The 70696-nt window shown below is 47.4% G+C and overlaps 1 protein-coding gene across 3 annotated transcripts; it reads left to right on the top strand.

Moving 5' to 3' along the window:
* The first annotated feature begins 25924 nt into the window (after window positions 1–25924).
* MAPK6 (mitogen-activated protein kinase 6) lies at window positions 25925–62883 on the top strand. Of its 3 annotated transcripts, none has more exons than XM_009940228.2 (6): window positions 25925–26116; window positions 53601–54814; window positions 55542–55686; window positions 58860–59024; window positions 59658–59859; window positions 60502–62883. In XM_009940228.2, the coding sequence occupies exons 2-6, from the start codon at window positions 54260–54262 to the stop codon at window positions 61598–61600; spliced, it is 2166 nt and encodes a 721-aa protein (XP_009938530.1). In that variant the 5' UTR covers window positions 25925–26116; window positions 53601–54259; the 3' UTR covers window positions 61601–62883. The 3 variants fall into 3 exon arrangements, with proteins under 3 accessions (XP_009938530.1, XP_075287646.1, XP_075287647.1); XM_075431531.1 differs by lacking the exon at window positions 25925–26116 and adding an exon at window positions 41220–41370; XM_075431532.1 differs by lacking the exon at window positions 25925–26116 and adding an exon at window positions 41929–41991.
* Window positions 62884–70696: the final 7813 nt, after the last annotated feature.

Below are 70696 nucleotides of genomic sequence, written 5' to 3'. Positions count from 1 at the left end.
GGGAATGATGAAACCTGCCACTGAATTTCTCCTGATTTCAGCCTCTTTTCCTCCTCTTTCCTCGATGTCCTGTATTGGCCAGTGTTAGAAAGAGCGTTAGGCTAGACTGACTTTTGGTCTGATCCAATCTGACCCGCTGTGGTGGTGGTTCTCTTCTTCTTAAAGAGTGCTGTGAAGACCCTTTTCTCTTGTGCAAGCTTTTGCTCTTGTGCTGGAAGTCCTCGCTCGTTAGTATTGTAACACTTAAAAACTGGAAGGATTTGAGTTGGGTTTTTTCTATACTTTAATGTGAACTTAACCCTGCAGAAACGAATAGGTGAAAATGGCCCCACAGAGTAAGCAGGACTTGCGAGGACTGCTGGGGGGAGGAGAGCGCAGCAGGAGCGAGAGTTTGCCTGGCACAACAGCACCGGGCACCAAACACTGACTATTTTTGGGATTCAGGTCTCAAAGTCTGCTGCTACAGGAGGCACTCTGCAATTACATAGTCTGGTGCCTTTGGGCTTTAGGAACAAATGTAATTCTCTTAATATCTTTTTGTTACACTTTTCCTACTGCCTCCCATCAAGAAAAATGTATCTGGCTGATGCTGGGCAGGCACTGCCATTCCAGCTTTCCCATCTCCCCTGCTTCGGTGTGGGCTTTCCCTGGCTTGCTCACCGAGCGGGTTTTGCACAGAGCTCCAGGGCTGTTTGCTGGCTTTTGACCTGCTTCACAGTGGAAAATTCTTCCACAAACGTTACTTACAGGAAGCGAATGAACATCTCCTTTAAATGGTCTGGCCGCATGGGGAGGAAATGGGTCATTTTGTGAAGTATACTGTTTACCGGATAACCAACGGACCGTCTCCAATATATACTTAGCCCGAAGAAAGAAAAACATCTGAGGTGATTCAGTTTTTATGTCGGTGTTTAAATATTCTATAGTTCATAGCTGATGAAAATGTGCATTTTTATGTGGGCTAAAAAAGTCCTATCCTGTACCAAGAAATGGGTAAAAGCAAGCTTTACATTTCTGTAAGTAGAAAATCCTGGATGTGTATGGCTTTCCAAGCTTTATTTTACTGTAACACTTTATAGCTTCGTTATGATGGTTTGTGGTATGGGTATGAAACAAAGGTAATGTCTCACAGTGATAGTGATAAATTTTGTACTGGTTTTACTCAGTAATTCTAATGCAGCAGCCAGCTCAAGGCTGGAGCATGGTCTTGGCTTTATGCAGGGCTGGTTTTGTGATGTCTTCATTTATAATTACAGTTTCTGCCAGCGTCTCTTAGGTATTTTTGGTCCAACCTCAGGCTGAATGGAAAGTGCCGCATTCCCTAACCCAGAAGACATGAGTAAGCGTGTTGACATGGATTCGGTGCAAGATTAGTGCTGCTTTGGCTTCAGATTATCTAGATCAGATGCTATCCTGTAATGTGATACTCCTTCATCCAAATTCAAAACATTGCAATCTGGCAAAACCAAAATTCAGCCAAATGCAGTGTTTTATGAGGAGCTAAGGCCAATTTTTTGCCATGGCATGGATACTGCACAGTTACCAGTGAAGGCAGCGACAAGTGAACCTGTATACATGAGTGCAGCACTGGGCTGTTGATGGTGCTTTTGGGGAAACTCTGCCTATAAGCAGCACAGAAATGCCTGTAACATTCATTACGCGGGTGCTCATTGCATCATACCGTTAAATAAGTATCTTCTTTTGATAACTGTCAAATGTAAAAGAAAATAGAAAAAAAGGCAGCAGAAATCTCTAGGTATAGAGGCTGAGCCCCATGAAAGTGAGCAGGACATTTTGGGCTTCTCTAAAGGTTAGTAGCTGATGAAACACCCAAGGGTGGTCCGAAGCTTCATGGTCAACATATGAAACTGTCAGAGTGCAGCAAGAATCCTGCATGTGTCTGTGTCTCTGGATCAGCTCCGTGATCTCTATCAGATCTGGCGTTATCAGTTGCGTGACTCCTCATGTTTCCAACAAGTAGGCATTTGCACAGTGGATGAGAGCATCCATTTTCAATCCAAAACCATTCATCAGTCTGCTCCAGAGGTCAAATCCTCAAAGTCTGGTAATTCTACCATCGTCATCTTCATGTGATTCCAGCGCAACCTGGTTATGGCTTTTGCTTGAAAGTATGTCCAAGGCTATGGCTAACTCCTCTGAACTGTTTTGTTAAGCAAACTTCCATATCTCTAGACTTTGCTTAACAATTGCAAAATGGTTAGCCAGTTAATATTTATCCTATTGTTACTAAAACGCACAACTCGGTGTATCTTACTTCAGAGAGCAGTATATATGTCAGTAGTAATTATGAGCTGTTCCTTGAGTTAAAGCCTCCCAAGCTAAACTAAAAGCAACTGTGACTTGAGCTAAATGACTAAAGGACAGATTTTCCAAGGCAATTAGTCCCTGAAAGATGCAGTTACATTCAGTTCCTGTCACTTATCCTTTTGGATGGGAGTTTCATACCCCATTTACTATGGGATCTTTGTGAGTACCTGGGGATATCTACCCACCTTAAAAAAATATATTTTTTTTTAAAGTCCTGCTTGAGATTTCCCAGCCTGTGTCTGTTTCAGTCTAGCATCTTTTGTGGATGACATGCAGAATGGCACTAACCACATGCTGTCTGGAGACTGCATCGCTTCACGAACAGCAAAAAAACTAGCAGTAATCAAGGAGAAAAACAGTTGTGGAGCTGTTCCACCAGCTGTAGGTTTTACTAGGTTTTGAGAATTTTTTAGTACTCTGAGTTAGGATGTCTCAAAGTGACAAGATTTGTGGGAAGTTGTCTACAAGACAGCGTGAGTAAGCCTGAGACATGATGCAAAGGAGGGAAAAGTGGTTTTAATCTGTCTGGCCTGGCTCTGGGCTGTAACGGTCTGTGTGCAAGAGCCGCAGCCGGTGCCTGCCTCCTCTCAGCTCCTTGGGAGCCGTGCTGCCCCTTGTACCTCCCAAAGCGACACAGCCACCACTGCTGTTCTCTGGACCATGCATGGTGCCGGCCAGATGCTGGAAGGTACAAGCTGGGGATGTTAAGAAACTCCCTGCTTTTTGCATTGGGCAGGTCTCCATTGGCCGGAACCACTCTCTCACAATGCAGTAGCATGCTCTTGGGAGGGCTGCTGGTGGATGAAAACTGCTGGATGGCCAGTGTGGCTTCACTGTAAAGTTGGCTGGAACTCCTTGTCACAGAATCACAGAATGTTAGGGTTTGGAAGGGACCTCTGTGGGTCATCTAGACCAACCCTCCTGCCGAAGCAGGGTCACCTACAGCAGGCTGCACAGGACCTCGTCCAGGCGGGCCTTGAATGTCTCCAGAGAAGGAGAATCCACAACCTCCCTGGGCAACATTTTCCAGTGCTCTGTCACCCTCAGAGGGAAGAAGTTCTTCCTCATGTTCAGACGGAACTTCCTCTGCTTCAGTTTGCGCCCGTTGCCCCTTGTCCTGTCACTGGGCACCACTGAAAAGAGTCTGTCCCTGTCCTCCTGACACCCACCCTTCAGATATTTATAAGCATTTATAAGGTCCCCTCTCAGCCTTCTCTTCTTCAGGCTAAACAAGCCCAGCTCCCTCAGCCTTTTCTCATAGGAGAGATGCTCCAGTCCCCTCATCAGCCTTGTAGCCCTCCGCTGTACTCTCTCCAGTATTTCCTCATCTTTCTTGAAGTGGGGAGCCCAGAACTGGACATAGTAGGGGCTTGCTTTCACAAGGACTTGCTTTCACAAGGATTTGTTTCCTAGTGTAGAAGGAGCAACTTTGGTCCGGTTCGGAGTGTGTTGGCTGCCAGCAGCCTGGCTGGGAGAGGTGATTCAGCGTGGCCAGCCGCTGCCCGGGAAGCCATACCCGACCAAACGGCTCCTGCGCCGAACAACTGGAAAAAATTACTTGCCTAATGGGATGCAGGCTCACGAGCTGAATCAGCCTCAGGAGGGGTTTTGTTGTTTCAACTGTTTCTTGTATTGAAAACTCTGCTCCGCGGCCATCTGTGAAGGCTGGCTGTGTACCAGTGGTGTCGAACCAGCACTCACGATCAGTGTTAACTGGGGATGGCAGCGTGGGGAGGTGGAGAGGGGCAGGTTAGACCTCAGCCCTTTGCTCTGGGGCGGTTCAGCTGAGGCCAGGGAAGGCATGTAGCCTGGCCAGCAGTGCATCTCCTCCGCCCCGGGCAGCAAAGCACAAACTCTGCATTTTTGTGGAGAGCACAGAGACAGCAAGAGGGTGGCAGCTATGTCAACCCACACTGCGTGCTTAGTCTGTTAAGGTTTTGTCTGTCAAATGCATATGGGTTCTGCTGCCTCCAAGCATTCTTTGCAGCCGCAGCCATTGCTGCCTTTTGCTTAGTCCAGGCAACTGTGCTGGGGCTGTGCTTGCCGGGGGGCTTTCAGGACCCAGTGCCTTGCAAAGGGAAATACTTTTCAAATCTCCTCTTCCCCTGCCGTGTAGAAACAGACATGGAGAGAAATCGGGATACAATCAGGGAGCGCCCCATACACTTGCCTACCCAAGTTCCCGACTACCTTTGCCTTGCCTAGATGCAGTATAACTGTACGTAGAGGGGGACTATGTGAGGGGACTGTCACACTGGCTCAGATAAACGGTAGCGTAGCTGGTAAGACCCAGACAAATGATCCTCTGGCCATGTTCAGCAGAGGGGCGGCTACAGCTGAAATTCTGCATCTGGGTTTTGCGAGCTCTAGTTGAAGAAAGCTGTGGGTCACACTAGAGAAGAGCAGCAAAAAATAATGGTGGCAAACCCCAGCAAAAGTAATAGCAGCACTACTCCCCAACCCCATACTCTGTATGGAACAACATAAACAGGGGTTATCCAGCCTAAACTACGAAGAATTAAAGAGGGAGAGAATAGGCTTCAAGTGCGAAGTCAGGGCCATACAAACGGACCTTCTCCCCAGGTTTGTGGCCGATCACACAAGAAGAAATGGGCTGAATCTGCAGCAAGCAGCAATCTTCACCGTATGTGCAAAGCATTGAGTTCCTTTCCCTGAGAAATGGGGAGAACGATGCTTCCTTCCTTGCATGCATGTCTTTATCACATATGGAGGCCCTATGGGAAAGAGCGCTATGGAAATATCAGGTATGAAACCCACAGGAGCAGGTCTGTAGCAGAGGAAATAATGGCTGGTTGCTTTTACCCCAGCAATCTGCTTCTTTCTGAACTACTTGAGTGCCGTAGAGGTGGGAGGAAGCTCAGCCAAGCATTGCACTTGAGCAGCAGCTTGTGTTTACGGTGTAAGGCTGTCGCTGGTGAGCATGTGCGCACATGAGGATTGTGTGTGTGTGTGTGCGTGCCCGAGCTGATGGCACTCCCTGCACACACAGCAGATGCTCCCTGCATGTACAGCCACACAAGCCTGGTGGCAGCATCCTGGAGAGCAAATGGAGAGCAGCCGGTGTTTTGTCTTGTGACTGTATCAGTGTGGCTGCTGGCATTTCCAGGTCTGCTTTAAAGCGTGGCAGAGGGTTGGTGCTGTATACAACAAGAATTTGATTTTGCTGTCAGCAGGCTCCTGCACTGAGCTTCTCGGGACCATGAGAATTTATGAAGCCAACTTCATTGTCTCTTGTGCGAGTCTCGTGGATGGTAGAGATACGGCCCAGAGCAGGGATGTAGTTTGCCCTTCATCTCCCAGAGCCTCCTGAAGCGCATGCACAGGCAGCTTTATCAGCTCTAGAGACTCCATCGTGAGTCTCCAGACATTTGGTAGCTTGGCAAAGAGACAGCTGCTTGATGCACAATATTTCAAGGAAACCAAAGTATTTTTTCAAAGGGAGATGAGGAAGAAGGGGTGTTCCTAGCTCCTGTGCTTGCAGAAGGAGACTTGAAAATGTGAAGGGGGGATGATCTCTTTTTTGTGCTGAGCCTTGGTTTTAAGTTCAGATCTGTCCAAAGTTTCATACTGGTACTGCTACCTCTTGAAAAGCACCTAACTCAGAGTATTCCACTCCCAGGCATCATGCTAGACTAATGAACAGCAAGGAACTTACTGCTAAAAGAAGAGCCTTTCATTAGGCTTCTCCAGCAGGCCGAGGAAGGTGCTTTACCTGCCTTGTAGGCTGGCTGCAGAGTAGAGAAGGAAGATGGAAGAAGGACAGTGCTGGGGAGAGGTTGGGAGGGACAGAACTGCCACTCCAAAGTCCCTTGTAATCACCACCGGTTCAGATGACCAGCAGCATACTTGCAGCAAGGTTTGTCTGTGTGGGGCTCAGCGCAGTCCCATGAGGTGACACACTGCTCGCCTACATGTTTGCTCTCTTTGTCTTTACCTGGGTGCTTGATCTCAGCTCCAGGTCCCAGCAAAGCCCCTAAAGACCTCTCAAGGTGGCTGGATCGAGTGCTTCTACCAGTGTCTTCATGAGAAGACCTGAGTACCGTGGGTCTGAAGGAGCACTGAGGTTTAAGCATTACAACAGTGCCTCCCATTTGTACTTTTGTGGCACTTTATAAACAGCAGGAAATATGGGTATTTTCAGTGTGCTTTTCTAAGACCCCAATTATTCACCCTACAGCGCAGCACCTTCTACAGTTAAGGCCATCTATCATTTCTAGCCTTGACTGTGACCTGGCTGGAGTCGGACCTCTCTGAGCACTGCAGGGCATCTTGGAAGGATGCTTCAGCACACATCTTGCTTCTGCCTGGATCTGATGCGCAGAGGAGCTGAAAGCTCTCTGTGCGGATTGCTCATTGAAATGCAAACCTCATCCCAGTAAAGCTTCTGTCTGCCAGCATCCCCTTTGACAAACTGATAATCCATGATAATAGAGAATTTTATCTCCATTCTTAAACATCGTCAGGCATGATTATTAGTGTCTCCCTATTGCACAATAAACAACACAGAGCCCTCAGCTTTTCTGAAAGTGGGAGGCATGCAAGTTACATCGGCACTGTGGGTGAGCTGTGCATTTGCTGCTTCTGCAATTAGCCAACAAACCCCTCCAGATTTCGGAGGCCAGACTGTTGCTGCTGGCAGCTTATCTCCTTACTCAACAGCAGAGCAGACTCTTGGGGTGAGAAGCTGGGACTGTTGAAATCAGTGGCAAAGTCCTGTTCGTTTTACTTGAGTTAGGATTTCTCGCTTGATCTCTTAATTTCTCAGTGGGCAGAGGAAAAAGTCCTTTCTTTTGTGAGTGCCTCTTTTAGAGCGCAGACCGTGTAGATGTTCTGCTTTCGGTCACGCAGAAGGCGTGCAAGGTGTTAGAGGTGCTGCAGTCCTGCCTTGCCCTGAGCAAGCTGTGCTTGGGAAGGCAGGAGCAGGAGGACTGGGTCGGTCTGTGTCTCCTGTGCATGGCACACGGCTTGCCAACCTGAATACAGTACCTGGTTTTCACCCTGGCAGGATTGAAACATCTGAACAACATACCCTGAAGAATTCTGGTCAGGGTATACGCCAGGAACTTCTTGTTTTGTATCCTTTGGTAACTTGTGTGACCCCCTCATCTGATTAGGCAAACAGTTTGCTTAGTGCTGCTAGAATCAAATTTGTGATGTTCTGTGCCAGGCATGAACTTCCTTACAGGCAGCCTCGTCTTGTTCACAGTATGCTTGTAGAGTGCTACTTTTCCATGTAATGAAAGTAGATAGGATTGTGCCACCTTCCCTGCAGCAGCAGCAGGCAGTGACACCGCTGAGAGGTCCACAACAGAGTCTATGAGAAATCCAGCGGCTGCAGCCCTGCCATATGCAGGTTTATGGTCAATTTTGGATCAGAAAAATCCCTGGAACTACCAGTTCAAACATGATTGGGAATAGAAACGTGTATAACTCTAAACTCTGTTGCTTGTAATAATGCACTAATGGGATGTGCCTTGCAAGGTGCCGTGGCAAACACCTTGCTGCTTCCCAGAGGATACTCTGACCTGCCAGCTGGCTGCCTCCAGCTTCTGTGAACAGAGCAAAGTCACGGGAGCCAGCTGCCCCAGAGGGCAAAGACCCTGTGCCTCGCCTCTCCGGCACTGCAGCAGATTTCAGCAGCACTGAAACGTGCCCTGATTTGCTGTCTAAAGAGCAATTACACAAGTCTTTATCTCATCTGCTATTTTTTGCCGAAGACCTCAACTGCACCTGGGTTTTTTTTTTTTGGTTGGGTTTTTTTTTCTCCTTTATCTCCTAGAGACTTTGATGTGCCTGGCCCCTTGTTCTTAGGACACCACCTTGATGACAGAGCACCATATAGATAATTCTGGTTGTGTTGTTTCAAGGCATTTCCTCTTTCTCTCTCTCATTTTGTGGTATACGTTGGTAGAGGTCTGCTGAAGCACTGGCTGAACCTCTAGCCCAGTATTAGTTTTCTCTTTTGGAGAAATGCTTCTAAGATGTCTATTGTGCTCCAGAAGTGCCTGTAACAAAATCCCAAGTAAGGTGGAGGTAGAAGGAATTTGGATGTGAGTCTGTGCTTGCAGTGATGCGGGGCTTGCTGGTTGTGACCTGAACGCTGCCCCAGTGCCTACATGCCTGTGCTGCACCTCTGTAGAGCTGACGTGCGCTTGAGTCACTGTTAACACCGGCTTCTGGCATAGCCTTTGTCAAACTTGATCAAATAAGGAAAAAATAGAGGTAGAGGACAGAGGCTGGCTTCCCTGCAGCTGAGACATTGCCGGGCTCTAGACTGCAGCTGCAGGCATTTTCTGACAGCCGTCTGCAGAGGGGAGATTTGGCAGCCCTGTTTACCAGTGCCACTTCTGGTTTGCATTTTCCACTTTACATTTTGATACTATTGAAATAAGCAATGCCCCTGTGGAGAGGACTCCATTTGAAAAGGCGTCGGGAGGGTTCCTGGCTCTCCTCTCCATGCTGCGAGGGCCTGGTCTGCTTACCCGTACGCATCAGCTGCCGGAGGCTGAGCAGAGATCCCCAGGAGCTCAGCCAGCAGAACCTGGGGCTGTCTGTGCCTCCTCCCGGGAACTGGCCCTCGGTGGCAGCTCCTGGCACAGGTGAGATGCTGGCTGCTCCTGGCGGGCAGGCAGGCAGCCATCTTCCCTGGCCAGGCAGGGCAGGGCAGGGAGGGTTGCTCGCGGAGCAGCTCCAGGCTTGTTGCAGCCCCACAGAGCAGCACTGCGTGAGGGCCCTGCGCTCTCAGGCTGAGGACGTGAGGAGGATGGGTCTTGGTTGGCACCCCTTCTTGCCTTTGGAATTGATTTAGCAGCTGCAAGTTGTGATGGGCCTGGTTGTCCCCGGTGGAAAACTCTCTGGGGAAGCAGCAGGTTCCCACACAGAGCGTTTCTTCCTCATCCAGCCCAGAGGGTGCTGGGCTGGGGCTGCCCCAGTGCAGTCTCCTCCAAAGGGGTGTGCGGAGATGTGGCCCCGGGCAGGGGCTCCAGCCAGGCCCGGCGCTCCCTCTCCGCTCTCCCTGCACACGGCAGTGGGCATCGCCCCGCGCGTCTGGGCCCCCGCGGGTGCCTGCAGCCTTCCCTGAGCCCTCTCCCTTCCCGGAGCGCCCGGCCTCGTCCCCAGGCAGCTCCTGTGCCCAGCGCTGTGCCACCAGCTCAGTGACTCCCCCACGGCCTGCACTGCAGAAACATGGACAGTCACAGGGAGGGAGCAGCAGAAATGGAGGATGAGCCTCCGCAGGCTCTGCTCTGAGCCCACAATAACTGCGTGCAAACAGCCAGGCAGAAGGCAGCCCTCACCTGGGGTCGGGACTTGGGTCTCAGCCCAGCACTGTGCTCGGGTGCCATGGCGGACTTTGGTGATGGGAAGGTAATACCTGGGATATGGGGTATGATGATATGGGGGGGATGGTGAGGGGACTGGAGCATCTCTCCTATGAGGAAAGGCTGAGGGAGCTGGGCTTGTTCAGCCTGGAGAAGAGAAGGCTGCAAGGGGACCTTATAAATGCTTACAAATATCTCAAGGGTGGGTGTCAGGAGGACGGGGCCAGACTCTTTTCAGTGGTGCCCAGTGACAGGACAAGGGGCAACGGGCGCAAACTGAAGCAGAGGAAGATCCAGCTGAATGTGAGGAAGAACTTCTTCCCTCTGAGGGTGACAGAGCACTGGAACAGGCTGCCTAGGGAGGCTGTGGATTCTCCTTCTCTGGAGACATTCAAGACCCGCCTGGACGAGGTCCTGTGCAGCCTGCTGTAGGTGACCCTGCTTCGGCAGGGGGGTTGGACTGGATGACCCACAGAGGTCCCTGCCAACCCTGAACATTCTGTGATGCTATGCTTCTGTGAGTCTGTGGGTACACAGGGGAAAAAGACGTGGAAACAAGCTCAGTAGAAGGCCTCATCTTGGTACTATTTTTTTCTTAGCAAAACTAATGCTGGAAGCTATGGGACACATCAGCTCTCAGCCACTTGTGACTTTATGCAGTTCACACCAACTCATCTGCTCTTTTGGTCTTTGGCTGCAGCTGTGCTCCCAGCAGCCATTGCACCCCCTGGTATTCACCACAACGTGCACCCACCAGGTAAGAAACCCAAGTAATCGTTGGATCATATGAAAATCTTTGAGGTATTTCATTTTTGTGGGAAACATTGAGAAGTACACTTGCCCCATCCTTTCATCTTTCACAATGGCCTGTGTTAAGCTGCTGTCTGTCTGTCTGAAGGAGCAGGGCAGGACAGGACTCCAGAGAGACAGTTTCTGTTGCTCCTTGCTCAGCCAGAGGCACTGGCATTGAGCAACCTGGGGCACACCTTCCCCCCGAACCCAAACACACTGCCTGCGCACGTGTTGGCACCTGGCCGCGGCACAGCCCTGCCACCAGCCCCACAGTGCCACCAGCCCCGCGGTGCCACCAGCCCCACGGTGCCATGGACCCTGTGGTGCCACCAGCCCCGTGGTTCCACCAGCCTCGTCATGCCATGGGCCTCATGGTGCCACCAGCCCCATGGTGCTACCAGCCCGGCGGCCCCCATGAGGCAGCTCCCCGCAGAAGCGGGATCAGCGGCGCTGGGCTCCTGCCTGGCTTGCAGAGCTGGGGATGTAAATGCAGCAGCTGCTCCAGTACACAGGCAGTCAAACCCTTAGCACTAGGGCTGGATCCAATGCCAAGCGCCTGCCAGAGTGGTGCTAGGCAAGGCGTTAGCTGAATGTGGGAGCTCCCTTTGGAGAGAAATGTGTGTATTGATGTGTGTCTGTGTGTGCACTTGCGTGCCCAAGACATCAAATGGATTCATTTATATTTGGATTACCACCTATTTTCACGCATTTAAACATTGCCAGCTGTGTTAATGGCGGCTGCAGCACATCAACTGCGTCTGTTCTCTCCCAGACTTGTTATTTTTCCCACTGGTTGTTCTGTCTGTTTCACGCGAGCGCTACAGTGCAGTTTCTGTCACACAAACATTCTCAGGTAGGAAATTGTAATGTAGCCTCTATATTTTAAGCATTACTTAATTCAGACTGGCAGGATCCTGGGTCTGTTAGAGCAGAGAGAGACCTCATAGCTGGGATCAGCTAGCTACAGAGGCTGAGGCAGACTGAAGAAAAAGAATACGTTATCATCTTTGGGAGATTTGAAAAACGTATTCCTCCCCTCCAGTACTCCAGACTATTGAGCTTTATCAGTTTTACTGCAAACTACAAATGCTTTTTGTGTAATGACAGCTCTTTAATTAGAATTTGGATGCAATAGCATCTGCTGATTATAGCATGGTCCAGCATGTTCATATTCCTCAGTTTTATTTCCAGCTCTGCAACTAAATTGTTGCATGCCTCAAGGCAAATGATTTCACCTCTCAGTGTCTTTAATTCCACAGATGGGATTAAAACCTCCACTGGTGATCCCTGGACAGAACCCATTCAAATGGCACAGTCTTGGGTTACTTTTCCACCCTGTGCCTGCTTGGGACCCCATGTATCAGTCCGGTGGATGAGGGTATGGGATTTGCCTTGTCCAGGCATACCCGGTGAGATTCTCCAGGTTTGAACAATGGAAATTTTATAGGCTTCAATTAACTGGCTGGGCAAGAAACAACAGCTTCGCAGTAATAAGTCCTCACTTGCATGGAATGCCATTTAGTGTCTGATCTCTCCTTGCCAAAGACAGAGATATTAAAATCCGTCGATCCAGAGTGCATTTCTAGAATGATGAAAAAGGGGAAAAACCCTCTCAGTTTGAAGTGATCCTCAGTTCTGTTAGTAAAAGGGTTTGTTTCCCAAGAGGGATATTATATACGAGTGATTGCGGAAAAAAATGAAGCAACGACTTCAGAGAGAGACAGCATGGCTAATTCTGCTGTCTGCAATCTTCCCCCCCCACACCTCGGCGGGGATACTGGTGTAGATGAAGGAAAATGACAGCAGTTGCTGTGATGCCTCCCTTTAAACCCTTCATTTTGGTATTGCCAGTTTGAACAACAGGAATAGAATATTCATCCTTACAGCCAAAGGTAGCAGAGTTCTGTGCAGTCCTGTACCAAGTCACCGCAGTCCCTTGCATTAGGGATTTCAAATGCAGGCAGTGGAATGCTGTTCTAACGTAGCCCCAGTCACTACATCAAACTGGGACAAGGTCAGAAGGGAAGTACACAAGGAAACGGAGGTCAAATCAGTACTGAGAAGTGGCAGAAAGGACAGTAAATTACTGTCGTGTAAGCTTATGGGCAAGCAGTGGTGTAAATCACGACAAGCAAGTTGCAATTTTTTTCCTAGTCTTACTTAAAAATGTTCCCAAAATCGGTGAGTACAGCATCACAGAGCGCCTGATATTTTGTAATGCCGCAAGCCCTGACCTTAAAAGACACCAGAAATCTCATTGGGAGCTTTATCCATTTGCACTGGAAACATGAGGTCTTTAATAGTAAGAACGTTTCAATAACTTTCCGGGATTTTTTCCACTTTGGCACAGCTGTTGCCTGACAGATTGCAAAAGAGAGGAATTCAGTAGTAACAGCTTGATCCTGCAGGATGCTTTAGCCTTTCTGCCCAGGGTCGCGTGCCCTCAGCCCCCACCCGGAGCAGCTCCTCGTCTCGCAGGATTACTCAGCTTTTTGCAGTGTGGAGCCTTTCTTACCCACTTGGCCTTGCCACCGAGTTTTCTATTTCTATTTCTGTGGAAATGAGCCAAAACCGGTGCCATTCTCTGAAGGGGCTCATCAGCTTTTCTGTCCAGGAAAGGGCTCGGTGTTGTCGTAGGAAAGCTGCGGAGCGATGATACGACTTGAAAATTTATGCCTGAATTTTTTTCTCTTAGAAAGACAGTATCTCAGCACTAGATTTAGTAACAACACCAGCATAACTGAATGGTTTATTACGTTGTATTAAGGTTATGTAGAGGAAACGTCAAGGGAAATGGCTTCCTCCCCCCTTTTCTAAAACTAAGTATAGACTCCACATGGCTGTTTATTCTGACAGAGTTCAACAATTTGGGAAGGGGTGGTTTTTTTAGTTCATTAAACAGAAAAAATTACAGTATCTTTGCCATGGCTGGCATGATCGATGTTAATTAAACCCCTCGTTCAGACATAAAATACCCACTATTGCATAAACACTCCCTGGGCTTTACCCATACAGCAATAATAGGGTCAATGGTAAAGTTCTTGCCAGATTCAGCAGGGCAAAGGGGTTTCACGCTGTTCTGGCCCTTCCTGGTATTTGTCTCCTCACAGATCAGTGTATTGCAGAATCCTCTGTTGTTCAAAAGAAGGCAGAAATCATGTTTTCCCTTTTTTCGCCCTGGCCTTTCTTTCTCAGAACAAGGGGCAAAAGCAAGAGGCTGAAGCAAAACAAACATGAGAAGGGCAGGGTGATCTTTGGTTACTTTGGGGGCAACTTAGCTGGAGTGAACTGCTTACTTGTTTTAATACAGCTGTGCATTCTCTGTGTAAGACAAAGACATCCCCACTTCCCACCGAGCACCCCCAGGCTGCTGCAGCTCTGCACTAGGAAGGTGATGCTCCCCCCAGAAACAGACCCAAACTGCTGCTTTGTGTTGTAGCTGGCAATGGCGATGTGCTCTTTAGCTGGTCCAGCACCCAGAGGTCCTACCTCCTTGCAGCACAGCGCGTCGATCGTTGCTTTGGCACTGATGCCAAACTCACTGCCGCCAGAACACGGCCAAGGGGAGAGCAGAAAGCCAATCTCCTCCCTGTCTGGCTTTAGAAGTCCCGTACCTCGTGCTATAACTGCTGTGCCGCAGGCAGAGAGGGTGGCCAGAGCATCCCCGGTCAGCCAGCTGTGGTGGTAGGGAAGTGCTGACCCCCTCGGCAGGGCCACATGAACTGGTGTGGTTTGCGTTCCCAGCGCGTGATCAGACAGGACACCTCCAGTCACGCGCTGCAGGGAGTTTAAATTGAGCAGGGTAGTACTTTTTTTTTTAATTGCTCCAACCTGATTGCGTGCAATCATCTGCCGTTCAAGGAGAAAATGCAAGGAAGGATGTTTTAACACTAAGGTCAACCTCTTCTAATTACTCCTCTAGGCCTACTTTGGAGACTTCCTGTTTGACCAGTGTTGAAACTCAGATGAGCCTTTATCTGAATGGAGGCTGCTTTTGCTGTCCTTCACTAACCTCTCGGTCATTAACCATCGAAATCAATGCAGGGTTTCAGCTCATACACATACAAAAAACAGATCTAGAAGACAATGTTGGATTACAGTCCACTGAAGTGTGTGTGTAATGAAGAGGGTCATATCCTACAGTACTATCGTTCCTGCAATGATTTTTGAAACAGAAAGCCATGTGTAAGTAACTTCAAATATAAGTCTTGCTTTGTTTTTTGTTTTTGTTTTTTTTATTTTCTTAATAAAAAGCTTTTCAGAAATGAACTGCAAAGCCTGGCTTTGCAGCTGTTGGTGTGGCAGGACATGGCATTGCTCCGATCCAGCAAGCGTGGGGCTGGGAGCAGCCGGCCCTGGCTCGGGTGCTCCCGGGGACCTGCATCCTCGCTGCGGGGCTTCCTGCTCCCCCAGCATTCATTTCCCGCCTCCAAGAAGCAGGGCTTGTCCTTTCCCTCAGCCACACAGCAGCGTGACCTTGCGTGTTTATTTTGAAAAGCTGTCTGAAAAACTCTTTAGGGTTGTTCTCTATTGTAAGAGGAAAAATCATAATTAAGTGAACAGTGACCTCTTCAAAAAACACCCAAAGCAAGTGATTTTACTTTGTGTAGCAGGATGCAGTGGCGTCTGCATCCGCAAAGGATAATGGTTACAGATTTTTCCAGCACAAAGTGCCTCACAGCTTGAATTTGTCCCACAAGTCCATAAGGCCAGGCCTACGTTAGAAGCTCATGATAATAAGGAAATGCTGGTTAAAGAAAAGATTTCTTTTATGCCATTTCTGTATCATTAAAATCCCATTGTAGGTGAATAATTAAATCAACATGATTTTTTTCCTGTTTAGGTTATTTTACTTATTGAACTGGGAGATGCTCTGCCAGTAAAAGTACCCTTACTAGGAAAGTTTGTCATTCTTACTGCATTGAGAAAACCTGGTGTTAAAGACAGGGATGTTTTTTCAAGGCTTTTTTTAGTCTAGACTGTGTCTTCAGACCAGAGATTTAAGAGTATTTTGGATAGCAAGTAGTTGCCAAACTGCCTGCCTTTAGCAGCCTGACTCCTGGGGACCAAAGCCTGCTGACTGTCAGTGTCACTTCTGACATGGTGACCGCCTGTTTGTCCCACCCAGCAGCATCAGTCTTGCCAACAAAAACCGAGTTTGGTTAGAGATGGGATATGCAGTCTTTCCTACAGAAATATCAGCATCAAAAGCGTGGAAAAGAAAAAAGACATGTTTCACTTACAGGTACTGCTTAAGCTAAGAGCATAACTGAGGTATCAAAGCAACTTTTGAGTGGAGAGTCCGAGTACTCTTTTGACTCTGATTCAGCAAACTGCTTAAGCATACGCTTATCTCTGCTATAGATCTGCCTGGTTAAAAACTAAAAGAGAGAACTGAAGTGTAGTAGCCAAATCTCCAGTGCTGATTTAAGGCTTTTGTTCCCTCTGTGGTTTTCTTCTGTCTGTGGTTTTAGGGGAGAAAAAAAAACAAAACAGAGGGCAGCTTCTGGCTGTTCTGGCAGCCCTGAGCAGGCGCTGAAAGGCACAGAACGACCTTTTATCTGGGGAGGAGAGCAGCAGATCCAACACACAGGAGGGAAGAGTTGTTCCCACTTTCCCCAAGGCTCGCAGTGGTGTTTGTCGAGCAAGGTTTGTCGAGCTGCAGCCCTGCTGAGGGTGCCAGGGGAGCTATTCCTGACATTGGGCATCTCATCCAAGTGCTATTGTGTCCTACGTTTTTCGCATTGCTGAGTTTATAACAGATAAGGAGAACAGGCTGCTAAAAAGAGTAAGTGAAGTAGGCTCCCAGCTTGGATTGCAACAGAGAGGGAAGGCACAAGGTCACAGCTGGAGCACGGGCAGACTGCAGGGTGCTCAGCCCACAGAGTGGCCACAAAGTGGGAGGAGCAGAAAGCTCGTCAAGTGCCCGTGTAAGCGTCAGAAAGGTTTATGGCCCTTCTCCCCAGTGGGCAGCAAACAGATGTGGCAACTAATGAAAAGAACCTCGTCATCATGTACAGGGATTTGCGTTCAGAAATGCTGACAGATCAGGAACAAGTTCGATGGTTCAAGCAATAGATATGCAGAGCTGCTGGGCTGCACCAAGTATGGTCTGCTGCTCGGACAAGCAGGGCTGGGCTCCTGACTTGCCCGCTCTTTCCCTGCCTGAGTCCTTCCCCCTGGAGCCCCCAGCTGCTGTTATCCTCACCAGCCTGAAACCCTGTGCCCTGCCCACAGGAGAGATTTGACTTTTGAGCAAACCTGTGCTAAGGTAGTTATTTTGGGTGGAGATCCTGTAAAAGCCTGCAGTTTCAGCAGTTTTGCTTTGAGTTTTGGGTGGAAACTTGCAGATTCATGTGCTGCAAAAGAACCAGGCAGACGCATTCGCACAAACTTCTGAAAGTTAAAGTTTCAGATTTCTTCAGCCCCAGAACTACCTTCTTTTCAGTTCCCACGGTGCTGGAGTGTAAAGGTGTCTCTTGGCAAGAGCAGAGGCAGCGTGCAGCCTTCTGCTTCTCGCCCTTCTCCCTCTCCAGCCTTATCTCCAGCAGGTTTTATCTGAGGAGCTTCTGGCTGGCGTCTGGCTGGATCATTCCACCAGCAAGGACACCCTTATCTCATCCTCTCTGCATGGCAGTGAGACCCCGCAGAGCATGCTGCCTGGCAATGCATTAACCATCAGGTCTTGCAGGATGGCCCTGGCTGAGGAGATGGGGGTGACATGACCTGCTGTTCAGCCTCTGGAGGGGTGCAGGAGGAGAGAGGCAGGGCAGAGCAGAGGTGATCCTGTGGCGGGGGTTCAGATCTGAGGGCCTGCTGAAGACTGGGGGAATTGCATGGCTGGGTGCTTTAATGGCAAAAAGGGTGGGAGCCTGGGATTTCAGTCCCAAACTTCCCTCTGACTGTGGGAGCTGTGAACAGTAAAGGTGGACATCTGAGAAACATGGGAACGGTCAACCCTTTTTAGTGGGGATGACGATATGGAGTGGTAGCACAGCCTGCGGCAGTCCTGCTGCTTATCTCTATGGTCCTGCAGACTTTTTGGCCCTTTTGGTTGCGTGGTTGAACCATAGAGACTCTTGACCTGCTTCTCTTTGGCTGTGGTCCTGTAGCTTGTTCCCAGGTAGTTACTGGTCCTGCTGCATGGGTAGCACCTGGGCTCCTATTAAGCCTCAGTTTTGAGAGGGCTGTATATCATTAAGCTCAATTTTTACTTAAATGCTAATCCACTGGCAGGTCACAGATGTAGTAGTCCTGGTTAGATGCCTTGGCTGCGTGCTGGAGGATTTCTCTGTGTCCTGTGAAAGACGAGGTTGTGACTATACCTTTTATTCTATGACAAGTTCAATATCAATTGGAAGTGCTTGAGCTGAAGCTCGTGAGTAAGGAAAGAAGGGACCCAAGTGCAGGTGGTGGGCTCCCAGCCCTCCCTCCCTTCCCTGCCTTCCTAGCCCCGAGGGAGGAGCAGTACCAGCCTCAGGACTTGGTGCACTGTCTGAAGTCATGTAGTGGCTCTGTTCTGTAACGGGTTAAATGAAGCGCCAGCTATTAATACTACAAAATGTTGGGGAGCCTGTCTGATTTGAGATCCAAATGTGTGGCATGTTCTAATTGTCGTTGTGTGTGTCCATCCCTAAAGCCACTCCCCTCCTCCAAATACACAAATGGAGCATCTAGAAGAAAGGAGCTCTGTGACTTCTCAAGCTGAGGACAGACAGTGCTCCATTTGTCCTCCTCCAGCACGCTCTCCATGCTGGAGCTGGAAGTCATTAACTGGCTTGTTTTCACCTACTTTGGATGCTGATCTAAGCTGCTTAGGGCAGAGTTTCCTCTGTGGATCTGTGCAGTGCTGCTTTTGCTGCTGCTCTGATGAAAGAATAGCTGTTTCGTGGCTTAAACATTACCTCTTTGCTTCCAATATGCCCTTGTGACCTGCTCAGAAGATACGGGCTTAATGAGGCCGGATCGTAGGTGCTTAGGGTCCCACCTGCACAGTGGGAGGGAAGTGTGTGCCTGTTTCAATGGGGAGCTGCCTGGAATACAGGAAATCTCCTCCGGAACAGGCAGCACTGGAAGGCCCTGGCAGTATATACAAGCCGTATGTAACGAGAAGCACTATTAAGTATGTTTCTTGTCCTATGGGACAAAAATGAGGAAATGAGCCCCATTCATCTTTGCAATCAGCGAGATTTTGTCTGCGCAAGTGAGGTAGGACTCAAGATGTTGACTAACCTTCTGGCAAAAGCAAGGATTAAAATAAAAAAGTGTAATGCTGCACCGGCTCTGCCTGTAGTGAACTCAGTAGACAGGGAAAAAAGGTTTTAAAAGTAGGATATCAACACCAAATCTGTCACTAGATGGTCCTGGAGAGATTTAATTGAGGTCTATCCAAACTGTTTATCCTTTCCCAGGGGTAAGGAGAGTCATGAATAAGCCAGTGTGTGCTCTGATTGACAGTTAATGGCTGCATTCAGTTCTGTCCCTTATCTCACCATGAGAAATGGCCATTAAGCAAAGCCCTATCCAACCTGGGTGTATAAACATATTAAACAGTTTCCATTTGAACTTGATATGCTGATCTAAAGTATTCTGCAAGTATACAGGTACATACCACTAGTGATAGCATCTGGTTCAAAAAGGAAAAAATACCATATCATTCTGGCTAGTGTAATAATCACTGAGGGTAGCCACGGTTTCTGAGAATAGCTGCTATTTCATTTTACTGCAAGAACATTTGTATAAAGGATTTTATGGCAGCTTCCTCCCAGCTGTGACCTTAAGGCTAAATGTTTTACCATCCAAATTGCTGAAATGACTACAGCTGAGCCAAGGAAGGGCTGTAAGGGAGGCTGAGCAGGTAAAGCAGGTAGAGCAGAGAGCTGGGTTTCTCAAGCAATATCTCAGCCTGCTTTGGCATCTCTGTTGAAAGTGTGAGAGCTGCTGGTTCTGAAGGCAAAATAACGAGAGTTCAGCCACAAGCTGTGGAGGGAGATGCCAGCCGAGAGACTATCCCATAGATAGCTCCCCCGACAGCTCCTTCCTGCTGAGCTGGCAAAAGGCTGAGGCCTGGCGGGCTGGCCAGCACCCAGCAGGCAGAGCAGTCCACGCAGGCAGCACTGCAGGGGCCCAGGTCCCAAATCTGCAGCACTGGTAGCCTTGGTGATAGGTGCTGCAGGCTCAGGTACTCGGCCTGGCAGCAGCAGCTCTCCTAGGTAGAGGTGCCAATTGGACATGAAGACAGCTGAGGGCCGTATGGCTTTTCCTTTGGATTTCGTCTGCTGAGCCTTGCAGACTGGTGCCGGACACCTCTTAATGAGCATGCAGCTGGGCAGCCCAAACCCTGAGTCTCACATCCAGAGCACGAGGCATCTTAGGGCCCTCTGTTACCTTGTGCCCGGCAGAGCTCGGCCAGGACACAGCATGTGCTCTGTTCCTGGTGTCCCTCGGGAGCTGCCCGTGGCCCCTGGGAGCACAATCTCCAACAAGAAGCCGGGGCACAGGGGCAGAGGGGGACCTGCCCATGCGAGACTTGGCCAGCCCTGGTGAAAGCTGGGAGCCCTCCAGGGAGCTGTGGGCTCCAAGCTGTGTGAGCTTGTTCCCGTAAATTGACCTAAGCTCTCCTTGGCTGTCCTGGCTGTGCTGTGACTAGTGTGTACAGGTTACAGGCAGAGGGCTGACTTCTGAGTAAGAGTGGCGTTTTTGTTTGTTTGGGTTTTTGTTTTGGCTTTTTTCTTTCTCCTAGTGCAGCACTGTCAAGTCTGGGCCAGCTAGTAGAGCTGTAACTGCCTTGCTGCAGGACGCTGCGCGGTCCACTTGCACTGAAGGAAAAGTAGGGTTTGTTTTGGTTTGGTCTTTAATGAAAAGAAAAATCTTTTCCTTATTTTCCTGGATCAGTGCTCTTTGTGAGAACATTAAACTGGCTTATTTTTCCTTACCCAACCCTTTCCACAAAACACCCTTCTATACTCGTCTTTTTTAACTTCTCTTGCTGGAGTAAAGCATCCTAATTACAAAATAGCTCTGGGCTGCTGGTGCAGGCTTGGCAAAGCCATGCAACCCTCCTGAGATGGATACCTGCGCAGGGCAGTGCCACCAGGCGTGAAGCTCCTCTGGAGACAAGGCAGATCTGGCACTCTGCTTGGTTTGTACTCCGAGAGTAGAGGCCTGAGCAAGGCTTCCTTTTCTGGGCTTGCTAGCAAGAGTGAATAGTGTGGCGTGGGCTTGTCAGCACAGCCAGGCTGCATATTGTGACAGGCGGAGGAGAGAGAATTGTGGGTGCAGAGAAGTGTGGGTGTAGAGAAACTACTCAGTGGAGGAGTGAGGTTGGACTGAGCGGACAGGGAAGAGCCAGAGGCAAAGGTGTCAATCAGGATACTGGCTCCTGCTCATGTGCTTCTCTGGCACCATGCATGACCTTCTTCTGTGCAAAGCCTCTCTGGAGGGGTTGTTACGTGAGGAGCAGTCTCCCAGAGCACCTCTCCCTCTGAAACCCTTAGGAATTTATCACAAGGTCCTGGAGCTCTGTGGAACAACAGCTCTGGTGTCTCCAGTGTCACGGGTCCTGCCCAGCAGCAATGGGTACAAATCTGTGCCCTGTCTCGCTGCAGGCACAAACGAACATGTAATGGCATTCAAGTATGTGCCACCCATGTCACTCAGCCTCAGAGATCTCTGAGGTGGCAGTGGTGCTACTGGACTTGCTGGTGGTGCCCAACTGTGCTACTGACTGCTGGGCATGGCTATGTCCTGGGAGCTCTGTCAGGGACACGTGTTGTTTTACAGCAGGTGGCCCCTGTGGTCCTGTAGCCATCTGGTTCTGCAGTGGGCATGTGCCCTCGCTCTCCTTGGCAGCATATTTCTCCTCTTCCTCCTCGACCCATGGAGCCACAGCTCTTCTGAGTGTGCTGGAGCAGCAAGATCACTAGGCAATGGCAGGCAGAGCCCCTTACACCAGGCAGCACGGCTGCCAGGCTGTGGGGTGGGGGTTGTGTGTCGGGGAAACCGAGCATCCTTGGGTGAGGAACAGGGGGTCCTGGCATTATCTGCCCCCACTCGCTGTATATAATGCCCAGCAGAGACAAGGAAGAAATGAAAGACGCTTTTTCCCATCTGCTTCTTTAAATGTAGGTGCTGAACAACTCAATCCCGAATCTCAAGGAGGTGTGCTGAAAATACAGGAGTCCACAGCGAGGCCACTCACGGGTCATAAAGCAGCAAAACACGGTCTCTGCCACCACAGGGCAGGGAAGGAGGTTAATGTTTCACGGTGTATCTAGCTGAGCAGAGGAGCTTGGTCAGTGTTTCACTTGGCAGAAATTATTTATTGACAAGGAGAGTTTCCAGACTGTCCCAGGGAAGATTCTTTGGGAAACTGTTGGGATTTCTTCCAAGTTAAGAGGAGCTATTTGGATCATGAGTTGAAAACTAACCTGGGGATGCACACTCCCATCGATCAGTTACATTTATGAAAGGAAAGATTAAAAAACTCTCAGGCAGAGCCAGGCACTTAAAAGCCAGAAGTCTTTGCATTGATTCCAGTAGTAAGATGTCAAGCCTTGTGATTTTCTGGACCAAGTTCAGAGAAATAAAAAATATGAATGGGCCAAATACTGAGATCCTCATTACAGAAAAGGGCCACTTGAGAGTACTTAAGATGTGGCCTCTGATCAGGGAGACACAATAGTTGAGGAAGCTCCCATTGCAGTCCTCAGCCATAGCCTTGTGCTCAGCATCCTCAGCAGCCTTTTTTTTTCCTCATCTGCCAGCTTTCTTTTTGTTTCTATTACAATTAAAAAAAAAGGGGAGATGAAACTACCTGCTCTATTTTTAATCCTATTTGTCTGCAGATAAACTGCATGTTAGATGATTCATAGATCTTTATCACTTCATAAAGTTTAGACTATAAAAAGCCTAGCCCTCTCTTTTGACTGATAAACAACTATGTAAGCCTTGATGCTGTTACTCGAAATCTAAGTTAGACACAGCACTTCTGAGAACAGTTGTTAGCTCCTCAAGAGGGGCATGTGGCTTTTGCCGAGCCAGAGAGGAATTTGTCCACTCGTGTGGCCTTCGGGGAGCACAACTGCCCAGTTTCATCTACAAGGACAAAACCATGGAGCCGATCTCATCAAGGAAAAGTTGAGCATGGGTGCAGGCTGTGTTTGACCATGCCAGGGGCTGGGCCCAGCAGTCTGCATCTGGTGGTCGTACTTTTAAACCCTAGTGCTACTAATTGAATCAGAATTTGCATGTGATGAGGGTTTGGCGTTTTGGTGCCAGCATGGCTGTTCCCACTGACCCCTCTGTTCCCAGGCAAGTGCAGCGGCCAGCCTTGCAGTGAACTCTCTTATGTCCATGAGTTGCTCTGTGACTGTGGTGAGGGACTGATGCTTGGTTATAAAAGGAATGAATGAATGGTGTGATGCCTCCTGAGTTAGGTTACTTCTCTTGGAATGAGACTCACCAATGGAGCTAACTGCCACTGACCAATCCTTGAATATTGTACTCAGTCCTTCTCTAACTGGTTCACGTCTTCTCCGAGGTGAATGGAGACTACCCCCAAATGCAGAGAAGAGGAATTTCAGGACAAAAGTACAGCCAAGGGCACTTGAGAAATTAGTGGTACCCTCCTTGGGCAAGATTTCATTGTTAATATTTTATTTTAGAAACAGAAGAATTGGGTGATTTGTTTGTTCGTTTGTTTGGTTTTTTTAACTAAGATCATAGGCTGGAATGCCGTGGCATTTGGGCAGACATTGGACAAAGCCTGAAACAGCCTTGACCTCAAAGGTACTGGACAACAGAGGCTGGAGCCTCTTCTGAACCAAGATCATGGATTTGGATTAAAGTAGCAAATTCTTCTGTCACTGGAAGAAAAGCAAATCTGAGCCTGGGCTTCTGGGCCTCCTCAAACTTTGTACATCGATCCAGTTGCCACCAAGCCCAGCTGGAAATTGATGGTTGCCCATAAAGACAGTATAAAAGCTGTTGCAACGTGGTATTTTATGGAAGCTATTAAATCTGTCAGCTGATGCAGTCTGTACCTGAAAATGTTTATCTTCTATCACACATTCACCTTCAATTAACAATTCAGTGGTTGCAAAGACTTTTTAACCTTTGTCCACTGTTTTTCATCTGATTTAAAATGACACATTAGCCTTCTCTCCTTGTTAATGTGTATTACTAGGCCTCATGCGGTTGCCTTTTAAAATGCAGACTAAAAGGAAGGAGGGAATAGTAGTGAGACTTCATTGCCTTGCTAACCTTTTCAGGCTACTGAAGATCAATGGGAAAACTGGAGACTGTTCTTCAGATTATTTTAGCAATTGTACGTGAATGCTTTGAAATCTGGACAACTGCTTGCACAGGAGGATTTTGGTTCTGAAATAGTTCGTATGTATGTATGTAGTGTGGAGGAGGATGTACAAAGAGGAAGGGAGCGAGTTTGACAATCTTAAATTGTGTTTTGTACTACTAGTAGAGAGAGCAGCAAATATTTTGCATTCCAGTGGACCAGATCTTCAATGTAGAACAAGAAGTTTGTTACTTCAGGGACTCTTCTGCTTCTTCTAGCATTTCTCCTCAACTCTTCTGTGGCCAGTGACACAACTCAGCCTCCAAGCTGGTTGAAGACTGAGCCCTCCGATTGCTGAGATACTAGTGAGGGTGCCGCTTTGGAAGTGCAAACAGTCTTCAACCTCACAGTAGTCAGACTGGGGCTGGAGCTGTCACCAGAGGCTGACACAGAGGCTTGAGGAATTGGAGAACGGCCTCTGCCTCCCCATATGATTGGGAACATGTGAGTTCCAGCTGGGAGTGCTGACGGGGTAGGTGGCTAATTCCAGCCTCCTGTATCTGTTGTACCCATGAGGCAGCAGTGGTGGTGGAGCTGGAGGCAGGGCTCTGCCGGGGATTAAAACCAGTGTGGCAGGTCTGTTCTTCCAGCACTCCCAAAATCCAAGAAGGAGGAGCCCAACCTCTCCTGCGTTAGTGTACTTACTAATACAGAGAGGAGGTCATCCTCCTGCAGACCCCTGTCATATACTCTTGTGAGCAGTCTAGATCAACATCCCCCATTTCATCAGTGTGTCCAGGGATCTGATTCTGCTTTATGCACAAATCTTTGTGTCAGGTTGTGAAGATCACTTTTAAAATGTCACTCTGCTGGGGCACTGACAGCAAATATGGAGGTCTGATGAGTGGTGTTTTCTGCAATGTGTTAATAACAAATCCTGTTGTACAGGATTCAGCAAATAAAACTTCATATCAGTCAGCTAAAAATAATATCAATATTAACTCAGGCTGTTTGCAAACTTGATCTTAAAGGATTAGGCTTATTAAATGAAGGTGGGGGGTGAATGTGTCTGCCTGCAGAGGAGAAAATAGAAAAATATTCTGATGAAGAATTTACCTTGGTGTGCTAAGAACTGATGCTAGTGCGTGAGTTTGGCATCTCTTAATGGTTCTACTTTGTGTACCTTGTATTTTCATGCTGAGCGCTAAGCTGAATTCTTCTCTGCAGATTTGTGCTGTTACAAACTATTTGTTATTTAAAGAATTAAAAAGAAAAACCCAACGCTCAAAAACTAGCATGTGAGAGGTATGTTTGCATCGAATTGTTGGATAAAGTTGTGTAACCCTATATGCAACCAAGTGTGGTCAGGCTGCCTCTCCTGCCAGGGATGCCACCCACATCTGTCTGGGTTATGCCTGCATCAGCTGTTTGCTCCAGCCCTCCACCTTGCGCAGAGCCTGCTGTTGCTGGGTGTTGCTGCTCTGCCTCCTGAAGCTCCCCAGGCTCCCCAGGGCTGAGGCTCTGCTCCTTGCAACACCCCCTCCCCAGGCAGCCCCTCCTGCCCCTCCCCAGGTGCTGCAGGTCCCCGGACCCTGCCCATGCCAGAGACCCCGATGGGCCAAGGTGGTGGAACAAGCCTGGAGGTAAGTAAGCCCTGATTAAAGAAGTGGTTTTTATCAACATGTCTGTAGATAAATAGCAAAGTACCGCAGCGATTCAGCAATTCCCTGCAAGGAACTGCCAGGTGAGGCTCCTGCAGGCAGCTCTTTGCGGGAAGTGTAGAAACTTGCTGGAAATATACTGAAATCCAAGAAACACCATGTACAGACCTAGAGCACTGGTTGCCAGATCAATTTATTCATTAGGTAATGGTTTCTTCTGAGAGTAGGAACAGAATTTAATTTTCAGGAGTAAAACCAGGATAATTTCTAGACTTCTTTGGGGACCAGTTTGCCCACTTTTATTCATGAGGTAATGAAAACAAGCCTTCCCACTCTACAGCTCCTAATGCTCTTTCTGTATTGGTGGCCTATTTTTCTGCTCAAGGACAGGGAGGGACTGTTGAGTCACACACAATCTTGTGCCCTCCTCCTCCTCTCATTTAAATATTAATATGATGAATTATTACTAGAGTAACAGCTGTGCACTACTCATATCACAGCAATATAACCTTCACCTCCTCGTCCGAGCAACAGCTATTCCTGACTTGCATTTTCTGGTCGACCTTCTCGCTTCTTCTGGATGACTTTTTAAAAATTACTTTGTTCGTTCTGGTGTGGTAACATTAGGATAATTGTTTGTTCTGTTCTTTCTGCTTAAATATTAATGATACTGAGGAAGTCAAAAGATAGCTTCAGTAATGGTAAGTTAAATGTCTGTGTGTATTCTCCTATGAGATCTGTTTGTTTAGAGAGAAAGAAATATAAAGGATTAAGATCAGTCTTTCTAACTAACACTGAAAAACATCTCTCTGAGAATTATCAAAATAATATATTGTCTTTTGTATAAATAAAATCGTTGTATATTAGTCAGCTAGTGTCTCTAGATAATTCAGAGGAATACCTAACATTGTACCTAGAAGTACTAATGCATTGCATTCTCTGTAGATAAAATATTATAAGAGAGACTGCGAATAAAATCATGAGACAATTCTGTACAGACTGCTGAAAGGAAATATTTGGCATCAAACAAAGAAAAATGAAGGAAAGGTAAAACACCATAAGTTAGCTCAATTTGGTTGGAAATATCGAGGTAAAGCATTCCCAGGCAGATGTGGAAATGTTACTAGATGTTAAGTTTTGTGGGTAAAGGTCCTCCTCTGCTGAGCACCTTTTGCATGGTTCTTGTGTGTTTGTATGTGTGTGTGTGTGTGGTTTACAAAGCCCACACTGCTTTTCTCCTTGAAAATGTCACTCCTTGGAGTAGTTTCGTGCTGCAAAAGGGGTGGCTGGGTTTGTTCGTTTCTGGACCACTGTTGTGGAGAACTTAATACCAGCAGGAGTGTGTAGAAATCAGGTTTACTGGATTTGCTCAGCTGCTCTTATTTAGCATTATATGAAACTTTTTAACTCACTGCTCTTGTTACGTAGGGGGGAAAAAAATCTGAAATGATTTTACAAAGATTTTTAAATGAAATGTCCATATTTTGATTTGAAATTTTTCATTTTAAAATTTTGTTTTAGTAAAGCAGTTTTCTTAAAGTCAAACCAAATGCTTTCCATTTGAATAAAATACTGGTTTATTGCTTTGTTGGGGTTTTTTTAACAGCTCATAAATGTAATGGGGAACCTAAAAAATTAAACCCGTTTTATAAACGACGCCCTTCTTTTCCCACTCCTGAAGAAATCAGTAGAAACTTTTCCCAGTCAACCCTACCAGTGACAAGAGAACGGGAGGTGGGAGGCTTCTACTGCCTGGGAACTCTTCCCATTGAAAATCAGTGTCGAACCCCTGACTGGCTGGGGGTTGGGGAGGAGTGAAAAGAGAGTACGGCAAAATGTGTTTCTAAGCCAATGACTGCTGTGATGTAATGCTAAAAGCAGTGCTGATACTTCTTGAGTAATTTTTCCACTTTGCTTTTTTCTGAACAAGTACTTGGTGGAAACAAGGAGCCCAAGCCTGACTGTTTGCAATTCCCAGTGCAGCCAACAAGAGTAAACTCATGGATTGAGTCATGCTCAGTACCACCTATATACACATGTATATGCTGAGGTTTTTTTCCCGCTGGTGTTCTGTTCCTCCTAAAGTTTGTGGGAGCTGGAATTTTTTTTTCTCTCAATTTACCATTCATATCAGGGATTTTTTAATCCTTGTGCAGGTTACTGTATTGCAAATTATTTGGCAAAAATACCACTTTTATAAAAAGCCTTTATACCTTGATAAACTTGCAGCATATCCCTTAGATAAAATCTCATTGCAAACAGTCCCTTCAGATGATTATCTGCAGAGATTGCGAATGAACCTTGAAGCAATCTCATAACAACTGTCCTCATGGACGGAAGAGAAACCTGCTGTCAGAATTACAAATAATTTATGTAACCCAATTTAAAGCTCTAACAAAATGTTCCCTTGTTAAGAGGATTGCTATACTTAACATGTGAGATGAAAATACTTTCTGAAGGTCAGGAATGCACAGAAGATAGACTAGATCTCTCAAAAAGACAACAAATAGGTCTTTACCAGCAGTTTTTCCTCTGTCAGACATTCAGCTCAGCACTCATAGAAGCTTACATAAGCACAGCTTTATTCCTGCAAATGCTGTGTTTGCTCTGCAGAGGGAGAGGAGCCTCAAAGCTTCAGCTCTGCACATGGAAAAATATAACTGAAGGCAGACTGGGGACACAGGCTATTTTTTGCCGGCACCGGCAGCGTAAATAAAAGTTTGTTCTCAGGAACACAAGGGTGGGTTCAGGGATGTGCCTCCTCGATGCGGCCTGCCGCAGCGGCCAGCATCGTGCTGAGGGATGCCGGGCAGCCCATGTACCTGTCGCGGTGAGGCAGCCACCCCACAGCCCTGGTGCCCGCGGCCAGCGTGGGGAGAGCCCGGCCGAGCTCCCGCAGCTGCCGCGTGGGAGCCCATGGGCTTGCTGATGTGCTGCAGCATTAGCCTGTGCGAGCAGGAACGGCGAGGCTGAACTGCCCCTTTTGGAGGTCGTCTGCTGGTGGCTGTAGCTTGGTAAAGGTCTTGGGAACCGACCTGCCTGCCGCTGAATGGCGGAGGGGTGGGACAGGCTCTGCTGAGGCTGGAGATGCGGGCTCCAAGTGCCTCTAACCCAGGCAAGGCAGCGGGGCACCGAGTCGTGCGCTCTTGGTGTTCAGTGACCTGGCTGCTTTATGCTCAGTCAGGAGTTAATGCTGTCTTCCTAAAACTGCCCAACAGAGCCACAAAACCTGAATTTGACATGTTGGAAAACAGCTTTGTGAGATCTAGCTTTTCATAATAGGGTCTGGGGGGTGAGGCAGGTCTTGAAATGCTTTTCACATAGGATACGGTGCAAATAAAAAGAGGTTACAGCCTCTGTAACCATCAGAAAGTCAGGCTAATGTTGCAGTTGTCCCCAGCCCCTGCACACAGTTACAGCTGGTTTCTGTCCATCCCTCCAGCCAGCCAAAAACTGAGATTATGGAGAAGCTGATGACGATGATTGTTTAAACACTTATCTCTTCACCTCCTCCACTGTTGCATTCCCCTAATTCTCAGGGTCCCTCCCTGTCACCCTGGGTCTTCTGCCCACCCTCTGCCCACCCTGATGCTGTCTGCCCCAAAGCCCCGTAATGGCAGCAGCCACGAGGGGGTATGGGGTCTGTGCCCAGGACGCACGAGAAGCAGCAGGATTTGGGTGGTAGGAGAGGCTGCGTGACTGCACGTTGGAGCAAAATTATAGGAAGAAACCTTGTTCTGGTGAGTGGGATACTTTTTTACAGGAAACAACCTCTTGCTTTCTGCTGCTGAGAGCCTTTTCCCAAAACACCTTTGTGAAGGGGAAGAGGAGCTTGAACACGGCCCTCTGCATCCCAACAGCGAGCACCCAGTGCCTCTGTGGGGCTTCCCTGTGCTCCCCCAGAAATCTCACACTGACCCACGGGGAGGACACTGATGGGGCCATATCTTTCTCAGAAACTCTCTGATCCACTTTTTTTCCTTCCTAATGTGCTCCTGTGTAGGAAGATCCTATTACCACCACCTTCCTGACAGCTAGCGACTTTCCAGCCCCAAGGATATTGGGAAAAGGCTGCTTGGAGAGGTGACGCAGCCCATGTTAGCTTTCTGAGTAGCTTCTCCTGGGGGGAGGAGAAGGTGTGGATGTGCCTGTTCCTTTGCCCAGTCAGAGGAACGGTGATGGAGAGAGGCTGTGCACGGGGGGAGCAGTGGCATAGCCAAGCAGAACGTGGCACTTGCAGCCTCTTGGTGGCTCGAGCAAGTCTGGGGAGCTCTCATGTTGGGATTGCCTTGGTCTCAGTGCTTGCCTTGGTTTCAGTAGACCACGGCTTTGCTGATGGCTAATTGTTTGGATGGAAACATTTTTGTGCCAGGTATATTTCCAAATCTGAACTTTGCTGGAATGTTTAGCTCAAATATTTTGTCATTTTACAAGAACTGGGTTGGAGGAGAGCATTGACTTTGCCCTACTTAAAAACAAGCAAACAAAAAAAAAGTTTTTAAAAGGCCCCTGCCTGTTCCAGAAGAGGAGGGTACTCTTGGAATCCAGAATCAAAGAAAGAAGTGCATTTTATCTTTGTGGAAAATCTCTTGATGTGTATGACCTCAGGTTTTCCAGGCTGGATAGATGTGGTAGCAGATAAATTCCCACGCTGTCTTCAGTGCTGGGTGTGCTCCAGCCCAGTCGATTCCTGAACAGAAATTTTCCTGTGACTCTATCCACAGGCTGCTGCAGGCTGTGTTGGGTCTGGGCACCTTAATTAAATTTAAGTGGACTGTTCTTCCCATGCACCACTTTTAGTGGCTCCTGTTGGCTCCAGTTAAGAAGCTGGAGGTAGCTACCTGACTCACGTGAGGAAGAAAAAAGGACTTAATAGGTCGGAAAATTTTAAGGAGTAAGTTGGGAGAAAATGCTTGCAAAAGTGAAATTTGAATTGGAAAAGAGAAAAGAAAATAGAAACTGGGAAATGGGAGGAGACTTGGAGAAACTGGATGAACAGCTGAGAGGGACTGAAGAGGCTGGGGTGGAGGATGTGCAAACACAGCTCCTTGGGGTGTAGAAGCACAGCTACTCAGGGTCTGCTGGTGCCGGGGAAAATCAGCACTGCCTGGACAAAGCCTAGAATAACTTGCAAAAACTGGGAATTCAGAGCTTCGGGGACCTGCACTTGGTACAAGAAGTACCAATCACTTTGAAATGTTGAACAGTAGAATAAAGCACCAATCCCTTGCAAAATTCAACGCTAGCAATCTTAAATTGTGCATCTGCTATTAAGGCTACCGTGACCTTGATCTTTGCGACTCAGATCAGGAAAATGTAAATGATAATATCCTGACATTCTTGCAGATTGTAGAAATTAATTTAATGGGTATTTGCAGAGCGCCTAAACCTTGATGGTTCTGTCTTCAGACCAGGGCAATATGTGATGAATAAGACATAGGGCAGTAGACTGATACTAGTTTTTCATGGTATCCAATTGCTGGTAATCAGGTGAGCACTATTTGTCTTGTGCAATGAATGAAGCAGAGCACTGAGCACTTGTGAGGAGGAAAAGGAGTATCTGTTCATGCAGTAAAGCTGCATCAGAGCAGACAGAGCTTGTTCTGATTACCGTGATTGTCATGTCACATGGAGTTCCCTTCAAAGGTCAGAGACATTTACTAGCTGACATTAAGGCCCATATTCCCATGTTCTTCTGCTATCTGAAATATTAGAGCAATCAGGAAGATGAATCTTCTTGTTCCTCTGTGTGAAAAGGTTCAAAAGTTTATATTACTACCCTGCTGTTTCACTTGATTTCAGCAGTTACCGCAGGTCCTTGGTTGAAATTTTCCTACCTGAAACAGCCTGTTCAAGCCTTGCCACTGATTTACCATCGCCTAGCAATGATTACATTTGTATTGTTTACTAACAAATATCATTGGACCTAGGATGATAAACACAGGGTAAGGGGTAGTACTTTGATCACAAATTGTACATGTAGTCCTTGAATCATTTTTACTATGAGCAAATGAATTGCCTGAATTATTTAAACAGTGATATTATCACAAACCATAATAACCTCACTTTACTCTGTACTTCTAGGAAGTATTTAGTCCACGCAGCTGTGGAAATACCAGCTTGGGTAGTCTGTCAGGAAAAAATAAACAGCTGAGATCTCGAAACCTTTGCTGGGTTGAGAGGAAAACCACCACCTCAGTTTTGATGAATACTGTGCTGTCTTGTGAAGTCTTTGTGAAGCGTCTCTGACAGACAGGCTTGAGAATGTGAAGTCTTCTTTGGAGCTGCCCTTGGAGCAGGATGGTTTGGGCACTGGTGATGACAGTCCAGCCCTGGCAGGATGGTTCAGCTCTGAAAACAAGGGCTGAGACTCGTGTCCATCCTTGATTTCTGGGATGGACGTTTTCCAAGACAGTCTGTACTAGAGAAGCTGTCTGTCCTGGAAAAGTTAACAACAAGGAGAAGCTGAGAGGTTTGTGAGCTGCAGTCTTTCCCCTCTGGGCCACCATTTCAAGCGACAGACTACCAGGAAGAGTTTGCCCACTGTTGTCTGAAGCCTGACTCTTCATTGCTTTGGGTGGCCAAGTGAAATCTCCCACAGCACAGCCTGACCTTGTCACAATTAGTCTCCCGCTACTGAACACAGGTGAATGCATTTGTGCATCTAGCTTGTGTGCTAATGGATGCAAGGGAAGAGAAGCTCTTTCAGCCGGTTTGTAGCACTGTGAGCCACTGGGGACATCAGGTTACAGATAGCAAGCACGTGGCAGCTCTTGCTGTCGTCCAGGGCAATGGTGTAGTGGGTCGGGGAGCACACATGAACACTATGATCGTGTTGGAGGCTGCTGAATTGCAGCAATCATGAGAACTGAGTATTGCAATTAGAGCTGGTCCAAAGGTTGAAGCTCATCTTCTTTGAATCATCTTGATTGCTTTTGTTTTGGGAGTGTCCAGATTAAACGACAAGAAGAAATGTGAGATAATGGTTATCAACTTTTTGTGTTTACTAAAATAGGTTTATCAGGAATTGACTTTCTTTTAACTGAGGCTTAAATGGTTCTCCAGTGTTTCATAAAACACTAAGAATGAGGGAGGAATACCTTTCCCGTCACAAAAATATAGCTTTAGATGTGTGTGGTATCTCTTAAGTTTTCATTTAACAGTTTTTGACTGAATGTGATTGAAAACTGTTTAGAGATATTCTGCAGATACGGGAATGCTGACACACTAAAAAGCAAAAGGTTTCTCTACCTCTTTATCTTTCTTAATTGCAGCTCACTTGCAAAGTAAATCTTGCTCTTCAGATCGCGAAAGCACCTCTAGGCGTAACTATATGGTGAAATGTTTACCTATATGAGATAACTTTCTGGGTTTAGGACTGCTTCTCAGCACTGGGGTATCCTGTGGAGGTGTTTTTGAGAAGCAGTCTGCATGAGCCCTGCACAGCCCAAGTGTGTCCATCTGGAGGAGACTATCCAGTGGTGTGCTATGGAGGCATGTGAGACACGTTTCCTCATAGGTCAAGAAGCAAAAAAGGTAAACAAAATGTCTTTCCAAATGCAGAGAAGAAGGAAGTCTGAGTTTACAATTTTAGGGAGTTTTATGATTGTGGTCATTAAGGACAGTTGGATCTCATGCACATGAGCTCTCATTGAGCTCTGCAAAAGCTGACAGCCTTGTCCACCTTCTCTTGTACCCTTCTCTCCTGCACACACGCAGTGTGTGAACACCCACTAACAAGTGGATTTGCTTTTACATCCTGCAATGTATACACGGACAGATGTATTCGATTTCTGTTCGCATGGCCTTTAACTGAGAAAGTTTGGGATGGCCCAGTTTCAGCACTGTCGTACCTCTAATAGAGGTAATAAATCTTATGTTTCCAAAATAACAAAGATTCAGTCAGATTTAATGTCTTTAATGGAAAAAAAAAAATCAAGTTCTTCTTTACACTTGGGTAAACTCTACCCATGACTTTAGATCATGGATAAAATTAGTTACTCAGTACAAAAGCTCAAAAAATGTGTCCTGTACTATTTACTCCTTTCACAAGTGGTTCTGTCTGTCATGGGAACAGATAGCTTACAAATGATGGGTAGAAAACATTCCCTCCTGAAAGCAGGATGTCTCTGAGCCGTGGTCAGGAGAGGGATCAAATACGCAATTCTCTGTAAAATCTCAGCAGAAGTCTGAGGGTAGCTGCCCCGATTCTGGGTCTGTGGGAGGAAGTGCCGTGCGTGGCTGTGACGATGTCCTTGTGCAGTGGAGGGGTGTGCTTACACGCTTGTGCACTGCTAGTGCCCAGTCCAGAAAGGAGAGCGGTCCGTGGCTGCTTCGAGGCCAGCTCTTCTTGCCCCGCACAATGCTTAACTGCAACATGGGAACATAGAGCATTTACATGCATCTCTCTCTGGACTGAACGACTCAAAAAGCACATCTGCTGGGGAGGCACGCTATCTGTTTCTCACTAATACTTGTAGCCTTCCATGTATAGCACGCTGTTCAGTCATCAGCGGTGTGAAAGTGTGGTAAGGAGTGGGCTGAGAGATGCTTGCTGCTGTTGGGAAGAGGAGCCAACGTGGTAGTGGGGGAGAAGGCTGGAGTTACTGCGTTGAAGTTAAATCTGTTGAGAGTTTTACCGTGGACTTAAGAATGCTCAGAGTTTGCCTCTATTCCAAATAAAGCATTTGTTTGGGGTTAAATTACTGTGCTTTATCTTCAGGGAAGCTGATAGAAACAAAATGAGACAGTGAGTTGATGCTCCACTCTGTATTACTATTGCAAAGAGGAACAGATAGTTCTTGGGATCAGATGAATAGACACAGATTAACCTCTAAGTAGCTATTATTGGAGCCCATTTAAAGCAGTTTGAGTTGGAAGAGACTTCGCTGAAGCTGATGGGAAATGTCAGGGTAAGAAGATGATCCCAGTGTTTGGCACCAGTCGTAGCCTGGAGAATCTCCAATGTGTGTGTTGGCATTTATAGCATGTTAGGAAGGGAAAGCTCCTCCTGAAGAGTAAAAGACAAAGTGAGTTTAGACAGTTCTGGTCAGTTTTTCCTCTTCAGAGGAAAATCTAATTTTCCTGGTTTTCATTGTAGTGCAGTTGCAATCAAATAGACTTTTTGAGCTGTAGTAAGATAGAGATCTTGTGTTTCATAAGACTGATACCCTCTGTAGTAAGTGATGCTTCTGCGCATTCTTTTTCCCTCTGTAGTAGTTACTGGTGCAAGTCCCTTTTCGCTTCAGACAGTTGCCCTCTGTGGAGTGGCCTGAGATATTGCATCATTTCCTGTCATCTGTCCAAAGCTATTTATAAAATGTCTGCTGATTCTGGCACACAGGCAAAACCCAGCTTTCATGAGAAAACAAATAGTTTGGAAACGTGTTCTTTCCCAGCAAGCGTCTCAACACTGTTGAGAAAACCTGAAACCTCCTCGAACATCTTAGTGGAAGCTAAGATATAATGGGGCTGGGGAATATGGGGAATTAAATAGTCCCGTATATTTGTAGTGGCAACCTTTAGAAATAGATGGTGCAACATGTACTGAGAAAAAGTTACGCTGTGTTAAGGGAGAGGAGGTGGTTCCAAAATTGATTTGTTAGCAAAATAAAAACTTTGGGTTTTGGTGTCTGAAGATATGACAAAAGTGACTCAAGGTAGCTTTTGTGATGCTGAATATTTGCCATATAATCTGATGGTAGATGTTTTATAAAAAGTTTCTACTTTTCTAATATTTCTTAAGTTTTCCATCTCTCTAGCTTCAGGAGACTGCCTGGGGTAGGGGTCTGCCAGGGACAGTAGGAGGCATTAAGAGCAGCAGTGTGCTTCCCAGTCAATCTGCTCTTTATGACCAGTGCTGTTTTGGGAATCCTGAAAAAGCCTGTTGGCCACAGACGAAACGCACCCTGAGCAACAGCACTCACATCGGCTTCCCACCAGCCTCCCTTGACCCTGCTGGCACCGTGCTTCTTGCCTCCTGATCTTTAGCCACCCAGCGTGCTGCTCGCTTGTGGAACAGCCACGTCCACGAGCTTTGGGTGAGCTGGAGACTACTGTGTGCAGGGAAAAGTGAATGGAGGATGGCCTCTGCCTGAGCAGTCACACAGATACGATTTCTGAATGTGTCTCACAACCCAGCTGGTTTCGCCCTGTTTTCATGAACCACCATGGGTACCACAGTGCCGCAGGTGGCCCCAGCAGCACTGGAGTCCACTCATGCAGCCCTCCACAGGCTGCAAATCTCAGCAGCAGCAGAGGTCCAGGACTCTTCCACTATGACCAATTAGTATTGCTCTTCCACCCCCAAAGTTTCTCGTGGCAGCAACAGATCATCTTCTTGATGGTTGACAAAGATTCACTTCTGGCTGGGCACCAGTTTGTATGTGGTTTATTGCAAAATAATATTTGAAAGTGTTTGAAATGCCTCAACTCACTGCACCTCTCTTCTCCCCTTGTAAGATCGTAGGTAACATTTGTTGCTATTTGATATGTAAAATGTGTGTAGCCTTAGGCTGCTAAAGCAGCGTATCAGCTGATGCCCGTGTATTTGTATTGAGCTTTGCCCCCTGCAAATGTATTTCAAGAGGATTCTGGTGTTGGTGAAAATGTTAGCGAATGTTAGTCTGCTTTTTTTTTTCTCTGTAAATGGCAAGCACTGCAGCACCAGCTGTATTTACAATTGCACAGCAGAGGCTTTATCTCTGTAACACAACAGCAATCAAAACGCTGCATGTAGGAAGGTTTACTGTTCTATAGGAATGAACAAGAACAATCCTACATAGCAATATGTATAGTTTTGCAATTAAATGCGATAGTTCTACCAAAACGTTAATTGTTTTACATTAATCCATCATCAGGCCTTTATAACTTCTGCTCAAGAGCTGACGTATTTTCCAGCAGGGATCCAAAACCAAATGCACTTTTTGCTGAGAGCACCCCGCCCTGCTTCCAAGGCATCTCTCCACATTGGAGTACTCCAGGTATTACAGCTATTTAAACAATATCTGTACAGTAATGTGCTGCCTTACAACTCTAGCAGCACCGCAGCAGTAACTAGCACAGAGATGCCTTAGACAATTGCTCTGCTGCCACTTCAGTGGGCAGACGTCTTCTCCTAACTGCTTCACTTGAGGTTTCAGAGGTGGGGTTGGGAGCAGTGCCTTCCTGCAGGTCTGAACGGGGGGAACTGTCGCACACAGAATTCTCTTGTACCTGAAGTAGTGGGAAAAAAACATTTGGTGCTTCTGTTTCCACTTCATCCTACGCTTTGCCTTGTCACAACAGCCCTGTTCCTCTTTCTGTAGAATGTTTTTCAGCTGTAGATTTATCTACTGACTGGATCACAGCCTGGCTCCAGCACACTTCCCGTTTCCCGCGCTGGGAAGTTAGAAGCAGCTCAGGTCACTTGGAGCAGCTGAGTGTGAAAATGGTGGTACTGGTCATCCTTTAAAAGGTGATTAAACCTAACACACACTGCCTTAATTGCCTACCTTGGTAAATTTCTCTACATGTTTGCTGTTTTGTGCATGAAGTACGATAGCTACCTCTGTGCAAGGTTAACTAATGAGGAACTAATGAAAGGCTGAGAAATCTGGAAGAGTTCCAGCTCTACAAGTGAATTTCATACACAGAGGGCTGATGTGTTCAGTGATGACCCAGCTACAAGGCAATTTTTCTAAGCTTTCCTCTTCTCCCAGTGTTGCTGTGGCTTTGACAACTCCTGCCTTAGGCAGCTGCTCTGTCCCTGTGCTAAGTGTTGGTTAAGACACAGAGAAAGCAGGCACTAGAATTGCCTGACTCAATAGAAATGTGTGATATTAAGCAGGGAGCCCGCATGCAGCTAGCTGTACCGACGTGTCCTAGATTGCTGAAGATCTACCAAGGGGGAAGAATGACTTGTTTTAAGTGTTTAATGACTTTTTTTCCTGCAGATTCACAGAATCTCCAAAGTATGTCACAGAATCCATTTATTTCTAACCTCAAAGTTGAACATTTTCTGTGACTTTCTTTTTCCACCTTCATTTGCCCTTTGTACTTTGCTGCCTTAGGTTTGAATTGGACTCTGTTAATGGTCTGTTCTTTTCCAGTCTTTCTGTTGTTTCACACAGGGATGATGATCTTAGGATTTGCTGTTTTCCTCTCTTCTAAGTCCCCTAATATTCTCATAGCTTCTTTCCTGATCAGAATGTAGACAGTACAAAGCTTGCTCTAGCAAAGTCAGTTCCACCAAGTGAGTGCAAGTGAGGTGACAGTATGCTGTCTGTGCCAAGGTAGCTTTGGCTACCGCCAAGTAGACTTTAACTAAGAAAGAATTTTGATTTAAAAATTTGTTAAAAGTTTTTAAGATGGCAACTTCTGTGTGGTTACCTGCTAATAATGCTGGCATGAAGTACGCTTTAAGATATATTGGGAAAACTTTAAAGTCTCCAAACCCAGAGAGCATTCGTTAGGAAAATGTGTTTGTGTTAAAAAGAACAAATAAAAACCCCAATGTTCAGTATGGAAAGGTGTAGTACGACCTTTTCCAGGAAATGGAGGTGCCCAAGAAGTGCAGCTACCTGAGCTGTTGCGTTGTCAGTGAAACTCAAATTTATCTGGACTATTTGTGCTGAGCGTCAGCACTATGAAACTGTAAGTTGGAAGAGCAAGTGATTTGTAAAGGCTTTGCTTAACACCTGCAGAGAACTAGGCTAATTGGAGAAGGCAGCAGTTAAAGGAGACACAAATAAACTATTAAAAACTCTTGGGAGCTGTTCCAGGAAAACCAAATCCTACATCAGGGCCCAGGTCGCCCTGCAGAACACAGGTAAGCAGGAACAGGCCAAGGAGGCAGCAGAAACGGAGTGTTTCTTGAACCGCTTACCATCCCCTTCTAATAAGGTGGATTTTCCCTCTAAACTCATCCCTATCCCCATGCAAAATGAAACCTAGACTTTGGTAAGAAGCATGGTCAGTCCTTAAAAATGTATCCTAGGACACATTTCCCTTCCCCCGGGAGGGCATGTAAGCCGAGCAGGAGCAGTCCAGCGAGCGCCGGGCTACTGTCTGCTGTCGCAGTCTTCCCTGGTGTGTCTTACCAAATTCGGCTGCCCAGGGGACTGATCCTGCTGGACAGGCCAAGAACCAGGTGTCACCTTGGATACCTTGATCTTCACGGGGACTGGAGGCTGCTTAATGTGAGGTACACACTTAAGCTGAGCCTCTTCTGAAAACACCTGGAATCATTAGAGAGAGCTGCATAATTCCAGAAAACAAAGATTTCCCACAGAAAAGCCCAGCGAAACAGTGAAACTGAGACAAAAGCCCGAAGCTGCCAAGTCACCTTGGGCAACCTTATCAAACCGTCTCTAAATCCTTGTTCCCTTGCCAATCATAATGGGTGTGGACACTTAAAAATACTTCATTCCCTTTTACGCCACAAGTAACGATTCACATATAGGACTGAAATATTACATTGGAATTTACTGTTTGATCTTTTTGAACTTGGATATAATAAATGAATCATTGCTTCAGTTCTAATTATTTTTTAATTGCTGGTCTTTATGACTTTTGAAGTCCAGTTCTTTTCTTACTCTGCATTTTACTGACAGTTAATATCTGCGAATGTTTCAGAATGGGTTGGTATCATGTAGCATGTCATCTACATACTATGGAATTGCATTCTTGTGGGGAATGGGGAAACAATTTGACACAGTAATTTATAGCCTAATCAATAGGATATTAAAAATCGGAGAGCAGATTAGCAATTTGCTGGATTAGATAGTTATAAATTGCCATGTGACACACAATTGTATTCTGAGCAACTCTCTCTCACATGTGTTGTAATTCTATAAATAGTGAGGCTGAGGACAAGTGACGTTCCTGCACCATGCTCTTCCTCATCGCATGGTTTTCCTCTAGATTCTCCAGATCCTACCACAGACTATGCTCTTAGAAGGGCAGAAAAGAATTTGGCGAGAGAAAAAAAAGAAAGGAGCTCTTGATTTGTTGACTAGAACCCAGAACAAAGGTGGTACTTCTGCACTACGTGAGATTTACGAGTGAGCGTGTGCTACCCAGGCGAGGAAGCTTGCCACTTACTGCAAGCCTCCTCCGTATTTGCTAAACTGCTTTTCAAACAGTCTGGGCTGCTGCAGAGCAAACTGCTTGGATGTGCAACTTCTCCACCTGACTGAAATGGTAATGTGGGTATTGGCAACCAGTGGAGTGGACACAGTATGATGATGGGCTCTCCATGTGCTGTGGCAAGGCTGTAATATAAAATTTTTCTTACTGCAGTAGCCTAGGATCAGCTTGCTCTGTTGCCTTTTATAATGAAAATACTTTGTATGGGTGGAGGATGCTTTAATTAACTAAATAGCTCTGGATTTAGACATATAACCACTGCTGCTCTTGCTTTTTTTGCGTCCCAAATCTCTTCCTTTAATGCAAGTAAATACTCCTCTGTGGCTTGGCTCTGGTTGCCGTCCTAACATCACCTCTTCCAAATATGCACTTCTGCAGTTTTTTTTATAGACTGTATTTAAATACCGGCCTTCTGGAGCAGCCAGCGCTGTAATCTTCCAGCTCTGTTTTGCTGGGTGGGCAGCAGAACTGCAACTTTGTTTCTGACTTTTCTCCACTGTTGGCAGCATTGTTAGCTGCCCACAAATTAGCAAATAGTGTAATGTAAAGTGTCAGTTTAGTTACTGATTTCTGCATGTGCGCTATTAGTGCAGCGCTGTATTATCAAATGCTCTGGTCACCCCTCCTCTAGTGGAGGCAAGGTCCGAGATAGCAAAGCATCTGGCTGAATTGAAACAGTTAATGCTTGGCTTCGTAATTGAAAGGGTTTTAGAAATCATTTAAATAACTTTAGAGAAGCTGGGTAGCAAGCTCCCTGGATGTTGACATATGACTTGTTTATTGAAAAAAATAAAGTTACATGATTTAAAAGTGCGAGCGTCAGTTGGATGCTGCTGTCCAGATGGCAGCAGAGCGAGCCGTAGAGCCCTGTGCGAGTAACTCCCACCCTAGTACTAGCTATAAACAACCTCTGTTTAACCAGTAAAAATGAGTATTACTTGTTTTGTCTTCTCCTGAGTCATCCAGCACTGAAAAGGCCTACGGGGGACCTAGGGAAACTGCACCCTGTCTTGAGAGTTGTACCGACGCCGTGCTGGTGGGCGCGCCAGGCCCTGCTGGCAGCTGCAGGCCTGGTGTGTGCACGCCTCTCTCTCCCCAGTCAGACTGCCGTGTAGAAGTTTCATGGGGAAAAAAAAATGGTTTAATTAGTTTGCTTTATTTTGTTGTATTAATTGTGATTTTCAGGGAAAAGTAGACATTTCCTTGCCTCTGCCTACGTCCACCAAGGGACGCCTTTCTGCTGTCTGCAGCGGGGACAGCGATGGCAGGCAGTTTGTAGATGCTTGTGGGGAGAAGACTCAGGTCCTCCGTGACAGTCAGGCTGCAGAAGACCTGAGCCAAAACGTCCCCTCCGGAGGGGGAAAGCCTGCCCCCGCCGCTCCCGCCCGCCGGGACCTTCGAAGCCAGGACGGCTGAGCCGGGCCCCCACGCCCGCTTCCGCGCCTGCCGCTGCTCAGACCCCGGACCGCCGCCGGAGCGGGGCCTCATACCCCCCGACCGTTGCGGGGCCTGTGAAGCGGGCACGGAGCCACAGCCCGGCGCTCCCCCCCCCCTCCCAGCCCGCGGGGCTGCCTGCGCCGTGCTGCGCTCAGCGGCGCCGCCGGGCAGAGCCAGCCCGAGGCCCCGCTCACCTCCGCGCCCCGCCCCGCGGAGGCGGAGCCTCCGCCGGCGGCCCCGCCCATCCCTGCCCTCCGCGCCGGGTTACATGGCGGCGGCTGCGGCTGAGGCGACTGCGGCGAGGCGGAAGGGCGCCGGGCGGGAGCCGGTGGCGGGGCCGCGGGGCCCGGCCGTGTGAGCAGCGCAGCCCCCGATGAGCCTGGGAAGGCCCGTGAGTGCGGCGGGGCGGCCGCGGCGCGGCGGCCGCGGCGCGGCGGGAGGGGGGAGAGGGGGGCTGCGGCCGCCGTACGCGCGGGCCCGGCCGCGCCGCACAAAGGCGCTTTGTTCCCTTCCGCCGGACGGCGGCGGCGCCCCCAGCCCGGCTCGCGCCGCCCCGCTGCGCTCCGCCGGGGCCCGGCCCGGCTCCTCCGCACTGCGGCGGCCCCGGGGCTGAGGGGCGCGAGCGGGGGCGGCCGCGAGGGGGGCGCTCCCAACGGCTGCGGCCCGGGGGGCGTCTCCGCTCCCGCCGGAGCGGGGGCCGGGGGCAGCGCCCTGAAGGGCGTTTGGAGGTAGGGCCCCTCCGCGCGGCGGCGGCACTGGGGGCGGCCGGGCGCCGGGATGGCCGCCCCCCCCTCCTCCTCGCGGGGGTGGGCCCGCTCCGTCTGAGCGTCGGCGGCGTCTGAAGGGGCTGCTCGTCCCGGCGGGGCGGGAGGAAGGGCGTCCTGCGGCGGGCCCGGCCGGCCGGCGCGGGGGGGAGCCCGGCCGCTCCTCGGGCGGCGGAAGTTCTGCGGCTGGGTCGGGGGCCGGCGGGGCCTGGGCCGCCTGCGGCGGGACGAGCGGCTCGGTACTGCCGGTAAGGAGCGTGGCCAGCCGGCCAGGCAGCCCGGGGGAGAGGCGGCCGGCGCTCGGGGAGCGGGGCAGCTCTGCGCGGCTCGTGCGGCGGGAGGGGAGAGCGGCTCGTCGTGGGGCCGGTGCGAATGCGGGTGAAAGCACTGCTGCCAGCAGGATTTTTTTTATATATATGCGTATAAAAACAACAAGACGGTAGCACGGTGTGTTTGTAAACCAGTTACTGCGGAAAGCGGTGGGTTAGACTCGGCGTAGGTGGTGTTGTGGTGACCCGGTTCGGCCCGCGTGTGCCGTGAAGCCGGCGTGGACTCTCGCTGCAGGCCCGGCCCCGCTGGCGCGGCCGTTCTCCGTACCCCGCGCCGGGCCCGCGGGGGGCTGCGGTCCGCCGGCGGCGGGCCTGCGCCGGGCTCTGCGAAGGGAGGGCCGGGCCGCGTTTGTTTGTGGTACGGGAAAGCGCAGTGGGCTGTTGCGTGCCGTTACAGGTCCCTCGGAAGAGCTGTAAACTTGTAGTAACGTTTGCCGGCTGCCAGCGCAGAGTTCCCTCAGCAGTGTGGGGAGCAAGTGGGAGGCTTCAGAAGAGCGGCCGTTGGGTGAGCTGGACGATGACTCACTCCGCCGGCTGACTGCAACGTGGCTGCTCTAAAAAAAAGACTTCTGTGCCCCGTATTTTTGTAGTCAAAGGGATAGCGCTTAGCAGGTTGTATAATGTGTCTTTAGTCATTCTTGGTCTTTCTCTTGTGACTAACGATTTGATCATTCTGTGGTCTGCACAATCAAGTTAACTGGTATCTTTCCGTCTTATTTGTATTTCTGAAAAAGTAAACGTCTGGTGCTTGCCTGTGTTTCAGTGCACATCCTGCTTGCTGAGCACTGTGGTGAATCCAGGTGCAGAGGCTGGGCACGGCGTGAAGGGGCCCCTCGCATAGTGCGGGGGGCTGTCTGCCGGCGCTGGGAGTAGTGTCAAAGGCGACAGCCCTGCTGCGGGTCGCTTCTGTTGCCCTCTCCCGAGAACTGGTCTGTTCTAAAAGCACACTTGTAAACCGCTTAGGGAACTAGTATCTTTGTGTTTCCCTCTTTAAACTTGTGGCAGGGAGGAATAAAAGTACCACTTAAACAAAACGGTAGTCTTGGAAAGGTGACAGCCTAAAAGAAAACATCAGTGCCTGCGTGAATAGCCTGTTTGGCACAATTGGGGTGGTAAACCTCCCTTTTTTGGTACTGTAGTCTGTCGTGTGTTTCAGGTGGTTAGAGCGTGGTACACAGCTGAAGAGGACTTTGTCGTTTTTGCTATTTTAGTTTGTATTTTCAAGATGGACAGTTGGACTGTTGGTTATGACTTTCATTGCAAATGAAATTGTATAAACTTAATACATATTGATGTCACTTTTTGTAAGTATTAGTGTTTTTAGAAACCCACCTCATTATTTTCCAAAGTTAAAAACAACTATAAAATGCCAAGAAGAAAATTCGTTACTTTGAGCTCATTTTTGGCTTGCAAAAAGCCTTGCTTTCTTCTAGCCAATTACCCTGTAAGTAATTATTATCTTAGTCAGAATGAAAGTTAGTTTGGGGTTAACTTTTTATTTTCCATCAATCATATCTGCTCCTGGTCCACAATAGTATTTGTCTTAAATGTCTGTTTGCTGTTAACTGGTGGATGGGGAAGCTCGCTGAGCTGCTCCCGGCCCCTGGCCCAGCAGAGCTCTAGGGGCTGCAGCCCGGTGGAGGGGCCAGCTCACGGGCGATGCCGCCGAGGGGCTGCAGCATCTGAGCCGAGAGGCCCAGTGGGAACAGTGAGAGAAGTACATCGTAGGTGTGAAAGAGGAGATATGTGTAGTTAATACGTGGGGTTAGTTTAGAAGCCTTTTTTTTTCTTCTGTATACACCAGGGTATATGAATGTTCTGGGTTTGGCCAGGACAGGGTTAATTTTCACCGGACTCCAGGAAGGGGCACAGCCGGGGGGTGGGGGCTGACCCCACCTGGGCAAACAGAGCCCGGTATTCCATGCCGTGTGACATCACGCTGGGTTCCGGGAGGGGGGGGGGGGGGGGGGGGGGGGGGCGGCGCGGTGGGGACTCGCTCACGGCTGGGGAGTGTGCGGCGCTGGTCCTGGTCGGGAGAGAGGGTCTGTTGTGTGAGTTTGTGTCCTGTTTTCTCCTTATTTGTATCGTTGTTGTTCCTGTTCCCTCTGTTTGCTGTTCTGTTAAACTGCCCTTATCCCAACCCACCGGTTTCTGCCTCTTTCCATTCTCCTCCGCACGCCGGCGGGGGGAGGGGCGGCCGCGTGGCGCTTTTGTTGCTGGCGGCAGCCGAAACCAAAACATTAATTTGGCGCCCAGGCGTGGGGCGGGGATAACAGCAGGGCTGAGCAGCGGGTGTTAAAACAGCTTTCTTAGATTTTGTTAAATTTTGTTATAGGCATTTTTCTGTGTTAGTTAACTAGTTGCCGGTAAAAAATGTTTCTGTGTTTCATCAGGTGGTTGTGGTTTTTGAATCCGTACTTGTTGTACTTGTTCCCTGTGGTGCTATTCATCATCACGGGGAAAAGGATCAGGATTATGATTTTACTGTACTGTACGATATCAACTTATGACATGATAACATCACTGTGCATGAAATTAGGCTTGTATTTGCATGCGGCACTGCGGTCATTTCCGTACCTCGGATCCTATGTCTTAGAACTTGTGAATAATCAAACCCAGTCTGTGGGGAAAACCGAAGGTGATATCTTCCCCCAGTCTTTCGCCCCCCCCTCTTTCTCTCAGGCTGGTCCTAACGGCTTTCAAGTACCCATGGGATGCTCAGGGCAGCACTCTACTTTTGTTATGCCTCCTGAATGGGTTTTGGGTCTTGTTTAGGGTTAAGCAAGTAGTTAAGAACACTGTGCAGAGACCTGCCCCGGGGCTGGATAGCTGTGAGTGGCTGGGTGTGTGGGACAGCATGGGCAAGTACCTAGGGCAGTGGGCACCCCCGGTGTGTTTTAAACTCACTCCTGAGGAAGTACAGGATCTGGACAAACTAGTAAAGTATCTGCAAAAAGTGTGCTGCCACCCTGGGAACTCCAGAGAGACACAGATCACTGCAATATGCTGGGGTCTGGCCCACGCCTACCGAGCCCTGTTCAATACTGTTCAGTGCCTTAAAGGGGAAAGGGGGGGAAATGAAGTGGCAGCCGCTGTGACTGGCGCTGAGCCCCCAGCCGGCCCTGCAGCCCCTCCAGCCCAGCAGGCAGTCACAACCCCCCCCAACTGGCACTGTCGCTGCCACAGCTGCAGGGTCTGCCTCGGTTTCCCCAGCAGGCACGGCAGCTGCTCCAGCTCCACCTGCAGGCATCGTGGCTGAGCCCAATGACCAACCTGTGCCAGTAGCAGCCGCCCCTGTAAAACTAAAGAAAGACGCAAAGAGAGCAGATCGCTGTGGGAGGGATGACGATGAGCCAGGGTCATCACGGGAGATAGAGACAGAGATCATCACCGGGTCCCTGTCCCTGGGCGAGCTGCGAGACATGCGGAAAGATTTCAGCTGCCACCCAGGTGAGCACATTGCCACCTGGCTGCTGCGGTGCTGGGATAATGGGGCCAGCAGCTTGGAGTTAGAGGGCAAGGAAGCCAAGCAGCTGGGATCCCTGGCCAGGGATGGGGGCATTGACAAGGCCATTGGGAAAAAGGAACAAGTCCTCAGTCTCTGGAGGAGACTTCTGTCAGGCGTGAGGGAGAGGTACCCCTTCAGTGACGATTTTGTATGCTATCCTGGCAAGTGGACCAATATGGAAAGGGGTATTCAGTACTTGAGGGAATTAGCTGTGCGGGAGCCGGTTTACTGTGACACAGACGATGAGCAGGTACCCACAGATCCAGATGAACTCCAGTGCTCACAATCCATGTGGAGGAAGTTCGTGCGGAGCGCACCATCCTCATATGCCAACTCACTGGCAATAGTAGACTGGAAAGGTAAGGAGACACCAACAGTGGATGAGGTGGCTGTCAGACTCCGGCAATATGAGGAAAGTCTCTCTTCCTGCCTTGTCTCAGCCGTGGAGAAACTGATCAAGCGACTAGAGAAGAATATGTCCTACTCCTCACCTGTACGGGCCACTGTCTCAGCTATCAGGGGCAAGCATTTCTCTGCTCAGGAGAGGGAATACAGAGGCTATACACCCCGGGGCACCCTGTGGTTCTGCCTGCGTGACCACGGAGAGGACATGAGGAAGTGGGATGGAAAACCCACCTCAAGTCTAGAGGCACCAGTGCGTGAGTTGCGAGGTAAAGCAGTCACAAAAGGGGATTCTATTAGGAAAAATGCCGCTCCAGTTTCCAGAAGCCAGCTCTCCAGACCAGGTAGACAGTTTAACCTTGATTCCGATCCTCTGGAGGGGACCTCCAAGTCATTTTTACAGCAGGTGAGCAGCAAATTCTCTGACCAGGATTAGAGGGGCCCTGCCTCCAGCCAGGTGGAGGAAAGGGACAACCGTGTTTATTGGACGGTGTGGATTCGGTGGCCTGGCACGTCAGATCCACAAGAGTATAAAGCTCTAGTGGACACTGGTGCACAGTGTACTTTAATGCCATCAGATTTCTAAGGGTCAGAGTCCATTTGCATTTCGGGAGTGACAGGGGGGGTCCCAAGAGCTGAGTGTACTGGAGGCTGAAGTGAGCTGCACTGGGCAGGAGTGGCAGAAGCACCCCATTGTAACAGGCCCCGAGGCTCCGTGCATCCTTGGTATAGACTATCTTAGGAGAGGGTATTTCAAAGACCCAAGGGGGTATCGGTGGGCTTTTGGCATAGCTGCTGTGGAGACGGAGGAAATTAAACAGCTGTCCATTTTGCCTGGTCTCTCGGAGGATCCTTCCGTTGTGGGGTTGCTGAGGGTTGAAGAACAACAGGTGCCAATCGCGACCACAACGGTGCACCGGCGACAGTATCGTACTAACCGAGACTCCCTTGTCCCCATTCATCAGCTGATCCGCCAACTGGAGAGTCAAGGAGTGATCAGCAAAACTCGCTCACCCTTTAATAGTCCCATATGGCCAGTGAGAAAATCTACTGGAGAGTGGAGACTGACAACAGACTACCGTGGCCTGAATGAAGTCACACCACCGCTGAGTGCTGCCATGCCAGACATGCTAGAACTTCAATATCAGCTGGAGTCAAAGGCAGCCAAGTGGCACGCTACAATTGACATCGCTAATGCATTCTTCTCCATCCCTTTGGCAGCAGAGTGCAGGCCACAATTTGCTTTCACCTGGAGGGGCATCCAGTACACCTGGAATCGACTGCCCCAGGGGTGGAAACACAGTCCCATCATTTGCCACGGACTAATCCAAACTGCACTGGAAAAGGGTGAAGCTCTGGAACATCTGCAGTACATTGACGACATCATTGTATGGGGTGACACAGCGGAGGAAGTTTTTGAGAAAGGGGAGAAAACAGTTCAGATCCTTCTGAAAGCTGGTTTCGCCATTAAGCGAAGTAAAGTCAAGGGACCTGCGCAAGAGATCCAGTTTTTGGGAATAAAATGGCAGGATGGGCGCTGTCAAATCCCAATGGATGTCCTCAACAAAATACAGCTATGTCTCCACCAACCAGCAAAAAGGAAGCACAGGCCTTCATGGGTGTTGTGGGTTTTTGGAGGATGCACATCCCAAATTACAGCCAGATTGTAAGTCCTCTGTACCACGTGACCCGGAAGAAGAATGATTTTGAATGGGGCCCTGAGCAATGACAGGAATTTGAACAGATTAAACGGGAGATAGTTCATGCCGTAGCCCTTGGTCCAGTCCGGTCAGGGCAAGATGTTAAAAACGTGCTCTACACCGCAGCCGGGGAGAATGGCCCAACCTGGAGTCTGTGGCAGAAAGCACCAGGGGAGACTCGAGGTCGACCCCTGGGGTTTTGGAGCCGGGGATATAAAGGATCCGAGGCCCGCTATACTCCCACTGAAAAAGAGATTCTGGCAGCATATGAAGGCGTTCGAGCTGCTTCAGAAGTGGTCGGCACTGAAGCACAGCTCCTCCTAGCACCACGATTGCCAGTCCTGGGCTGGATGTTCAAAGAGAGGGTCCCCTCTACGCATCATGCCACCGATGCTACGTGGGGTAAGTGGGTCGCTCTGATCACCCAGCGCGCCCGAATGGGAAACCCCAGTCGCCCAGGAATTCTGGAGGTAATCATGGACTGGCCAGAAGGCAAAGATTTTGGGGCATCGCCAGAGGAGGAGGTGACACGTGCTGAAGAGGCCCCACTGTATAACCAGCTGCCAGAAGAAACAGTATGCCCTGTTCACAGATGGGTCCTGTCGCATTGTGGGGAAGCAGCAGAGGTGGAAGGCTGCTGTATGGAGCCCTACACGACAAGTCGCGGAAACTGCCGAGGGAGAAGGTGAGTCCAGCCAGTTTGCAGAGATGAAAGCCATCCAGCTGGCTTTAGACATTGCCAGTCGAGAGAAGTGGCCAGTGCTCTATCTTTACACCGACTCTTGGATGGTGGCCAATGCCTTGTGGGGGTGGCTGCAGCAATGGAAGAACAACTGGCAGCCCAGAGGCAAACCTATCTGGGCTGCCCCATTGTGGCAAGATATTGCTGCCCGGCTAGAGCAGTTGGTTGTAAAAGTCCGTTACGTGGACACCCATGTCCCTAAGAGTCGGGCCACTGAAGAACATCAAAACAACCACCAGGTAGATCAGGCTGCTAAGATTGAAGTGGCTCAGGTGGATCTGGACTGGCAGCATAAGGGTGAACTGTTTATAGCTCGGTGGGCCCATGACACCTCAGGCCACCAAGGAAGAGACGCGACATACCAATGGGCTCGTGACCGAGGGGTGGACTTGACCATGGACACCATCGCACAGGTTATCCATGAATGGGAGACATGCGCTGCAATCAAGCAAGCCAAGCGGGTAAAGCCTCAGTGGTATGGAGGACGATGGCTAAAATATAAATATGGGGAGGCTTGGCAGATTGACTACATCACACTGCCACAAACCCGCCAAGGCAAGCGCTATGTGCTCACAATGGTGGAGGCCACCACCGGATGGCTGGAAACCTACCCTGTGCCCCATGCCACTGCCCGGAATACCATCCTGGGCCTGGAAAAACAAGTCCTGTGGCGACATGGCACTCCCGAAAGAATTGAGTCGGACAACGGGACTCATTTTCGTAACAGCCTTATAGACACCTGGGCCAAAGAACACGGTATTGAGTGGGTGTATCACATCCCCTACCATGCACCAGCCTCTGGAAAGATCGAGCGGTACAATGGGCTGCTAAAAACCACTTTGAGAGCAAGGGCGGGTGGGACTTTCAAAAACTGGGATGCTCATTTAGCAAAGGCCACCTGGTTGGTTAACACCAGAGGGTCCGCCAACTGGGCTGGTCCTGCCCAGTCAAAACCTCAGCGCCCCGTAGAAGGGGATAAAGTCCCTGTAGTGCACATGCGGAACATGTTAGGGAAGACGGTTTGGGTTGGTCCTGCCTCGGGCAAAGGCAAGCCCGTCCGCGGGATTGTTTTTGCTCAAGGACCTGGGTGTACCTGGTGGGTAATGCGGAAGGATGGGGAAGTCCGATGTGTACCTCATGGGGATTTGATTTTGGGCGAGAATAGTCCATAAATACATTGTATAAAGTTAATTGTTAAATAACCCTGTCACTGTCTGTTATCACTGTTATAAATGTTATATTTTGTACCAGTAGTATCGTAATAAGAATCGTACAGATTAAAGAAGGATGGACTTTTTTCATGAAGACCTAGCAGAGCACAGCGATGATGGAACTGGACCTGGTTTTCAACAACTGGCATCCAGCAACTTCATCAAGATCAACATCTCCTGCAGACTGTGGGCACGGGCCGCACCAGATACATCAGCCGTGAGCTCCGGATGCAGCAAGTGACCGCCCATCACCACACATCACCTCTCCTGCCACGGAAGACCATAACGACAGATGGAGCCTGAAGTCATGGATTAAATGAACTCAATGGACACTTTAGAGTGATGATCCATAGACCAAGGGAATGGTATCTGGAGACAGGAGAAGTGGTGGTGATCAACTGGACAATGGGGGACCTGGGCATGACGTAGATGGTATGGAATAAGGGGTGGATAATGTCCTGGGTTTGGCCAGGACAGGGTTAATTTTCACCGGACTCCAGGAAGGGGCACAGCCGGGGGGTGGGGGCTGACCCCACCTGGGCAAACAGAGCCCGGTATTCCATGCCATGTGACGTCACGCTGGGTTCCGGGAGGGGGGGAGGGGGGCGGCGCGGTGGGGACTCGCTCACGGCTGGGGAGTGTGCGGCGCTGGTCCTGTTCGGGAGAGAGGGTCTGTTGTGTGAGTTTGTGTCCTGTTTTCTCCTTATTTGTATCGTTGTTGTTCCTGTTCCCTCTGTTTGCTGTTCTGTTAAACTGCCCTTATCCTGACCCACCAGTTTCTGCCTCTTTCTTTTCATTCTCCTCCGCACGCCGGCGGGGGGAGGGGCGGCCGCGTGGTGCTTTTGTTGCTGGCGGCAGCCGAAACCAAAACAATGAACCTGCTACAGCATTGTCACCTGTTCTATTTCCAAAGTAGAGTTTTCAGTGGCAGTAAACAAAAGACCACTCTCAATTACTGAGTCTTTATTTCATTTGATTTAATAGTGGGGCGTTTTTGCTGGGAGAGTCTTTCGTTGCCCGCACCATGCTCATGTGAGGTACTGTCTGTCTGGTAGATATGCTGCCTCCTGGGCAGCTTCCTAGCACGAGATCTTGTTTTCAATGATAGCTGTGCCCTGCTTTTTGTGGCTTTGGGATCAAGTCATTTGCTCATAGATACAGAGGAAGTTTGTAGCAGGATCGGGTCAAATTGAAGGCTGCAGTGGGTTGCTTGTGTTGTAAACATCGGTTTTCTAGGATAAATCACTCTGATTCTGAAAATCACTACATACCTGCTGAAAGTGTTGCGATTATGGGTCACCTAGTGGAAGGATGTAGTGTAAGCTGACGATTAAAAATGCATCATTTCAGGGATACAGACTGAAAATTTTACGATTCCTACTTCAGAGAGCAAGTGGGCTGTAACTCCCTTTTTGCTTGAAGCAGTAATATCACAACTGCTCTCGTGTTTTAGTACTGCTGCTGCCTTCGTTTAGTCGTGGCAGTAAGGGGTGCGGTCTGGGTTATGGTGAAGAGATCGGCAAATCTTACTCCTTGCTGCTTACAGGCATCTTTTCAAATCTGGTCCTGTGCTGTTTAATGGAATTAGCTAAAAGAGATGTTCCAGATGTGTCACCCAGCTGGTGCAAACCGATTCGGTGTGGCTGCACGTAGAAGACATCAGCTATGTGAAACAATGGGCCTAATTATGGGGAGGAATACAATTGCTTTTAGATGGTCCCAAGGATATAAAATACAGCTTAGTTATTTGAACAGAGGCCTTGGACCTTGAGTTAACATGGAATTTAAAGTGTGAGTATAAGCTACAAAAATGAATTTCTGTACCAGTTTGGGGGGGGAGGGGAATGAAAGGAAAATGGTCTGGGGTGATGTAACCTTTTTACAGGCAGCAGCTCAGAATGAGTGAGCCTGAAAGTAGGGCATGTGAGTGAGAAAATATGTTTAGGTTTCAAAAAAGTTAAAAATCAAGAGGCTAGACTTCTGGGATTTATAATTTGTGAGAGGAGAGTTAGATAGGCACTGATGCTGTCCTAATTAAGTCTAGGATAAATTTTATATTTGTTCTAAGTAAATTCATGGGTATTATGAGAAGGGTCCTCACTGTGATGTCTTAATACAGATATAAATTCAAGAAAGTTTGGGGAAAAGTAACGATGTTACCTCATGATGTTTATACTAAGGTTATAATAACTCTTGTAAAACACTGTCTGAAATAAGGGCTCTTGGCAGTATGTGGAAACAGGAATCCCAAGGCAATGGTTGGACATGCTGAGGAAAGCCAGCGCTGAAGCTCACCCTTCTGGCAGGGTGATACACCACATCAGTGGAGGGCAGCTCAGCGCTTTCCAGGTGGGAAGTGCTACCTTTGGTGATCTTTATTTAAAAAGAAAAACCCAGTAGAGGACAGCATGTGTTTCCGTCTTCTGTGCTGTGTTCGCCACGTGGCTGTGCAAGTACCCGGAGGCAGGTGCTGTGTGACAGGAGGGAGCGGGCCGGGGCATGGGGGCTGCGGTTGCTTGGTGGCAGTCGGGCTTGGGCCTTGGGAATGGTAATATTTAAATGTGTGGAAACAGTCTTGTTGCTGTTTGCCAGTGTGCCCGCCTTTACTTTTTTTCTTTCCTGCATGCAATTCTGATTACTTTAATGAATTGAGGCCATTATTTAGAATATGTTAATAATTTGTCAGCTGCTTTTGCTGCTCAGTTGGGAGTGGGGAGACTTGTTTTCCTTAGTCACAGTTGTCTCACTGAAATGCTGGCACAGTTTTAAGGGAAAACACTTGTACAATTAGTTATAAAGTGTTGGGATAGTTTGGAGAACTTTACATTTATTTGGAGAACTGAGTGAAGAGCTGAAATGTGTTAATCTAAATCAAAGAGAAGACATTTAGTGGTTTGATGTGACCTATAGTTGTTGGGGAATAACACATAAGTGACTTGCAGTGGAATTGCCCAAGCCTTACCACGCTCTGTGAGGTACACCTTTGACGCTTCACTTTGTGGCATCTTTGAGCTTTTAAAAGAAATGAGGATGTTGTGCAAAAATGCAACATGCGGTCTTTATGACTGCATTCCCCTGCTGCGGACAGGGAAACTTACTGAGAAAATTACCACTTCTGTTTTCATAAATAGTAGTTGCATTCGTTAGACTAATAAAAAATAAATGATGTCTGAAAGTGCCCATATGTTAGGGAAAACAGTTACAGAACATATCCGTTACTGTGTAAAATGTACTCAGTGTTAGTTTTTCTCTGTAATCCAGGTTGGGTAAGTGTAGAATTAATTGATAAAGTAAGAATATTTTTGTCTAATATGCAGGTATTGCCCCTGTGATTCCTGTAACAATGAATCTATAGAGGCAAAATCACAATTTGAGATGTTAGTAATCTTTATCCAAAATCACACGGATTTAAGCTTTGTAAGTGGCATTGGATATATGCTGTATATTCTGGAAAGTCAGTAAATACTGGGAGCGCACAAACCCTTGCCCTTTTCATGTGAACAGCACTCGGTTATCTCTCATTATGAGGACATAGTTAAAACCCTGATTTTTGTCTTGGAATAAAAGATTAGTGGAAAGAATTAGTCAAAAATCTAGAGACTGAGGTGCAGGCTGCTATTGTTGCTGACTTCTCTTAACAGCTATATTGGAGATTTAGCAAGCTTTCTGTGATACTCCCTTCTTTATTAAGACTCGGTAGGATTTTTCCTTGTGTACCTTGTATTCTCAATAGATTATATCTAAAACTTTCACAATATATGTTTAGAAATGGTGGTTGGTGATTAGTCAGTTTTCCTCCACAAGTCTGTGTAATTTCTAGGTAGGTTAGCTTTTGTGATGGTTTCTTATTTTGTAAGTGGACACTAAATAAGCTGTGTATTTCTGACAATGTAAGGAGTAGGGGGAGGAGGAGGAAGACTTCTGTATGTGCTGAAATACTGATGTATTTTTTCTCTCCTTTTCAGGTTGTCACGGATTAAAATGGATGGTAGCTTTGATTGTGATTGTGGTGAGCTGGAGCCACCTGATCATTAACAGAAGGCATCTTTTGTAAATCAAGAGCTGCCAGTTTCCCGTTTAACTAGACTGTAAACAAAGGAGAGGAAAAAGGAGGAAGACGGAAAATAAAAATAGTGCTTACCAGCACCATAGAATGACGCTGCTCAGGACCAGTCCAACACTGAATGTATCTGCACTGTGAGGAGGAGGATGTTAATAGAAACCTATTATGTGCATATTTATTCACATTTTTGTTAAATGTTAACCAGTTTAGCACAGTAGAGCTGAGTGCATAGTATGTCATTTCATTCCGTTTGAGTTTCTTGTGAGTATTTTCTTTAATGTCTGCAGAAATGCTGCACCTTTCTTGAACTATGAATGCTGCAATCTTTCTATCTTATGCTCAGTTTGAGTTCTAGAGCTTACGGGCTCTAAATTCAAGGGGACACAACAGGCCTGGCTGGCTCATAATGAAATGAGAGTGTCAAGAAACCATCTTGCAGTCAAAGCCAAGTGTTTTTTCTCCCTTTCTGTAAGACCTTTCCTTCAGATACCAGTGGAAGTGTCTCCGTGTGTTTACAGAAGCTTAGTAGTTTGAGGAAAAAGAAACGTAAAGAAATCAAAAATGGCAGAAAAATTTGAAAGTCTCATGAACATTCATGGTTTTGATCTGGGCTCTCGGTATATGGACTTAAAACCACTGGGCTGTGGTGGAAATGGCTTAGTTTTTTCTGCTGTCGATAATGACTGTGACAAAAGAGTGGCTGTCAAGAAAATTGTCCTTACAGATCCCCAGAGTGTTAAACATGCTCTACGTGAGATCAAAATTATTAGAAGACTTGACCACGATAACATTGTCAAAGTATTTGAAATTCTTGGTCCTAGTGGAAGCCAGTTAACAGATGACGTGGGCTCCCTTACAGAATTGAACTGTGTTTACATTGTCCAGGAATACATGGAGACAGATCTGGCTAATCTGCTAGAGCAAGGCCCTTTACTGGAAGATCATGCCAGACTTTTCATGTACCAGCTGCTACGTGGGCTCAAGTATATTCACTCTGCAAATGTTCTGCATAGAGATCTCAAACCAGCTAATCTTTTCATTAATACTGAAGACTTGGTGCTGAAGATTGGCGACTTTGGTCTTGCACGAATCATGGATCCTCATTATTCGCACAAGGTATGTGAAGAGTGAGAGTATTTAAGTGACATGCTGACAACCGTGCCTTCTGAAAATTGCACCTGTCTCCCTTCTGCGGAGGTAGATAGTCTGTGGAAAGCCTTGTTAGCTGGTGGGATATCATGTTAGGGATTGTACAGTAGAAATGGAATGCTTGCAAATAGAGTAAAACAGATCCCTGGACAACACGTTTTGTCTCGGGGCTACTGCAAGTATAAATTATTTTTTTTTTACCAGATATGTTTGGAAAAGCAGATTTTTAACGGTGAATACAGAACCTGACATTAAGAGCAACATTTAGAGGCATAACTATAGAAGCCTTAGCTGAGTTTGTAAGTCACGCATGCATAGTGTGCAAGTGTGACTGCTTCTTGGGGTTGATTTAGAGATGCTGTCTTCCTGGTTTAGATGATGTTTCACAAGAGATTGTGCATTTTATTCTCTGCATTTATTTGGCATCTGAGAATAAGGTTTTGCTACAGTACCTCATTTGGGTAATAAATAGTGTCAGACTTCTGTATTGTTGCTGTTCGCTCATAATGATACAGCTGTTCCATTTCAAAAGGTAGAAAGGCTTAGTAGGGGGCACATGGTACTCTCCCTAGGACCTTGAGACCAAAAGATCTTGTGGTAGTGCATTAAAAAATAAGAAATGAGTAATTAAAAAACCGTATCTCTTAAAAATCTAAGTAAGCTTTTTTTCTTTTTGGAAATTTGATTTCGTTAGGGCCATCTTTCTGAAGGATTGGTTACTAAATGGTACAGATCGCCCCGTCTTTTGCTTTCTCCTAACAACTACACTAAAGCCATTGACATGTGGGCTGCAGGTTGCATCTTTGCTGAAATGCTGACTGGGAAAACCCTCTTTGCAGGTGGGTAGAATAAAAATATGTGTCTATATTCCTAATAGGATTGGTACTGCTTAATTACCTTCTTAAAGAAAGCGTGATTCTCATGGCTAATATCAATAGTCATTGTCTATGAGGGTATGCTGTATTATTATGCAATTATATAAGCAAACTATAGATTGATGTATTTGTAAAGTGGAAGGTGTTTCAATTTTTGTTACTCATACCGATGTGTATTTAGATAAATATCACAGTTTAATTTAGTACTCACATATATGGTAAATCTCCCTGTAATTAGGTTAAACTAAGTTTATTGGATGCCTAAGAAGTGTTCTAAATACATGCATTTTAGTGAATTGATGTATCCAGGGAGTATTTGAGGATTGTGAATGCCCTGAGTATCATATAAAGGTTTTTTTTTTAATGTAGTCAACCAAATCACTTCTCTCTCTTCTTTGTATTTTGAATTATGAAAGAGTAGCCCTTTTTTCCCCATTCCCAATTTTTGTCATCTGCGGACTCTTGACCTGAGCTTTATTTCAGTCGTATAGGGAGGACTCTTAAGATTTAAAATTCAGTGTGGCACACCAAGGAAATGCATAACCTCAAATGTTTCTGGTAAGATAGGAAGCAATGCTCTGATCTTATTGGGTGCATCTACTTTTGTGCTTTGGTTAGGATTGGGAGCAAATTTTTGAGGCAAATCTCTTGATGGCCAGCCTGTACGCCATTGCTGATTTAGCTCAGTGCACAAACTGGGGTATTTTTAGATAAAATGAAACTGCCATTTGCACTGTAGGAAATCACCCAGTGTGTTCCACCTGCTGACAGGCATTCAGTCCTTGGAGCAGATGAGCTAGTCTGGAGCAAACCCTTGAAATGCTTATTTTGTGTACACCCTGGGGCCTCAGCTGCAGCTGTCTCATTAAAGCTGGCTCTTGGATTTGCTCCTGTTGGTCTAAATTACTGAGGTAATACAGATAAAACCTTGAAGAACTGAGCTTGTATTTCAAAGTTCACATTCCTTCAGATACACATGGACTAAAAGCACACCTCTGCAGTAAGACTTAGCTTTGTACATCAAGGTAATGAAATTGAGAGCTTTTTCCCATTAAATACTATTAATGGAGTACTGTCACCTGGAAATCATTATTCTATAGAAATCAGTGATTAGTATGCGAAGAGGCTTCTCTTAACTTGCAGCAGGTTGCTAACTCTGTGTTACTAACTGTTGGAGTAATGCTCCCAGTGTATTAAAATGCATAGCTGATAAGAGATTTATTAGGTTTCCCTTGCGTCAAGCACTTCTACTGGAAAGTAGTGGAATAGTGTGAGAAAGTCTGTAGATTTCAGCATGCAGCATAGATTGATTGCAACTGCTAGCATTCTGGCTCTTTTTTTGTTTTTGAGTAGCATTGGTATTTGCCAAAAGTTTTTATTGGTCTAACATCAGTGTAGTGAGTTAGATTTTTTTTTTTTTCCTTACAACTCAGTAACCAAAATCCTAAGTTTGTAGGCTCGTTTATGTACTCTAATTGCATTGTGTGTATTTGTAGAATAATATTTTTAGATGTGATGTAGATTATCCCTCTGATAATTTAGCACTGCCGTAGTTTTCTGATCTAAGAGTGGATTTCTTGGCGTCATACATTGGGAAAAGGAAGATGGTTGGAGATATGACAGCCTGTCCTGAGCCTCTGAACAAAATTCTTGTGGAAAGTTGTTTGGAGGGCTTGATGTGGTTAATTTCTAACTTGCTGTCTACTTCTGAACCATTCCTTAGGAGTCTTGCTGTCTGGAAAGCTGATGGGAATAGGGAGGAAGAATACAGATTAAAGTTACAGAATACCTGGGATGAGGGAGGGAAGGGAATTTGAGGCAGAGGAATTCAATAACTGTTCCAAACAACTTCTGTAATTCTTTCTTTTTAAATGAATATTTTTAAATGCTCATTTTACTTACAGTAGAAAGAAAGCTGATTAATTTTTAGGATGGAAATAATGATACAGTAGAATCTGTTTTCCAGCAAATTACAGACAGCATAACATCTGATAGATTAGATGTGAAGTAATTTGTAGTAGTCTGAAGCAGGAGGACAAAACAGCTCTTTCAATCCCGCAAATAAGTTAATGTGAGAATGTACTGATTCATTTGGGGAGCGTACGTCTCAGATTTTCTGTAGTGACTTTGCTTAGCTTTTCTTTAAGTCATCTGGCAGATGCGTGGTGGGATATCCAGCGCAGACCGCCATGCAGACTGCTGAAGTGAACTGATAGCGCATAAATTTTGAGATGGTACAATCTCTTTCTGGCCCCATTTATTTTGTATTTAATGTCACATGCATCAGTATCACTGATGATTGCCCAGAGCTGCTTGGTGAAGGAGGGAAACACTGCCATGCAAATAACCCTGTATAGTTTCATCTGCTAGTTGAATCTCTAGGGTGCTAAGTGCTGCTTGGAGATGAACAATAAATTGAGGTAGACAAGCTGTATTTCTGGGGACTCCAGCAATGCTGGTAATGAATATAGATGCTGTTCATTATTCCAAATTGATCTGCGGTGTAGACACTCATAGTTCGGAAAACTTCAGCTAGTGCTAAAAGTGTACTATAATTTCAATCATAATACAGTACTTTAAAAAAAAAACAAAACCAAACCAAGATTAGGCTGCTTAACTGGCAGGTGATTTTTGCTTTGCACCTGACAGTAATACAGGGTTTCAGCATAGCGTATTAGTACAAATGGCTGTGGCCTGTAAGATCTCTTGCTGAGCTAAACCGCTACTGTTTTTATTAGTAAGGGACATATCATTCCAAGTGAGGTCAAATATTGAATTAATTAGCTGGGATCAGTTGAAAGGAGAGGATTGCAGTATACAGTATATAACAAAAAGATGGCGTGTTGCTGTAGAGTACCTCATCCATGGTGAAAACATCCTTGCAAAAGCTTAAGGTTAGGTCACTTTATCTGTGTGTAGCAGCTCTGTAATTCTTCATACGCTACAGCATTTCTGAGAGCTCTTCAGATTTATTATCATTCAAATTTAAAACTTCAGCCTCTCCTCTGTTGTAGGAGGTAATAGTCTTCTACTGAAAATAGCTGCTCAGAGCACAAAATTTTGACATGCCTTTCATATACGGGGATCAGAATTGTTTGAAATTGAAATGGCAGCTTGTATTTTCTCTTGGTGCTTAGGTGCGCATGAACTTGAACAGATGCAGTTGATTCTAGAATCAATTCCTGTTGTCCATGAGGAGGACCGTCAGGAGCTTCTCAACGTAATTCCAGTTTACATTAGAAATGACATGACTGAGCCACACAAACCTTTAACTCAGTTGCTTCCAGGCATCAGTCCTGAAGGTAAGGAATTCAGGAAAAAATACTTCCTGTATTTCAAAATCATAAAATAGTGAACAACTTCACAGTGCATGTGTGTGTTAGTGATTGTTAAAAGCAAGTTTCAGTTGGAATTTGTGTGTTCTCTGAAGAAGGGTTGTCTTCTGTAATTAAAAAAGAAAATTTTGCTTACATGATAGCTACTTGGTCACCTCTGGGGTAGAACTGTGAATCTCTGCGTGACCTGTTTGCGCTGGGATTGCTCTGTTTTGAGACACTGGCCTTCTAAATATAAGGGAATACTGGAATGGAGTCAGTATAAAACAACTCTTCAGAAGTTTTCAAAAGAAAGTCCCCCAACCAAACTAACAGCAGCATTTCCTGATAGCTGTTGGTGGATACTGATACAGCTTGAAGCAATCAGTCTCTTAGTATTTTTTCCTGTTTTAAGTTAAAATATTGTTGATCTTAGATTTGACCTCTAACTCTTCTAGCTTTCCTGTGGCTGCAGAATGCATATTTGACAGTATACTGTCAGTCGCTGGCATTGCATAGGTGGCTACTTGTAAGCAAATACACACCTCTAGGGCAAAGCACTGCACCTTAATCTTAAATTCTGGATGTCTCTTCTGTTTCATGATAACTCTTTCTCCACAGCGCTGGACTTTCTGGAGCAAATTTTGACATTTAGTCCCATGGATCGATTGACAGCAGAAGAAGCTTTGTCCCATCCGTATATGAGCATTTATTCCTTTCCAACGGATGAGCCTATTTCAAGTCATCCTTTTCACATTGAAGACGAGGTTGATGATATTCTGCTGATGGATGAAAGTCACAGCCATATTTATAATTGGGAAAGGTAAATTTATCACTTACTGTGGCACATAACTGAATGATTGTGTGCTTGAAGTAATGTTGCTTTATGGGCATCATTTCCTTTTCTGTTTGTTTCTTCTTCTTCTTAAGTTGACTTGAGAATAAACTTTTCCCTCATAGGCAGCGCATTATCATTGGGTTTATAATTCATTAGACTGACTTGGATATGCTGGTGCATTCCTGAGATGCATTTAAGACTATAGAATCTAGAGTTAATCTCTCCATAACTTTTTTTCCCAAAAAAATATTTCTCTAACAAATAAGCTTTAAACGGAGAGGTTTTGTTAAACATGATTGTCTTGTCCAATGCTTAGCACATATAATACTAAAGAGATTTACAGTAGTCATTTAAAGTCAGTTAAACACACTTTAAGGAAGAGTTCTGTAAATGGAGTGAGCTGTTGTACATAATTCTGGACTTAAATCTTCTGGATGTGCATGTGAGGATTGCTTTATGCCAAATTAAATTAAAAGCCTGGAAGAGGTACCCAGTTGGATTGAAGAAAAACTTTATCTGTGTTGAATTGTCATTATTCTGTAAGGGAGTTTCTAAACATAACTGTCTCTGTCTTGGGAGCTAGAAGACTGTTTTTTAGCTGCTAACGCTTAGGAAATTGTTTTACAGATACCATGAAAGTCAGTTTTCAGACCATGACTGGCCTATTCATAATAACTATGAAGCTGATGAAGTTCAGCGTGATCCAAGGGCTCTTTCTGATGTTACTGATGAGGAAGAAGTGCAAGTAGATCCTCGCAAATATTTGGATGGAGATCGTGAAAAGTATCTGGAGGATCCTGCCTTTGACACCCACTTCTCTACTGAGCCTTGCTGGCAGTATTCAGATCACCATGAAAACAAGTATTGTGATCTGGAATGTAGTCACACTTGTAATTACAAAATGAGGTCATCATCATACCTAGATAATTTAGTTTGGCGAGACAGTGAAGTTAACCATTACTATGAGCCCAAGCTCATTATAGATCTTTCTAACTGGAAGGAACAGAGTAAAGAAAAGTCTGACAAGAAAGGCAAGTCTAAATGTGAAAAGAATGGGTTGGTGAAAGCTCAGATAGCACTCGAGGAAGCATCACAGCAACTGGTTGAAAAAGAAAGGGAGAAGAATCAAGGATTTGACTTTGATTCATTTATAGCAGAAACCATTCAGCTTAGTTTACAACACGAGTCTACTGATGTTGATAAATTAAATGACTTGAACAGCTCAGTGTCTCAGATAGAGTTGAAAGGATTCATATCGAAGTCGGTAAGCAGAGAGAAGCAGGAGAAAGGAATGGCGAATTTGGCACAGTTAGAAGCTCTGTACCAAACTTCTTGGGACAGTCAGTTTGTAAGCAGCGGGGAGGAGTGCTTCCTCATAGACCAGTTTTGTTGCGAAGTGAGGAAAGATGAACAAGGTGAAAAAGAAAATACTTACACCAGTTACTTGGACAAGTTTTTTAGTAAGAAAGAAGATGCTGAAATGCTAGAACCTGAGCCAGTAGAAGAGGGGAAGCCTGGGGAGAAGGAAAGAGAAGAGGGCTTTCTCAGTAACAGTGGAGAACTCCTCTTCAACAAGCAGCTTGAGGCTATAGGTATTCCTCAGTTTCACAGCCCCGTGGGTTCGCCTCTGAAATCGATACAGGCCACGCTAACGCCTTCTGCTATGAAATCGTCTCCCCAGATTCCCCACAAAACGTACAGCAGCATTCTGAAACATCTAAATTAAAACACTCAGCAGACATTTCTTTTATATTCATGAGATGTATTTGTCTTTTTTTATTACTAGTGTAAGTAATTTTTTTACTTGAATCAGACGGTGTAATTTTGGTATGGATTTCATTAGTTTTCTGTTTACCATTGTTTTTACAATCCAGAATTACTTTCTATACATGAGTTAGTTTTGTTTTTAGACTGGCATGTCGTTTGCACACAAAATTAAAGAATAGAGCAAAATAATGCAAAATGCAGGAGGTAACAAAAAAAATGCACTAAACCAAGGAAAAAAAACATTCTCTCAGTAAAACAGTGTCCATGTTTTGCAGAAAAAGAACCTTGCCTTGAAATTTACACAGTGAGACTGTACATAATTGCATGAAAATATCTATTTTTCCCAAAACATTTTTTTCATTCATGCGTATTTTAGAGTTTTTCATACTGTACACATTTCTTAGACACATGATACCAGCAGCAACTGAACTGAATGCCGAATTTGGTACGCATGTGTTATCTACCTCAAGGTAACAGCAGTATGTGGCAAAACATTAACCACCCATAGTGCTTCTCATTATGCACTTCTATTTAGCCAGCATTATTGTAGTAGCTATTCTTATTGAAAATCATTCAATATTTATAAATGTTCTGGTATGCATTCTTTATAGTGAAGTGTTAATATGCAGCACTTTTATTTATTTTAGCAAATAAGTATATTTCTGTAATTATAGAAAGTCAACTTAATTTTTGAGTTACTTTTCAGATAAAAGTTTTTGTTTAGCACTATGGTTTTATTGCCTACATAGCTGGATATATATTAACATCGGCTTATTCTGAGGCTATCCAATACATTTTTTTATTTTTATTTTTTAGTTTTCATTTCAAATAAAGCACTCACTGTGTATAGGAATTTGTAATTGGAGGTGCTTGATCTCTACAAAAGAAATTAGGAATTGCTTTATTATCAAATGCTCCTAGAAGTCTTAACTGTGTTCATTTTTAAAAAATTTTGTAACGTTAGTTGTGTGCATGGAAATAACTAAGGTACAACATTACTGTAGGTTAAAGTTCTATATGGTGAGACATTTTGTTTTTACTGTATGTTTTTACCGAATTATTCCTGTCCCGCTCCCAAAACCCCCCAAAAGCAAGCATGAATAAAATTAGGTTAAATATAGCATGTAGCATCTCTGTCTTCTGAAAATTTGTTTCACTTTCTGATTTTTTGAAATACTGGATGTATCATTGGCTCCCCTCTTTAAAATGAAAAACAAATAAAAACATGGCCAGCAACAGTGACTGTTGGTTTTTGCCGTTTCGTCCGATAGAAGGTGAAGTCGTGGCTGGCTGTGCGGCCGAGGCAGGCCTGGTCGCCTGCGCTCCCTCGTGCCAGGCGCTCACGGAGGCGCGCGAAGCCGTCCCGCAGTCTGCCCTGGAAGCGCTGCCACAGCTGCTGGGGACGCAGCGCCCTGGAAGGAGGCCCAGAAGGACGCTTCTGCCCCAGCGCCCGCGGCCTGTGCTGGAGGACGTCGTGTGTAACAGTGTGGCTGTGAGACCGTGAGTGTGTGGTAGCGTCAGTAACCGGTTTTGTTGAAAATACAATTGGCTTGTGGAGCATGGAAGTGAGCATGACTGTTTTATCAGCCTTTTTGAGAGAATAGTGTAAAAGAGGAAAAGCTGCTGCGAGCACCTTCGTGTCGCTGGTGATCTGGAGCGAAGGTAATTGTACGGGTCCCTCAGCCAGGAGCCTGTCTGGGGTGCTTCCACGAGGAGATGCCAGGAGCAGCACCAGGTAACTCCTAAGGGACGTTCCAAAATGTGCGGATCGTGCCTCTGTTGCAGCGAGCCCTAACAGCAATGTGTATTTCTCTTCCCGTTCCTCCTGTCGGAACCACTCCTGAGGGAGCTAATTACCCATAGGATAAAGCTACATCTTCTGGCACACTCCTACAGCTTTTTCCACGACAATGTCTTAGCTCCTCCAAATTTTTCCATCCCTCCTGCCCTGCTCCTCTGGCAGGTGGCACAGCTGCGATTTGCCTGAGCCACAGAGCTGCCCCTTCCCAGGGCAGGGGTCTGTCACCCGGGGAGGTGGGACACGGCGGGTGTCCTCGGGCAGCAGTGTGAGCACTCGCCTGGCCACATCGCGTTCCACGTGTGGGGCTGGAGGGAGGGGGAGGTGGCTGGCTGCGCTCTCGCTGAGGCGAGGGACTGGTTGGAAGTGGTGTGGCTCCTTCCGAGGCTGGATGAGCAGTGGGTGGGAAGTGCCTTGAAACTGGAAATGAAATTCAGCTTAAAGACATCTTGTGCAAATGAAGTTAGGTTGGGGGGGGCATGGGGATTGTGGGGTGGATGTGTGTGTTTGTTTGTAAGAACATCAGTGAATCTCAACAGTACTTAAGAGGCCTGTAATGGTAGAAAGGGAACATTTTGTGCTCCGAGCCTAAATCCCGCGCGCGCTGCCTGGGACGTGTGGCTGTGCGGGGCAGCGACGCTGCACAGGCACTGCCGGCTGCATTGGTGAAAACCCCGCTGCTGTGCCGGGCTCCGTCCGCGGAGCGTGGGAGGGTGCCGCTGGGCGGGCGGGCAGAGCAGAAGCAATGGAGATGATTAAAGGCAGTACAAGTGCTTTGCAAGGAGCGCGCCAAGTGAAGTCTACTGCTAGAAGGTTAAGACACGGAGTGTGAAGCGGGGCTCTCCCTGGGCAAGCAGCAGGAGTCCCACCATGGGAGAGCGGCCTGTGGCGCGGGCAGGGTTTCGTGGGCTGTTCCCAGCAGGTGGAAGATGGTTTCCATCCCACAACGCCAGCCATGCCCATCCCTGCAAGAAAAAATAGGACAGTTAAGCGTGTACCCCTTTGGCTGGGGCCTAGCAACTGCATTGTCTTTAAAAACAGATTATCGAGGAGGCTTAAATTACAAGCCAGATAGAGGGGCCACTGTTTCATGCTGAGGTGCTTGCCAAGTAAAGTGGAACACCCTTATTTAACGAAAAAGCAAATAAGAAATGAGGATGTTGAACATCTTTTAAAATGACCTTTTCTTCTCTCTGTGGTCCTTGGCTGAAAGGTGGCATTTTAAAATGTATCCAGCAAGAACTTCAGCTGGAAGGGGTGATGTTTACCCCTGCTGAAGAGGCCAGGATGGAGCATGCCACATGTGCTGCCGTCACATGAGGTCTGATAACTGGAAACTGGCACAATGCTGAACACTTTGTTCTGATTAGGAGTTCCCAGTCATGGTCAGTTAACGTTCCCACAGTTGTATTTAATTGTAATTAAGTAAGAGGTGCTATAGATAGTCTCCGCTATTTATAGAAGACTTTGCCCACGCTGCTGTTGGTGGCATGATCACAGCGTGAGTAGCGCGTCGCAGCTAGCCTGTTCCTCGAGCACAGCCGGTCTGGTGGAGCCGTGGGCTGGACACGAGGTTCTGGAGCCCGGCTGGGGACCGGGGCAGCTCTGTGCTGCTCGCTGCTGCACTGCGGCCCCAGGCAGCAGGACAGCCCGAGTCCGCTGCCCGCAGCTGCGTCTGTCTGCCTTGGCCTCCTTGCTGCTCCTGTCACCTTGCGGTTGCTTTTTCTGTGCTGTGGAAGTTTCTTCAAGCCTGCCTGGTACACAGGTTTTAAAGCCTTGCGGAGTTGTCGCTCTGGCCTGGTTTAATGCCTGGAGGGGGTAGTTTACAAACAGGTTTTGATGCCTTTTTTACAAGGGGGAGACTTCCTCCTAGAGAGTTTTTCTTCCATGTGGAACCAGTGCTGCTCTGGAGCTATTTTTGCTATTTTTTCCTGTCCCCTTCTAAACTCTGCAGTAGTCAGAGCTAGCTGGTCTTTCCACAGGTGGACTTTCATCCCCTGCCCTACCGGCGTGTAAGCTGCAAAACACAGAACGGTCATTTGGGTCCCGAGGAATTCAGTGACATGCTGTGGTGCAGATTGTTTCTGGGTATTGACAGAGGGAAAGGCATCCTTGAACTAAATCTGCTCTCGCAGGTCGACTTTCCTTTATTTATACTTATGTTGCTTTTCTGCTGCTGAGATTTGGAAGTGCTTGTCAAGCCTTCAGTGGGGTTCTACACGTAATTAAGCAGTAGACTGTCCTCGTTCTTCCAAAGATGCGATCCTGAGCATCAGCAGCCCTCAACCATTTTGTTCCTTGTGCCTCAAATGATTTCTGTGCTTACAAAATCCTGCAAAGTCTTGTTTGTTGTTCTGCCGCTGTTTGCGTCAGACTTCAGCTGAACAGCCGGGGAAGTAACGCTGCAGGGTATTTAGTAGCAAGCAAATAATCCAGATCACCGCTGGCATCCAGCGCTCTTGGGCTTCCATTCCAGTCTCTCTATATTTAAAATGGTTGTCTGCTTACTCCGAGTGCTGTTTGAGAACTCCTTAAAATATTGACTGTTGAAAAGTTCAGTGGCTGCTTTCGACTGAGAAGTAGCGCTGCTGATAAGGTGATTTACATGTGGTGGGCCACGTGCAGAGGGAGCTCTGCCCGGTAGCCCATGCGGACGTGGCAGTAGCCAGGTACGGCCGCGCTCTGCACGTGGGTGTGCCAACAGCCGGCAGCAGCCGGCGCAGAATGGCATTGGCTTTCCTCTGCGATCTGTCTGTTGCGTCCTGACTGCAAAGCAGCCCTTCTATAGTGAACTCTGATAATAAAATTCCTCCTGTAATCTATGTGCTGGTCTACAGCAGCCAAAATTACTTTTAACCTCGGTGTCACCCAGCCTGATGTTACGTGTGGTATGAAATACGAAAGTGTGCTTTCGCAGTTGGGTGCGCGGCAGGGAACTTGGGACTTGCCCAGCTTCGGAGCCAGAGATGCCATTGCCTTTCACAACCCGCTCGCCCTCCACGGCTTCGGTTCCCTTCGTGATAGAATAAAGGTGTGGGGCCGCGAGGACCCGCGGGGCTCCGGCTCTGGCTGGGGCATCCGGTGCTCCCGCGGGAGCAGGGCTCCCTGCTCTCCCCTGGGATGGACGCTGCTGAGGAAGAGCATGGCTGTCTGGAAAGGGACATGGGGAAGGACTTCTCCTTCTGCCTTACTGAGGCACTTGGGTTAATCTATGCTTACTAATAATACACTTAATCAGTGTTTCTAGGGTAGGGAGTCATTACTAAATTGGTGGTTTGTTGTGTTTTTTTCAGTTTTAATGTTTGCTTCCTAAATGGTAGAAGGCTGATTTATTTTGTCCTAATTCGGTAGCATTCCACATTACTTGTGCTTTTGCTTACGCTTTTGATTTTTCCAAATTTCTTGTAACTTCTGGTTTGGGCTTATTATATTCCTCTAGTAATCATTCATGGCTGGGTACAGTGCGAGGCCTGTGGAGGATCTCCTGCCCGCTTGGTTACAGGTCCCTGGCCAGTCTCGGAACAGATGTGAGTCCTAATAAAATGCAGGCTTTCCTTTATATCTGAACTTTGCCACGTTCCTCAAGACAGACCCCAGGGCTCCAGCGCTGTGCAGCGTGGAGGCTGCTTTGCCCCACTAATCCCACCGTGGCTGGTGCGAGCTAAGTAGACACCCAGTCATTTTCCTGCATCGTCGTCTCCACAGCATCTTCCTCAAACGGTGTCTCCGCACCACAAGTGTAGCCACGGTTGAGGTTCTGCTTTACGAGGGGGGTCGATCCTTAGACGACTTTCAAGCTTCGGCCATGGATGCTCCAAACCGAGACTCTGGCAGTAAAAGAACATTTTTTCATTCTTAATCTTGGGGATGCCATTCAGACTGGATTAGAGCTTTAATCTTCAGTGCTAGAGGCTGTGGAGAGAGAATGTTTCCATTTAATGCCTTCTTGAATTTTATCATTTTTAATCATTTAAAGCCGTAGACCTGAATAACTCAATGACAGATTTATTGTGACTTCTGTGTTTGTTTGAATACAGATTTAAACAGTACAGCTCTTGAAATAGCTGGATAACTAGCAGAAACATTTTTAAAGCCTATGATTAAAGAAGCAGATGGGTTTGGGTTTTATTTTGTGTTATGTCTGCCTCAGATTTTTTTTCCTGCTAATGCTACAGAGTCTCTTACCAAATTTGATGTTGACACATAGTGAAAGATGAAGTTACTTCTATGTACTAAATTATCTTTTGGACTGCTACACATGATATTTCACTGATTTTTCCATGATTCTTTATTTTCGTTTTACTTGCTTTATGCAGAGACCCTCTACTGTTTGAGTCTCTCAGTCTTAGATCACACCTAGCCCTGGGAAGGACCATACAGCTGGTGTATGGTCTATACAGCTGTTGGAGTGCAGAGCGGGCGGGAATGTCCTGCGGGTATTGCTGGCACTTACATCCTTATTTCTATTGACCTTGCGAACGGCGTCAGCTGGAGCACAGCATGAGTTTGCAGCAAAACAAGGTTCAAAACCTCCCTGTGCCTGGCCTGGGGACTTGGACAGGGCAAGCAGGTCATCATCTGGGACAGAGGAAATCCAACAGTAAAGCAAGCTCTGAAAGCCCAAGCGGAGCAGTGGCAAGCTGGGCAGCCACCCAGCAGCTCACAGCTTGCAGCTGCCAGGGATTGACCAGTAGCGGGGAAGAGCATGCATGAGTCTGGCCGTCCGTGCCTGCATGGCTCTTGGATAAGTTAATCGGTACCTTGCATCATTTCTCTTGTCCTGATAAAAGCGTCAGTACGTCAGCAGCGAAGCAGGTTTTTTGGTTCTTCAGCCATCATGGAGCAAAATCTGGAAGCACAGACTTCCTGGAGCGATTTAGTGGCTGAGTGAACTCGAAATGAGTTGATGTGAAGCGAGCAGTCGGCCGTGGTGGGCGTTTGGGTCCAGCGGCAGGTACCCAGGTACTGGTGCCAGCAGCCAAGAGGAGCCAGGGCTCGACCACAGGAGAGTCCAGCTCATCCTCCAAAAGGCTGGCGCAGCCCGGGGAGGAGATTTCCACCCTGCCTGCCAGGAATTACAGTCTGCGCTGGCATGGGCAGGAGGAAAAATGTGATGGGAAACAGAGAGATTAAAATAACCCTGATGCAAACAGCATGTTGGAAAACTGGTAACAGAGCAGGGCTGCAGGGCGGGCGGGTGGGCTGCGGTGGGCTGTCCCTCTGTCTGTCCCTCTGTCTGTCTGTCTGTCTGTCTGCAGAGGGCTGCCGGGAGGAGGGAGGCTGTCACACAGGGGCTGTTTGGGGGGAAACACCCAGTTCTCCTGTGTTTGCAGGCCCACACCAAACCCCTGAGGCAGAGGCAGCACGGCTCTGATGGCAGCAGGTTGGTGTCCTGTGTTCCCCAAAACATGACTGATCACGGCTGTTTCCACCCCTGTGTTCACTCTCCTTCTCTCAACACCTGCCTGCTCTCTTTTTCATCGGCTGAAGGTCATAAACCATTCCTTACACCACATCACCCTGGCATCATATTTATTTAACTGCTGTGACCTCACGGGCGCTGCCAGGCAGCGAAGCGAAGCTCTGTTTCGCAGCTCGGCTGTCATTAGGGAGCTGTATGTCTCCCAGCTGATCGCAGCTTGCTCTCCGAGCGGTGATCCATGGCTTCCTTCCAGCCTCGAACAAAACAAAAACCAAACAGTGTTTTTTCTCTTGCTAGCTGACTCTTCCCTTCAGGGGCTGACAGCAGCAGTTACCGGCGTGGATTTACGGTGGGGCTGGTGGGTCTTTGCAGGCGGGGGAGCTGGTTCCCATCACCAGTAGCTGGTTTGCGACCCGCCAGAGGATTTTGCTGCAGCTGGCGTGGGGCTGTGGACCAGTGCAGGACTCACCGAGTCCCTCACACACCCATCGCCGAGGTGTTTCTGCTCTTCGCGAGCGGGGAGAGTTTGGGTGCAAGAGGCTGGTTTCAGCCTGGGAGCAGGTGGTGGGCTCCTGAGAGGGCTTTACATTGAGAGGTCCCAGGCTCCAGCACGTGTAGACCACGCTCAGAAGCGAGCGTGAACTTGGCCTTAACCCCATAATTTATGAGTTCATTGAACTGTTAGAAAATGCATACTAAAATCTATGAGGCTAAACCTAACTGACTTGTTCTTTAAGGTAAAATAAACATCACTGGTTTTCATGAGTCCAAACTGCCATCCACTTATTTACCATCCGTGGTCCAATTTAATCTGCTGTGCACACTGCGAGTCACCAGTGTTTGTCAATGCAATGCGGAGTCACACGGATGCAAAGCAGTCCTTACGTGGGAACTGTATCATCGGTTTTAATCAGCCGGGCTGTAGTTGTCCCAGAGCAACCCTGCTTGGTCACCTGGTCTTCTCCCAGTGGGGTGTTACAGCTAGACAGGCGTCACCCAGGAGGAAGGAAAGCTCAGTGAATGGCGCCTGCCCAGCACCGTGCCGGCCGTGCAGCTGGGCTCCGACAGGTTTCCCCGCAGTATCGGCAAGTTGCTTTTCTCACCAGCGCTGCGGACGATTGGGGTCCTTAGGATGCCAGCGTGAGGAGTATTTCCTACAGCCTCGGTTTCTCTTCCTGCATGCTCAGTGAGACAGAGCTGATCTCCAGGTCCATAACACAGTCGAAAGGCCGTGCTCATCTGTGAACATCACAGATGGTCACTACATCACTTGACTTTTATGACAGCTGAGAAACAGTAGAAAGTGATGGTCAGCTTAAGGTGAAACAATTAGCTGGGGTCAGCGGCCTGCCAGCCTTGGGAGCTCTCGCCGTTCCCCGGAGCGGGAGGATGCCCAGCTCCTTTAACAATCGGCCCCAGTACAATTTTTTCCCAAGCAGAAGAGAAGATACGTTTCTAAGCTGACCTTCTTCACTGTTGCAGTATTTGACATGAATTTTGGCATCTGCAGGCAGTGTCACGCGAGAGCTGGCTTCAAACCTGCAGAGCCAGAGCCGGGACCCCCCCAGCACACGGTGGGGGGAGGCGGGGGCACCACCGTGGAAGCCCAGAAAACAGTTCTAATTCATGTTACTTTCAAACATTTGGCTCTAGAAATCTCTCCAGGCACCACTTTAATCTGATTCACAGCGTCTGGCTCAAGTGAAGTATGAGGAGAATTTGCTGCAGCTATTGGAGCGGCGATGCGCGTGGTGGGGAGCTGGGCAGGAGGCAGGGCGGCCCTGTCCCCGGGGCCGTGGTGGCCCAGCAGCCAGGTGGGCACGGGCAGCCCGGGT

The sequence above is a fragment of the Opisthocomus hoazin genome, chromosome 10, assembly GCF_030867145.1.
Source record: "Opisthocomus hoazin isolate bOpiHoa1 chromosome 10, bOpiHoa1.hap1, whole genome shotgun sequence".
In the NCBI taxonomy this organism is placed as follows: Eukaryota; Metazoa; Chordata; class Aves; order Opisthocomiformes; family Opisthocomidae; genus Opisthocomus; species Opisthocomus hoazin.
This window is presented reverse-complemented; position numbering and strand designations above follow the sequence as displayed.

Excerpts from the sequence above, each read along its gene's own strand:
- MAPK6 (XM_009940228.2), top strand. The coding sequence starts at position 54,260 with ATGGCAGAAAAATTTGAAAGTCTCATGAACATTCATGGTTTTGATCTG. Across the intron at positions 59,025-59,657 it reads TCCAGGCATCAGTCCTGAAG|CGCTGGACTTTCTGGAGCAA; the intron begins GTAAGGAATTCA and ends CTTTCTCCACAG. Across the intron at positions 59,860-60,501 it reads CATATTTATAATTGGGAAAG|ATACCATGAAAGTCAGTTTT; the intron begins GTAAATTTATCA and ends ATTGTTTTACAG.